Source organism: Scomber scombrus, chromosome 6, assembly GCF_963691925.1.
Source record: "Scomber scombrus chromosome 6, fScoSco1.1, whole genome shotgun sequence".
Classification (NCBI taxonomy): Eukaryota; Metazoa; Chordata; class Actinopteri; order Scombriformes; family Scombridae; genus Scomber; species Scomber scombrus.
In genome coordinates, this window is record NC_084975.1 from 18,590,696 (window position 1) to 18,662,784 (window position 72,089).

Consider the following 72,089-nt stretch of genomic DNA (forward strand, 5'->3'; position numbering starts at 1 on the left):
ATGTAAACATAATCACAATTACACAGCTCTGTGTATGTGCGGGAAAGAGAAGAAGCTCTTGTGGGGATTACATACAATGATGTGATGTACAAGCAGCATGACATATTTGGTCACATTTAGTCCAGATTCTACTGAATAACACAAATTACACCTCTCTGCTCTTTAAAGGATCAGTGTGTAAGATTTAGTGGCATCTAGCGGTGAGGTTGCAGATTACAACCAAATGAATACATCTGCCCTCATCCTCCCCTTCCATTGCAAAAGAATCTTTCTAGAGCCAGTGTTTGCTTTGTCCATTCTGGGCTACTGTAGAAACATTGCGGTGCAACATGGTGTGCTCCCTAGGGCTCAGTCTAAGGTAATGAAAACATAATTCTTATTTTCAGGTGATTATACACTAATTAAAACATAGTTATATTCCATTTCTGCCAAGTCTGTTCTGCTAGATGCTACTAAATCTTACACACCGGTCCTTTAAAAAATACTATTTTGTTTATTTAAAAAAAAAAAAGTCAAGAATAAATATCTTCATGTGGTCTTATTTAATTTCATACTTTGTTATTTACTCCAATCAGAACCTCTTACTGTTTGGCGTTAAGCTGAACTACATCGTTTCATCCTTAATTTCTAAAGATTTGCTAGTTTACCAGCAAACCCCAAGTTCACATTTTAATTAGTAAAATACAAGTGCCTTTCCACTAAACTACTCTATTGGTTAGTAGCTTCATTGATATGTATAGACGTTATGGTGCATGCAAGCCAGTGGTGGAATGAGCCATTTCTTTCTGCCTTTTTATTGAACCTTTGAGGTTTTTTAACTCTATAACAGAAGCTATGGACCCTTAGGCATTCATAACATCTTTGATTCATGATTGTAACAGTCAGTAATGCTCATGATGCAGTAACACTCACAAAGCAATGATACATTTATCATACAACTTTATCGAACTGTCTTGACTTGCTTATAGTGACAACTGTAACAACCTTCTTCATATGTCAATGCCATTCACTGACAAGTACATACGCACGTCACACACACATACACGCACACAAATACACTACAGAGCACAGGCACTTGTTTTTCTCATCAAACAGGCCTGTTTCAAGTGCTGTATATTCCTCGGTTACATGAGAGGAAAGCAGCCGACTGTACATCGGCAGCATCTCCCCTTGATAAGAAGGTCTCATCTGCGTGGCGCACATCCTGCATAGTCAGCCAATCAGCCCTCATCTTCCCTCAGTTCGCTGGGCAAGAACTTGTACTGCTGCTGTCTGATCTGAGCCAGCTTCTTTCGGGCTTCCTCCAACTCTCGCTCTTTTCTTAGCATCTCCTCCTGAGCTGCAATGATCTGAGGAGAAGGGAAACAGCTGACAGCCTTCCACTCATCATAATCCCATTCCTGTGGATAGCTTGATATGAAAAACTAATCGCTGCGCTGTACTCAGCTCAAACTGTTATCTCCTAAACATGAACAACACAACAGAACATACACAAAATAGTATCTTGTAGGAAGAAAGTGTGGCCGTGTGTGGTGTCCTAAAATCATTCAAATTTTCAACAAATATTTGTATAGTAAACTTTTAGTAACATACGCAGAAAGTAGTATTAAACCATTACTGAAATAGCAATTTTTGCATGATACATAGTAAGCTTTATTCTTCTTGGTCAATGCAGTATTTTACAGGAGTGAGACAGGTACTCAATCAATAAAGATGAAAAAAAGCATCTCGTAGCCCTCTTGGGCTTTGGTAGACATTGAATAATCCTACAAATGTTTTGCAAAAATGGAAAGGAAGTTCTCTGCTGTAGCAGAAAGATGCTAGAACTTGTCAAGAAATGTGATTTTTTTCAGCTGTAGGTTTCTAGTAAAACTGGCAAACAGCTTTGAAATGAAGCCAATGGGTTGTTTATTCACAGTGGCTCGTCACAATTTCAGAAAAACAACTGTGGCATTTTGGCACATCAGCGAGGGGTGCAAACATTCAGTGAAAAGGGCAAACCACACAATGGGAATGATTACTTTGTCTCACCTGAGCTATGCCTCCAACGAATTTGGTTTTCACCACCACACTGTCATCTTCAGACTTGTCAAATGCTGCTTTCTGAGCTGCCTTCACCAGGTTGTCTGAAGCTCTCTTCACTGCATTGCCAGCAGCCTTTAGGGAGGTAATCTCAAAATTAGTACACAGCACACTTTAGATGCATTTATATGAATAAATGGAAATTGTGTTTAATTGTTACCTGTAGTCTCCTCATAGCTTCAGAATCCTGGTCAGCCTTCACTTTGCACGCCACGAGGAGCTGAGCAGTAGAGGCTGCAACCTGTTTGGCTGAAGAGATGAGCTTCTCCTCGCTGGCATGGCCCTGCACTGAGGCGTTCGCTGCCTCACACAGGTTACTGGTGGCCGCGGCTACCATACGAGCCTACAGCAGGCAACAAATGTAGGCATGCCCATGGTTGGATTTACACTTTGTTGTAATAAATCTGTGCAGTAATTTGAAAGTTGGGCAGTAATATTGAAAAGGACTTACGGCTGATATAAGACCCTGTGACCACTGGCCGTCATCCACTGCATTGGCTAAATTGGATCCAACCTGAGATTGACATTGGGTAAAAAAATAAGGATGCAACTGTTGTATTACAGAATTAGTAACAGCAGTCTTGTATCTTTTTGATTGGGTACTTAGACTGACCTTGCCTTGTGCCACCAGTTCTCTTTGAGCTGCTGATGCTGATTTAACAAGAGCGCTAGTTGCTGCAGCAATGGACTTTGCTGCCTCTAAAATCTGCTCCTCAAAATCCAGCGTCTCATCTGCCTGCTGGAAGTAAAAGCACATATCAACTTAGAGTTAAAAGATTAGTAGTCTACAATAAGAAAAAAATAATTATTTCTCTGTAACCAACTGCAGTGCTATAACCAGGCCCGTAGCCAGGATTTTAGTCCTACATCTAGAAAATTCCTGCCACACATTAAAAATAAAGACTCAAGTGTTACTTCAGTATATAGATATAATACATAAAAACATTTTAACAGTGAACTGATCAGCTGTATTACATGTCAATTCTATTCCTGAACAAATGCTGTTTAGCCTTTTCTACACTGACAGAAACAACATTCTGATACAATGTGTAATTATGCAATGATGCAAATACATCATATTAATAAGCTAAAAAGTAGTTGTAGAATTTACAAATAGAGAGAATACTGAAATCAGCCTATAAGATATTAAGTGTTGTTTTTTTAGTATGAAACCCCTCCTCAAGCTTCCTACAGCCCAAATTCCCAGAGAGCTACTCAGTATAACCTTTAATGTTCAACTTTTGCATTAGGCCCAGTCACAAAAAATAACTACTGCAACATCTAGATATAATGCCCCATTCTCAAACCTGAACTAAATATAGGCATGAAGATCACTTCGCATCACTTGACGGACAGTCAAATAAAATGGCCGTCACTGCCTGAGCAGTCAACAACATGAAATTGACCACAGACCTCCATAAACACATAAGGCACACGTGGCTGGAGACAGGGCGGGACACTGTAGGAATATGTTTGATATATAGTTGGACTGAATAACAACCTAATATATCAAACATATCAGACAGAGCCCTGCAGAGAAGGCTTCCAGGTCTACAACGGCTCAGAGAGGGCGGGAGGCAGGGAAGCATGCTGGGGTAGGAGAAAGCACGCCCCCTCCCTTCAGGGTGGGAGGGTTGAAGGAGCAGAGAGGAGAAGGAATGAAGAGGATAAAAAAAAATTGAAATTGGTGCAAAAACAGATTGTATGGTGGCTTTTTAATTATACAGTATGTGGTAGCTCTGTAACAGTAAAAAAATCATCCTGTAAATAATAGTTTAAAAAAAAAGTATCTATATCAATGTATATATCAATATCTGAGCAAAAATAAGGGTTGGAATTTTTTTTTTAACCTAGTCTCCAAATGTAAGGGACAGTCAGGCATGTTGCGATTATATAAATTTAACTGCTGTTTAATGAGAATAATATTGAGCAGTATTCCCCCTTTAAATACTATTTGGTGAGGTTTGCATCCCACTAGATCACTAGAGGGAGACACTGACATCTATAAAGCCTTTCACTCACTAATCCCCTTTCATAAACACAAAGGTCCTCATAAATGCAATCTGTAGCTGTGGAATTATAGTTTAAGACAGAGCATTATATGGTCTTTATTAAAACTGGGGTAACCTAAATATCCATTCCTTTGTACCACACAGACAGAGGGGTTGAACTGACAATCATGTTATGTAAAGGGAGAGGTACAGAAACGGGAGGTGTGTGTGTGTGGGGGGGGGGGGGGGGGGGGGGGGGGGGGGGGTGTCACTACAAGCACAGAAGGAAGAGCATCGGGATCCAACTATCCAGTCTCCATAGACAGATAAACAAGCAACACAATCATGCAGTAGAACACCACAACCACGACCTTGCATTGCATGTGAAACAATATGAAAGTATTTTCACTTTTTAAAAGCACTATCACTACCATCTCTCAGCTTTTGCCTGTTTTCTCTGCGTATTGTGCAGGAAAGTTGTTTTGTTTTTTAAGGCAATGCCGCAGCATGGGGGAGATGGATAACAGGTTGAAAAAGCCTCCCTGAGTTTAGTTTAGAAACGAGGAACACTGCAATAAAACAAAGGAAATCAGTTCAATAAGACAGAGGCCCTCTCTTTCAGAAAAGGGTCACAACAGTTCATTGCACATTTGAACACTTTCCAACATAAGCTTGAGGAACCAGCAGTGTAATTGCGTCTCCTGGCAACGTAACTCAAAATAATGTCCGAAAGAGCCTTTGAAGAAAGTTTTCTGAGCATCATATGTTATATGCTCACAGGACCAGCTGTCTGAGTCAACATGCTGTGTGTGTGTGTGTGTAATAAAGAAACTATCGAGATAGCGGCTCCGTCACAGAAGAAGATGACTCCACTTCAAAGACAGTGTCACCTTTTCCTAACTTCGGCCCACATAGTCTCCCCTGCTGAGTAATGGCAAAAATCTCTGCGTAGGTTTGTGTGGGTGGAGATAGTTGAGAGGGGCACATATACCTTAGGCTTGGCTCTGGGTTTCAGCTGCTCTAGTTTCTTGGCTGCAGCTTCAATGGACGCTGCTGCTCCGAGAAGCTCTGTCTCTGCGATGACGGTGGGGTCTTCAGGGTCCACACACTCTGATCCTGAAAGGCATGATCATGTTTTTTTTTTGTGGGGGGGTTTGGCATGGACTCACAAAAGAAACACCAGAACAGTATTTCTGGTGATAACATTTTATTTTACAGCATATCTCTGCTATAACAGGTGAACATCATGCTTCAACTGATATTCACAGACTTTTAAACAGGTGTCACAGAGATGCTAAATCTACAATTCAAGGCTCTATACACTCCAGCAAATTGTATGCAGTATGGCTGCAATACCTCAAAGTTTAAGAAAGATACACTCAAAGTTAGAGGAAATGCATATTTGGTGGATCATTATCTTTTTTATAGGTTTTTAAGTGCCTATAAAACTTAGCAGTTTGGGACCAGCTTGGTAAAACAGATGGAAAAATGTATTCATAGATTACGTTGAGCTCTGGGGAAATCTGTTCTTCACCCCCACCCCCAAGCCATCTACTCCTCTGCCCTCTGCTGACTCTATGAAAGGTGATATGGAGGAACAAAACACACCATATCCCACTTACCTCCATCTGAGGCAGCAATGAAAGAGGGAGAGAGGAGGAAAAAAGCACACATGACATCAGAGAGTTGAAGTAGATAGCCCCACTGGGTCTTGGGCTATACGCTGAAATCTAATTCTCATCCAAACACAATCTATTACTCCTGTCAGATGCAGCAGTGCGGCTTCTACAGGAAGCACTCCAGGTTGTTTGTGTCATAACCACCCGACTGAGCTTCTTTTGGAGCAATTTGCACAGCAGTCACTCAATGGTGCGATTTCAATGTTCTTAAGTGATTTTCATGACTTATCTTTATTAGGGTCGCAGACAGATTTGGTCACTTGACTCAGTGACACTATAATATTATTCATGCACAAGAGGATTAGGGCTTCTTCGACTAATCTCTAACATCTTCACAATCCTGTCATGGTTTTTCACATTTTATTAAATTGAGTTGGCTCTTGATGGGAATCCCTGTACTTCAAGTTCTCTGTATTCAGCAAATTCAGCTTTGCCAGTTTTACACTGCAGTGTCTACAATGTCTCAAAGCCATTTTAAAATTAAAATCTGCTACTAACAATTTTTCAACAGTGTGGAAGCTCTTGTAAAAGACTCTACTTCAAAAACAAGCAACTGTTTCATAGTGTACCATAAACACTTGGGATGCTAAATATATAGAACTTCCAAATGTTAAATGATCCATTAAATCGGTTAGAATGGGGTCACAGGTAACTAAAAGTTGTCAAGTCTAACTCTAGTTTGTGCGCAAGTGTCAGAGTATGTGACAGTGTACATCGGTGGTGTGTGTGGTCTCACCTTTCATGGCTTCAGCTGTCTGGACGAGCTCTGTCACATATATTGCCACATGCTTTGAATGTATGGCCAGCTGCTGCTTCTGCTCCGGCATGGGCTTCTGCAGCACCTGAAAACACAATGTGTACACACACACACACACACACACACACACACACACACACACACACACACACACACACACACACACACACACACACACACACACACACACACACACACACACACACACAGACAAATATACAGGAAACACAGGTTAACACATTATAAAAGATGAATCAGAGAGCAAAGGGAAAAAAAAGCATCTGGATTGGTTCTACCATCTTTAGAACCTATCTGGACAACAAATTATGTGAAAAATCATTGGATGAGTATTCACTTTCTTTATGTAAGTCAAGTCAGTTCTTTTTTTTAAATGTTTGGTCCTTTTGTTACTTGAGAAACTAGTTGACAAGCACAGTAGCGACAGAACATTCTTGCTAATTAACCACAGATGATAAAACACGGTACTTCAGTGGCCTGATGTCCTCCCGCAATCAACACGATGTATCATAACTAATGCAAATTATAATCACAAATTAAGAAACTTAATGCATTAATTAACAAATTGTTACATGTCAACACCTGTGTCCTAACACATGGGGAGTGTTATCACAAACTAAGCATTAAGGAATTTCATGAAAATAAGTTAAGCTGATTAATATGCAAATGTGTGCAACAAGGTGCTCAGTAATTAAATCAGATCGGGTAGACTGTGCTGGAAGTTTACATTTCCATGAAGTATTATTATTAAAGGCGAGTGAGAGCAGCATTGGTCAAGCAAGCTGGAGAATGACTGAAGAGAGGGAGCAGCACTGGTAAGAACAAAGCCATGAATCAGAGAAATAAAATGTTTTCTGATTGTTTCGTGGCGGTTATGTTCTAAAGCAGTATCAAACATGCTCACTCCTCCGCACAGCCCTGCAGGGAGGTGCCGCATTGCTGGATTTTGTATGAATGCAGAGCTTAATCCTGTACGCTGTGGCCTCTCTGTTCTGTGTGTGTAGCTCAGCCCTGCTGTCAGTAAAGCAGACACACAGACCTGCAGCTTTTTATACATCCATGACACAGAGACAGAGAGCAGAAAAGAGCAGTGGAGAAAAACAACGATGTAACCTGGTCGCCATGCTACGAGTCTCAATCTTTTACCCACTGTTCAGTTATGGTTGATGGTTGATGTCCAGAAACACAGAGTGTGAACATAAACCATTTAATGTCTTTACTTCTATCATTTATTGCTGACAAGTAATCGTTCATGATACCTTCTTTTGTTCATCAGTTGCTAAAGTTAATGCAGCATCACAAGCTGCAGAGGCAAGTGAGCATGAGGAAGAGGACAGGAAGCCAGCAAAGATTGATCAAGCGTCAGAAGCTTTAATCCTGTAGATAAGACCTGTGATGAAACCTCACAAGGTAAAGGCAAAGATTATGATCCACACACATGCTTCCTTCATGAAGCATGTGATGGTCTAATTCTAACCTGCAGCACTTGCTCCAGAAGGTTGATATATCCAGTGGTACACTCAGAGCCGTACTGCAGGGCCTTCCACCTCAATTCCTCGCCCACTTCAGGGTGGTGTGCTGCTTGCTGGAGGGGAGAGAAAACAATGTTGGAGGTGAAATCTATAAAGGAGAAAAAAATTGCTCCCACTGGGATGTCAAAAATAAACACAAGTCACTGGCGTGCAGGTGGTCGAGTGGATAGAGCGCATGCCACATACACAGTGGACCCCGGTTCAAATCCCGGCCGGCGGACCTGTACTGCATGTCACACCCATGTTTCCTGTCTGGTAACTATCAAATAAAGGTGTCTATGCCTGGAAAAAAAATCTTAAAAAAAGAATAAACACAAGTCACAACATGAAAATGTGCGACTGTACTGTGTGAGGGCTCTGGAAACACCCTTCATATATAGTTCTAATTGTGAATATGTATATTTGTTCTCATTACAAATCAAGTAGCACATAAAAACTCTGATTCTCATGTATTTGTTTGGAATGCCATCATTTTCAAAAGCATAGCCTACAATGCGCTGTCTTCTGTCTTTTTGTTGTCTCGTTACCAGTGCTCTCCGGTCACTGTAGGACATCCTGACTGATGTTCTGCTGTACGACTTTGAAAAGTGACTGAGTCACTACCAGCGGGGGCAGCCATGAAGCAGACTAGACTCTAATGTCCAATCTGCACTCAGCGGGCTGGGCTCACATGTTCCCTGACAGCCTTGTGTTGTCCGTGTGAGGCCTGTTCTGGCAGGGCAGTGTGGATTAGCACCTTGCAGGTAGTCAGCATATCGGAGATGGCTTTGCGGCTCAAGTTGGCAGTGGCTATCACATCCTCCTGCTGAGCCGAGTTGCCTGCAGCTACTGCCTTGGCCGTTGCTAAGGTGATGCCCTTTGTCATGCGGATGAACTCTTCGGGTGTGGTGGACTTGTCTGGGATGTCCTTGGACTGGAACACCTGGGATGATGATGACCCATAGACACAGGTAGTTGAATAAAAGCAAGACAGTAGTACAGATATATTAATCCTGATTCAAACATTCTCAGAGAAAAATGAGGAAGTGCACATGAACTCTGTATAGCAACAGAAAATGTAAACAAGTAAGGTGGACAGAACTTCCTCCTGATATGGGGAGCATTATTATTGAGAGTCAGGTAGACTGTGTTGAGTTTGGCTTTGGCTGCAGCTCTTGCTAAAGCCTACACTCAGGCTGGGGGTCCTCCGATAAGGATTAGCAGTAATTTACAAAAACAACAAGCTCTTGAAATCTTTTTCCTCTCTCACTCTGTCTGTGGCTGCTACTCACACCCTGATAAGAGCTGTGAGAAAGCTGCAGGGGCTGAAAAGAAAGGAGGCGCAGAGGAGTTGGATGAATAATAAAGGAAAAAGAACAAAAAGCCCCCCTGTTTTGTTCAGAATAATAGACAGAGATATCCCTGACCCTCATTGAGCCAGTTAGGCAGAGAGGTTGTGTCTCATCCGATGACTCCCAATAGACCATAAAGAAGAGTTTTTGGCCTGTCAGGCACTCTTACTGTCAGCTCCTGTTTGATGCACTCAATGGTGGCCTCCAGTGCCCTCGTCCCGCGAGTGGCTTCATCCTCCACCGCCTTCACTGTTTTTAGAAGAGACGTCACATTGGTGACCATGACCTGTCAAGAAAAGGGAGTAATGATGATGCTCACAGTCAAACCAACCAGGAGGTGGTGCTCTTTCCCCTCAGCTGTAAAACAACACATATTATTTTTGCCTCCTTCATAGATTCCATTACAGTGAATAATTCAAGGTGCTTATCTAATAAAAATTTAAAACATCAGCTGCTAAAGAACCACTGAAGGATGTTTTTCAAAATTAAAACAGGCCAATTTAGTACTAGTAATAAAGTCTTTTCATTGACACCCAGGATGGCAAAAAAAAAAAACATTTAAATTTTACTCACAGCAACACATTCTGCTCTGCCTGTGCTGCATTCAGCAACGTTTAAATGATTAGGTTAGTAATTTGAGCAACGTGCGCACTGGGAGTTTGAGAGGGTCACATTTGGAGGTCACCATATGCTGGAGGAACAGAAACAATCTGTCAACGTGACCAGGTCCATGGGTGGCCCTCATTCCATTCAGATGAGAAAACATAAGGAACCCTAAGCAACAGTTAGAGTCATACGCTGTGGGTGGTATGATAGCTCTCAGAAAAATAAATAAATAAATCAAGGAAGTTTGCAGAAGGATTTTTAAGATGGTAAATCTCCGGTTGAGAAGCATCTGTCACTGATCTGAAACTCTTTGGTCTTGGGCTGTTCGTTGCACTGACCACAGCTGTACCGAGTTTAGATGTAAAAGGTCTGATAATCTCTCTTATCCACCAGCAGCAACTCACAGCTGTGACAGTGGCCCTGAGGATTGTGAGTAAAATGACAACTCTCACCTCTCTGTGTACATATACTCCATATTCTTGCAGCTCGATATCTTTTCTCTGATCCAAACCTTACTCTGAATACATACACTTTGCATGAGACTCTTAAATTTATGACACTTAATATTATACTTAATGAACTTTATATAACTTTATATTACTGCTGCTTCTGTCTACAGCATATACAACATATATTGCATGTGTGTGCCTTCCACAAAAGAAGTCCCACCTCTTCTTCTGATTATGGTCAAGTTTTTCCTAATTAGACAAAGAAATCTCATAGTATAGTAGATTTTCTGTGCTGTACAGATGGTAAAAAGCCCTTTGAGATAAACGTTAGGCTGATTTTGGTGTATATAAATAAAATTGACCTGGTTTGAAGAATACAATGGTTAGACTCGGCTGTAACTGAAGCCTCAGTTATATTGTAGTTGAGGATTTAGAAAAACCTTGCAGAAATGGTCACAGTAGAAAAACTTGTGGCCACATACTGTTCTCAATGGAGCACACAAACCCTATCTCTCACCCACAAATAAGCATGCATGATCTTCTCTCATGTAGAATATGGTTTCACAAACTGGACTTTCACTAGTACAACCGTGCTCAGTCAGATCGAATCACTATACAAAAGAGAACTTAAAATATTTGATAAAAAACCCCACACATGTATGTGTGGGATGCATTGCCCCGATTTAATACACTGGTTCGTGGTGAATCTTGTATGTGTGTGAAGTGTAAGTGTTTTAATGTATTGCACTATATGAATATAGGTATGTATGTATGCAATCTGTAGGTTCCTATGAACTTGGCACTTCTGATATGCACTTTACATCATCACACACTTCATAGTTGTCTTATGATTGTGGAATGTTTTTTGTCTTGTCAATTGATATGCAATCATCATGCACTTTATACTTGTTTTACAATTGTGTTATGTATTCTTGTCTTGTTTTGTGTGTGTGTGTGTGTGTGTGTGTGTGTGTGTGTGTGTGTGTGTGTGTGTGTGTGTGTGTGTGTGTGTGACCTGCCAGGGGACAACAGATGCAAATTAGCAGTTACATGTGTATTTATGGATACCTGTGTGCAATGTCTCTTTTAAATAAATAAATAAACATATTTGTGATGGGTCTAGCCACACATACTGACACTGACAGTGAAAGTCAACAGAATACACAGCCTGATAAGGACTGTCATATCCCTCTAGCAATAAATGAATCACTTTGTGCTACCAGATACAACAAACTCCACATAGCAGTAATACAAAGACAGCATTTCTGGAATACATATTCACATCCCATATCCTCTCACTGAGGCAGCATCAACTGAATAATAAATTGCAGAATCACATTGCTTAAATCAATACACAGCTACACTAGATATGACAGTGACTTGCTTAAGTGGTCTGCTCCTTTACCTTGGCAGCACTCTTCAGCTGATACATGGATGGGTCATCAGCAGGCTTCCCTGCTGCACATTTTGTGGCGCTGATGAGCTCTGCCAGAGCCTTGGCCACATCCCGCACCGCGTTTATCAGAACGACCTGAGGAGATAGAGCTAGGATCAATACAACACAATGGTCAGAGTATAGGTTTATCAGTGGAACCCTGGGGAGAGGATTTAACACTGCTGCTCTTATCACTCCAACCTAGTCATGATACTTTAGACTTAGCGGATGGCAGAGATAGAGGCATACACACGGTGGAAAGAGGACACACATTGTGTATCAGATGAAACTGTAATTTAAATGGAGAATCTAACCCTGGGTGTACAATAAGATAGACCTATATACATCTGTGCTTGTATTAGTCATTCTTTATTGATTGATTATTATCACCTGTGTCTCGGGGTCCTCCGAGCCCATGCTGGTTGCTCCCAGTTTGACCACCTCAGTGAGCTGGGTGATGGTCTTGGCTGAGGACTGGGCAGCCTGGGCCAGTTTCTCCTGGCTGGACGCGGCTCCAGCCACCAACAGCTTGGTGTCCTCCACCAGCGTCTTGGCTGTCTTCAAGATGCTCTCCCTGATGGACGGGACACAATGTGTCACAATCTGCATCACAGTCACACTCAAGTGCCAGCAAATATGAAAGGAAGCTGTAATCTTTCTAAACAGAATATGTGTTTGGTAAGTGTGTATGGCCTGCATAATTAAAATCTCTATCAGTAAGGACAATTTTCAATTTGCATTCATTATGTGAAGTCAGTCAGTGTCAGTAGTCAGCTTTATTGGCAAACTGCACTTCTCCTGAGTGAGTCATCAAAAGAAAAAGGAGCACTGGTTTTGCAGTGTAAAAACATGGTAACTGACATCTTAGTAATAGTGCATGGTACATTCCATTGCCTCTCTGTTCTTGAAACCTTTAAATCTATTGCCTATTTTTAACGTTATCAAATGTTGCTCTTTTTTGGTGATTAGTTGTTTTGATTTAACACCATGTCCTCTGTGTGTCTTGTTTGTGGCAAGGACATTGCACCTGTGGTCAGCAAAAGACTCTTCATTCTCAGGGTTCAGTGTTCCAGCTGAGGCGAACATGATGGTGGTGTCCAAGTCAGCGATGATGCCAGAAACAGCGCTGGCTGCCGTGATACAGGCCTGGGTGCCTTTGTTACCCGCTTGCAATGCTGACAGAACCAAGGACACCTGCAAAATATGAAGCGTAGCATAAGATATGCAGAGCGACCTTTCAAACCATTTTTAGAGGTGTAAAGATATCTATATATAGCGTGTATCGTGTTTCATGATATAAAGAGCAGTTTTTCATCTTAATAGGATGATGGTTTATAAAGCAGGTGAGTGAGGTAGTGAATGTTTAGAGATCTGGATGAGCTGGATTAAAGGAGGAAGCCAGGAGTAACAGAAGAGGGCAGGTTTAAACATGCATTAAATCAGAGTCAGCTCCACAATCACATCAAATCAATGAGCCTGACTCTGCAAATCAAACGACTCCCTTTGAGACAGCTGTCTGCCCCTCCCTCATAAACAAATAGGAAGCACTGAGAGAGAGATACATTTCAACTAGGCACAAGTTTCACATATCGGCAAGTGTGTGACCACAAATTATTCAAGTTTGATAGGAGCTCTGAATCAAATCATCAGCAGCCTTGTAGTAGAGGGAAATATTAATGTGTGAGCAGCAAGGCAAGCTGCCGCCAGGGTCACAGCAGGAAAACTCAAGTATTATTATTAACTGCACAGTGTGAGTGGGGTCAGGAGAACATGCTTTCATGACCTGCTGGTATCTGGCTGGTACAATACAACAGTAAAAGATCTAAAACAACACACTAATCTACATTCTCATAGCCTATGATAGGTCAAGGGGAAAGCTAAACCTAAATACAAAGCATACCTGTCAGCTACAGTATAGTAAGTATTCACACTTGAACTGCTTATTCTTAAAACTTGCAGCTATATATACAGTATATATGAGTAATGCATTTTCATACAAATGCCAATGCTGAGTCGTTGGTGATAACAAACTTCAAGCAGGAAAGATGACATATTATGACAGCAAAAAATGGCTTACCTTAAAAGGTAAAGAATTTCACATAGCTTACCTTCTCTGTGACTGCACGGGCACACTCAATCAGTTCCCTTTTGGAGAAGCTGTCAGTGGGGCTGAGCTGCAGGGCTCCAGCTTTCTGGACCAGGTAGATGCAGCCATGGCCCAGCTCTTGCACCCGTGTTCTTATCTGAAAACCAACCTGAAAGCATAACCAGGCATCAACTTACACGGCATCCATCTTCTCATTTGTGTCACTCTACTACACAATCACAATCATGTAATAAACCAGCATGTCTCTTATCCAGTGGGTGGATGACAAATGATTTCAAGCACCCTCAGAGAGGGATTGCTGGCACTACACCTTTAATTTCCAGACTGAGATTCAGGGGTGGGTGGTACTTCATTATAAGCATCACTATAGGCTTTTAGACTTGTAGAGGCACAATGTCGCTATGGTAACCAGCAGGGTATCCAGCAGCCTGTTATACACAAGATATTGATAAAGGCTGTGTGCTTATTAGTCCAATGTTTCCACACATTGCTGTGCAATTGACAGCACATGGAAGCTTTAAGAAAAGACTATGTGGGTACTAAGAGTGATGGATGCTGCAAGGATATCTTTCTGTTTGATCTTACACTGTCAGGAGCGGACTTGAGGAAGGGGCATCATATCAAAGAACAGCAGACATCTGCTGTGATCAATGTGGGAGTGAATACATCCGACAGCATTTTTAGAATAAAATGCATCATCTTTCAATCTGACATTTCAGGGGCACAATTGCAAAGAGATATACGGTGTTAAATCTTTCATAAGAGTGTGTAATTTCCTCACATCCTCTGTAGGACAGAGAGCGTGCCTTTCTCACCTCTTCTGGCTGTGCAGTGGCTGCAGCAAGGCGTCCTTGGTGTGCTAACTGTCCATAGTCCACTGTCACCTGAGAGGCAAGGCCACCGAGCTCTTCAGGGCAGGTTACTGACTTAGTCATCTGGCAAGAGAGAGAACATACATCATCAGTAGAGAGAGATTAATGTTTCTCCAGCCCTACTGACAAATATTGTCATTGCAAATTGTAAATGTAATGGAAAACACACAGAGTATGGCATGGATATCCTGGTGCATTAGTGTTCTCACCATCTCCTGTGCAGTGATGGCAATGGCCTTGGAGAACTTCACCATCGTGGTCTGGTAGTCTACAAAGGAGCCCTCGGGTTCAGGAGGTGTTCCTTCATCCAGCTGCGAAGATCAACCCTTTTTTAGCACTTTTCTATTTGTTTAGCACATGCACATTTATCCTACAGGCCCTCTGATTAACTTTGATACTTTTATATTTTATACGCACTTTATGATAAGATGTAGCCACCTACAAGCTGTGGATACCTGTATAATATCAATATTATGTGACAATCTAGATATAGTTATATCATTATTGTAATTTATTGAAGCTTCGTTAAACAACAATAACTAATGTCAACTAATGTCAAAATGCATAAATGTCTGTCCATACAGCTTTATTTGTCTTCATAGGTCACATAAGTTAATATTTAATAACTGAAAAACTTCATACTTTAATACATCAATGGATGCTTGGCTGTCTAGTAGAGGGTAGGTAGAAAGTCAGATAGTTCAGGCCTTGGCTGATTCATTTAAGAAGCAGTTACAAAGATTAATCGAGCTATGCCAGTAGCACCAATATTGGATACACACCATTTGGCAACCCAAGTTCTTTTTATTTTACAGTTTGACTTGCTAATTGATGTATATTTTCTTAACAATTAAAAAGCCATTAGTGAGAACATTAAACCCTTTTTTATGTATGCATTCTTGTAAAGTGGTTCCACTTTATATATGCTAATGGGGGTTTAATGATGATTGCTATCCTACAGTATATTTAAGCTGAGGGGTAAAATAAAGAGGAAAAATATAAGTGAAGGATAAGATCTTAGCATTTATGTCTGAGTATGTGCAGATCATCTTCAATTATTAACTGTGCTGTCAACCCAGTGACATGTCCCCCAGCAGGATGAGTGACAGCAAACATCACCACTGACAAGGACACATTCTGAGAACACCCACTGTGGAATTACTCTAACAGGTAAAGCTCAGTTTGCCTTCAGAAAAAATGAGATATGAAGTAAGATATATGGTAAGATATTGAAATCCATTTCAATCACCTGAGTGGACATGTCGTGAGACTGTATCACGCATACATATGGTCTCTATCAGAGCACAGACAAACACACTCTTACTCACCCTGCCCATGAATTCGGCAATTGACTCCACCATGCCCCCGACCATGCCCCCCTCACTGGCCGCCTCATTCAAAGTCACCATGATGTCGTCCACAGCCTCCTTCATCAGCTGGGCTGCTTCAGAGATGGCATCATGGGTATGGGATGCCTGGGGATACAGTCAGCTGATTAGTTTCTGACACTGTCTTGGTCTACGCAGAGGGAAATTCATCAGCTTGACAACAGCTCCAGTGTCCCTGCAGCTGCTAAGTACTCTTCACCATGGTGGATTCTGGCTGTTGTATGAACTTGTACCACTCCTGTTCACAATAATTTAAACTCAAAGTTCGAAACAATAATAAATGAAATAACAGAATGTAGCAGAATAGAATTATAGGACACAGGGATAAAAAGCTAATATGAAGACACATAAGAGTCCCTAACAAGGTCATCTCACGATCGTCAGTAGTACAAAGCTGAGGCTGAATAACAGCAAAATCACCTGAAAATACAAAGGTTGCAAAAGTGGTGTCAGACAGATATTTTACCCTTCTCACTCAAGACTCATGCATAATCATGCAATCACACACATACAGATGTGTTTGTGTAGAAACACACAGTATTATAAACAACTTGAATTGTATAGGTCAGGCATTCACATTGCCATTTTTATGCACAAGCTGTTGGCTGTAAGACATGAGCTCTTGTTTGTTTCTCAGTGGATTGGCCATGTGTGTGAGTCTGCAGGATTTGAATGTTGTAAATTCAGGCGCACCCCGGTAGCCTACTAGTTAAGATGCATGCCACATTATGGTAACATCCGCTTTGTTGCATGTCACTCCCCCATCGCTCTCTCTCCTCTTTGTTTCCTGTCTACTCTCTCTTGTCACTATTCAGACAGGCTAACCAAAAGCCTGTCTGAATAAAAATATTTTCAGCTGCTTCCTAAAGATATCACAGGGGTCTGGGGATTGCAGCGATAAGGGGAGAGCATTCCATAACTTGGGTGCAATACCTTGAAAAGCATGGCGGCCTAAGGTTTTCTTGTGGGTTTGAGAGACAGCTAATAATTTTTGTTCAGCAGAGAGACTAATAGGGTGTATAAGGGAGGAAGAGGTTCACAATATACTAATCATAATCCATAATATACTGGGGGACCATGCAAGGGCCTATAGGTCAGCACCAGTATTTTAAAATGGATGTGCAGAGAGCATAATAAATATATCTTAATAAATTATAAATACAGTTATCAACCAAAATGAATTAAATTCCTAATTGATTTAGAAAAACCTTGAGGTAGACAAAAGTGTTAATAGAATTTTAACAATTATAAGACTATTTAAAAATAAAATCTTAATGGGGCTGCAGGACCAAATACAAACATCACTCACTCACTCACTCACTCACTCACTCACTCACTCACTCACTCACTCACTCACTCACTCACTCACTCACTCACTCACTCACTCACTCACTCACTCACTCACTCATCACTCACTCACTCATTTTTAATACATGGATGTTAAAAGTAGCATGTTTCACAGTAAAAAAAAAAACATATTAGGCAAGCACTGATAATGATCTTGGTACCTTTGGGTTTCCACCGCCTTCCTTGGCAGCATAGAGCATCTGCAGGGCAGATTCAGACAGGGTCTTGGTCTGGTCTAAAATGGTCATCTGTTGTTGGTGGTCCTGTAGCTTAGATGCAAGGCCTACTGATGCCACAATGAGTGGATCAAAGTAACTGGACAGCTGGGTTACCTGGGAAAATAAGTTTTTAGAGAGTCATCTGAGGAAGGATTTGATCACGAGATAGAAAGCAGAGAGTGGGTTTTTCTTTCTAAATCCAGAGGGAATTAAAGGATACATTGTCAGACCAGCACCTTGTGTCCTAGTTGGGCAGCTTCACCTCGGGCTGCTGTTGAGACAGGATCAATCAGATGACCAATCTCCTGCACAGAGGATGTCAGCTGCTCCTGGAGTGCCTGGTGAGTTATAGTGGCAGACAATTACGGTATAAGTCACAACAGAAAGACTGCAGATCCCATTAAGTTCTTTCTCTAAGACAAGATAGAGCTGATGGGGTACTCACTTCCATGGAGATATCATCTCTGCAGGGCAGGGTCTGCCCAACTGCAGCTAGGGAAGCTTGCTCAATATCCCGGATACACTTATTGATGTTATCAATGGAGTAATCACACTCCCTCTGTCCTGGTGCCTTGTCCCTATCATTAGAAATATTGAAAATACAGTTACATTTATGCCTTTCTTCTTGGCACAAATAAACACAAAATAATTTTAGAAATATAAATAATACAAAGAATACAAGTGCATAATTAAAATTCACATTTCACTTAAAGGAATAACTCCACATTTTTGGAAATGTATTTGATTTCTTGACCAGAGTTAGTTTAGAAGATTGATACCACATATCACACATCCGTATGCTAAATATGAAGCTACAGCAGAATACCTGAGTTTAGCATCAAGACTGGAGGCAGGAGGAAACAGCCAGCCTAGTTCTCTCTAAAAGGTAAAATAAATCCACCTACCAGCAACTCTTAAGTTCACTACTTAACACATTAAAACATGTTTGTTGAATCCATTCAATAATCGAAGTTTAATGATGGCAAAATTGTGCATTTACGTATACTTATGTGTGGGACTTCATCTTGGCTGGGACCCTGACTCCCTGGGGTCCTTTTGTCACCATGTGGGTTGCTCGGCAAGCAGCAAGGACCTCAGTCTTAATGCTAAGATAAGATAATTAGTTGCTGGCTTTAGCATCATATTTGGCATAAAGAAAGAGTGGTAGCAAGCTTCTCATTTAATTATCGGCAAGAAAGCAGATAAATGTATTTTCCAAAGTGTCTAACTACCCCTGTAAAGATAACTGTCAGCAGGGGTATAATCAAATGTGGTCTATTCTACATCTTAGCTGCTGTGAGAATAGTGTATGCATGTGACTAGAGGATGTTAATGAAGATAACAACCTTTTATGATAGCGTTGGTAAGTCTCATTATCTAAACACTGCTGTACAGTATTCACTAATCTATTAAAAGGCAGTGGGAAGCTCAGTACCTATAAACTAATGTGGAAGTTTATTGCTTAGGTGAACAGATACCACAAAATAAGCTTTTCGATTTCAGAAACAATTTTGTCTTCCAACTGTGATAAAACCTTTAAGAATTTCGCTTGGGGATAATCCTATGGAGACAGAAATGGTTACGGTTGGGATTAAAACCGACCTGATGGAAGTGATGAGGCTCTTGATGGAGTCAGAAACAGTTCGGGAGTGGCCAGCTAGTATAGACCAGGTAGGAGGATCTTTGGGGTTTAGGACCAGTGAGCGGGCCGTTTCTAAGAGGTAAGTGGAGCTATCGAGCATGGAGCGGGCTGAACGCACAATAGGCTCCTGGGCTGCTGAACCCTGAGGAAAAAAAAGAGAATACTGCATGTGAAACAATAGCACAGGTAACAGCTCAACAGTAAAGAGCTAGCCACACTAGTATGATAGAGTTAAAATTCCTTGACTACCTTGGTGAAATCAAAGGTGCAATCAAAGGGAGGGATGAGATTAAAAAGGCAGCTTTACAGAGACGCAGGAAGAAACACCTTCAGTCTTTATGATCCGAGCCAAAGCCTCCCTCGACAATTAGATTAACAAGCTGAAGATTAGAGCAGCTGTGAGTATGAGAGTGCCGTTAAATACTGCCCTCCAACAGATTACAGCCATAAAGCTTTTAGAGGACTGCACAAGGATTGTTACACTCAGATTGAAAAATAAAAATCCATCTTTTACATTGAGTCTTTTCTTTACATTCAAGGAAATTTGACCTCAATTCAATTCAATGTACAAACATTTCTGAGTGTTTGTTTCAAGGGGATTGAATGCCTCATAAAACATTTTTTTAAGTCAGAAGTATGTGTGATGTGGCAAAAAGGAAAAATAACATTATAAACCAGGCATTCAAAACAGGCACTAAAACAAATGATTACCTCATTGCTAATCTGAGCTGGGATACTCGCAAACTCAGGGTTGTTGGCAAAGGTTGACAGGTTTTCTACAGCCTCAAGGAGTGGGGTCGTAGCAACACGGCATCTGTTCCTGTTCTCTTCCGAAAAATCTCCATCTAAGGCCTAAAACAAGACAATGCTATATGAATATCTGTCCATCTTCTTATATGCAACTGATTGTGTCATATCAAACTGATACAAACATCCAGAGCTTCTCACTTGATGAAAAAAATTCTGTAACAAATTTACACTCAACGTTTTGATCACTTGGGGAGTTGACCTTGATGGTTTTGACGAGGTTGGCTGTGGTGTTGGCCACCTCTTTGGCAGACTGAACAAACTGTCGCCTAGCCACAGGGTTGGAGGTTTTAGAGGAAGCAAGGCGACAGGCATTGCACAGAGCTGAGGTGTGCTTGGCTACAATTGTTGCAGCAGACAAGACCTGACAAATAAAGAAACATCAGCAAAAAGGAAGGAAAGTTGTATAAAATAAGAGATTTTGGTGACATTCAGGTATATTTTAATGTTTTCAAACTTAATGAGACATTTAATTCAAGTCACAAGGGTTCTTTTTACATTGCTGTCCCAAGTGCATTCTCTATATGCCAGGATTTGCTACCATGGACAGACATTGTTACCTGGGAGGGACTGCTGGCTGGGTCCACTAAGTTCTGACAAGCCATCTGTATAGCCTGGTTGGCCCGTGCAAACTGGATGGGATCCACAAGCCCCTCATGGCCTGATTGACTATTGGGATCAGACACACCTACAAGGTAAGAGGCCTACAGGGCAGAAAACAAAAGCAGAGTTAGACCAGTGTATCATTTCGCCAGTAGACAGGCTCTTTATTGTCTGCCGAGATCAGTTTTTTTGTCTAAGTCAAGCTAAAGATACCTGCATTCAGTGCACATTCTCTGACATTCATGAGTCCATGAATACATGAATAGATACATACATAGATTCATATTGTATACATGGTACATAGCAGGGGAGCTTTTTGAGTACAGAAAAGCAGAGGGAACAAATAATATATCAAGGTGTGCCCTTTTCCAGATGAGACAACTCTATCTTGCATGGAGGGGAGGATGCTTTAGGGATGGGAGTCTATACTATCTCAAATGAAACCTCGCTATCATGGTTTCCAATGAAAACTGTTCTGCTAGGGTCTCAATGCCATTTATGGTCTTTTCAAGCTGTTTGTATTTTTCTCATGCATTGTTTAGAGGACTCTATCAGCCTGAAAAATCCTTTATTAAATATTTTTCTCCTAATTGAAATGCAATATCAACATTTTTGGATGCATTTATAATTTTTTTAATGCGAGCTGAGGCAGCAGCACCAGGCTGTGATCTCACCTGTCCTGCAGCCTCCGTCAGCCCACACAAGGCCTTGGATGCCACACCCACACTCTCCCCAAATGCTACCACATCTCCTGTCTTACAGTGCTGAGAGATGCCTGCCATTGACTCTCCAAGGACCTGAGGCATGTGGAAATGGAGAAAAACATCAACAAATTTGATCTTTAGCTGCATGCTATGTAAAAAATATCTCTGACAGTTAAAGTACAGCAATGTGCTCAATTATTTTGAAAGCCTGTACCTTTGAGTTCTCCATGACGCTCTCAATGCAGTCAAAGTAGGAAAGCTCATTGACAGGCTCGTTGGGATTATCTAAGAGCCCTCTGACAGCCTGTACACAGACAGAGGTGGAAATAACTTAAACTACAATGACGGACAACTGAACATTTCTGCTTTAATGCCTCTTACACTTTCAGCAGATTCAGATATGAAAAAGCAAACACTATAAATATAATCAAGCTAATTGGAGTCAAACGTTATTCAAGGCTTTTAAATGCACAGCATTATTGTCACTTTTGGTTACTGTAGGTAAATGTATGTTTCAATATGCAAAATGCTCTTGTTCTACCAGTGTTACTAATGCAGCCACTGTAGTTCTGAATCCAATGTCCATCTACAATGAATGGCTCTAAGGGACTAGTCAGATGTGAAATAGGTGGTGAATAAGAATCCACTTGGCTTCCTTTAGAAATACATACAGGCATGTATAGGCAACAGAAAACAGGCATGAAGAGAAGGAGGTTTGTGTGTGGCACAGTGTATGTGAGGACAGTACCTCCAACTCCCTCAAGGCGTTGTCACACTCCTTTTGTCCAGCTGCTTGCTGGGTACAGAGCGTGATCAGCTGGTTAATACTCTCTGTCACTGCCCTGAAACACACACAGGCAGCCACACAAGCTTTTTAGCTCTCACATGTATCCTCTGCATGCGCGCACAGCCTGGCTTCACTCACAAATGCTTTCAGCTCCCCTATTCAAGCATGGCATGTTGGTCTCTCGCTGCGATAGGCTAACGCACAGGAGTGTCGATATTGTCTTGCATTTGTGTTCAGCCTTGCTCAGCACAGACATGCTCTAGCCAAAGCTTCCATCTTCCTAATTAGACAGAGAGAAGTCAGTCAGGCCCAAACCCCTGAGGGACCAGCTGCTTGGCTTCTCTCCACTAGGGGGAGGATACTTCCTCCAGCAATGGTGAACGGAAACAGCTTAGGAGTGGCATACAGATGTAGCAGAGAGACGTTTTGTGAAATTTAAGAACAAATTCAGAATTTTTCACAATGTGCTACAGGCTTGAATCTGGGCCAGGAATCATATTTAGGACAAACGGTTCTGTTTACTGGCAAATACTAACAAATGAAGACGATAAGATATATATCAGGTACTATCCACATCTTATCGCACCTTGCTGCCACAGCTAGAAGATTCTTAGCATTGGCTGCACCTGGATCCACAGACAGAGACTTGGCAGCCAGCAGCAGCTTGCTGGACGCCATAGAGATGTTCTTCAGATTACCAATGACTTGGATTTGGTCATCCTTGCTCTGCACAGGAAAGGAAAAAGGAAGGATGGATTAAGAGCTGTATCAGATAGTCAAAATGTGTACAAAGCCTCTACTGCATCAGCTGTCAAAGGATTAAGTATTGTAAAGGATATATTCAATTTGTCCCTACCACCTGTATCCTTTTTTCTCACTCAGCAGGATTCTTTGAGCCTGATTACAGCTCGAGTGTCATGCTACATCAACTCCAATCCCAGATGATCATTCCAAATTAATGAACAAAATAACCAGAACAAGAACATCACAATATCTCATTACATCTGACTGTGTTAGTGCTCTAGGGGACAATCAAGCATCTAAGTGAATCGGATAAAAGATCTAATTAAAGAATGACTTAAATAGCTTAGGTACTAAAGTGACACAAAAATATGAGATTTAAGGCATTTAATGTTTGGATGCTGCTCTCCGAATGTAAAATACTCATAGACTAGTGGCAGTGGACTGTTTCAGTGAAGTATGGAGGGGTTGTATGATCATGAAACCTACTTGGGTGTGTCCTGCCATCTCAATGCCAGCATCCAGGAACTCATCAAAGTCCTGGCTGAACTTCCCTGAGGCCGCAGCCAGCTGGCCGCTTGTTCCACGAGAGGAGTGGACGACCTCGCCTGCAGAGTGGTTGAGTTCAGCTGCTGTGTGGTTCAGATCAGTCTGGGCCTCCTGGAATGTCTTACTGCAGGGGGGAAGCTTCAAAGACAAGACACACATCAATTAAGCCATGCTGTAGTACTCAGAATATCAAAAATCAAGTCAAATGGAAATACCCTCTTAAGTTATGGGATGATATCTCAATGATGGTACAGATGTTTCTGTGCTAATAAGCAAGTTAAATATCCAAGTAAAAGCCTGTGCAGGACTCACAATGTCCACCAGCAGCTTCTTGCTGGCCTCCCCAATGCTCCTTAGGGCCATGTCAACATCTTTCTGGCCTGGCAGGCAATTCACACAATTATTCAGGGAGTGAGACACCGCTTTGGCCACCTGCAACACAGGACAACACGCTGTCAAGACTACCATTAGTCATTCTAACAATGCGCTATACAATACAAAATCCCAGAGCGAAGCTATGAGAAGAAAAACATCTCAAATGCAAATTGGGCTCACAGCAGTGCACAGTAATCCCTACCACTAATTTATGCTGCTGTCACAGATATATACCAAACAATATGTTTATCCCCTGAAGGGCTGCAGGAGAATGAGCGGTTTTACTCTGGCACTCCTGAGAGTGGAATACTAGGCGAGAGCTTGCGCAGAGAGAAAATAGCAATGCTTAGAGGGGATGATTGTTATGGAAAGGAGAAATGTTTACAAATCAGTAGAGGAGAGAGAGGGGCCTTAGAGGAACAATGTGATCGCTACACCAATATCACTTCCTCAGGGGTATATATTACTGGGAGCTACGCACCTGTGCTAGTCTCTGCTGACTCTCAGCATCTCCTGGATGAACCAGGGCCTGATGAGCTTCATGGATCAGCATGGCTGAGCCCTCCATGACACACTGGGCAGAGTCCAGCATTGCAGCTGCAGCCTGAGGCTCCTTGGTGCTGGCTGCCACACCTCTGGCTGCTTGCGCCAATGTTCTTAAAGCCTGTGCTGTTTCTCGGGCTGCCACACCTGCAAACAACCATGTCACATGTTGAAATGACAATAAACAAATTCAAATCATAGGTATAGCCCCAAGAAAAGCTCCTGCGGCAAAAATGGCATCAGTATAGCATAATAATAGTATCAGTAAATAAAAGAAACTAAAGCTACAGCATGCCTGTTGTACCACACATATCTGGAGTGATTCTGGATGTTTTACAGGTGTAATATTCTACATATACAGAGGCAATATGATGCTGACATTCTCTTGTGGGTTAATTGTTATGTAGTAGATATGCGAACTGACATTTTACTAAACACATCAATTTCAATCTCATTAATTTTGCTTAGCAGTGGTCATATTTAAGCAAAACAAAGAGAGAGGCACAAAATGTGTATTTCTTGTCATTACTATAAATGTAATGGTATTGCGCAAATCAACTGGGGCCAGCAGTACAACACTGAGAATAAACTGCAATGCTGAAATACCCTTGTTGTTTAAATAAATGAGTTAATATAATAAATATGGCCCTGCATGGGAGGTGCCCTTATCTTATTATACATAGAACAGAGAAGAAAAGCATCAAATTGCATCAAATTGCATTAACCAGCCAAGTGGAGCCATTTGCTGATCGAATGTTAAATCTAGTGAAAATAAGATTAATGAGTAGCTAGCAGCACCCTGGGCCGCAGCTTGAAGTGCTGCCTGGGAACATTCATTGTTAGAACTGCTATTCTCTATCTGTTTTCATCTCTCCTCCCCTGAGGTCCTCTATTGAGCCAGAATTGACGGCAAAACAGCCCAGCCATGCTGGATTCGAAGAGTTCAGTTTACGGCAATGGTCATGGCACGAATAAAGGAGTCATAATTTTCTCTGCCTGGTTTATCCTCACACTTGGCTACTTACTTACTTAATTTTTTCAATAAAAATTACAGTCAGCAATAAATATATATTTATTTTATTTAACCCACTCCGGCAATTTAACTACTTCAAACAGAAGTAAATTATTTAACTATATGAGACTTCTTAAGTTCTTAAGACTTGCTCTCTGTGTAGAATACACTTTTCTCACCTGTATAATGTTCATTGCCCTGTGCAGCACATGTCAGCAGCTGAGCCATAGAGGAGCCTACAGTCTTAGATGTACTTCCCAAATCCTGAGCACACTTCTCCAGCTGTGTGAGCAGCAGAACACACACATTTCAATTTCAATTAAAGCTGTGAGCAATAATTTAAACACTTGGATATCTACAGTATGATATTTCAATTCAGCTTGACAGTAGATATTCCTATGTACTGACCGTTTCCCCAGGAAGAGGTTTGAGTTGGTTGTCAATGACAGACATCTTGGCATCCTGAAGTTCACTCTTAAGTGTCTGTACTGTTTTGAGGGCTGAGTCAATTTCTAGGGGACCACATGCTTCATGGGCCTTCAAACAACACACAGACATAAATGTTACTAAAATGCATCCCATCCATTATGGTGAGCAGACAGGATAACATCCTATATGCTGCGCCTACTATCTCTAAATGAGATCAAAGAGCTGGGCTTACCCAAGTGAAGCCTTGTAATAATAGAACATTTCACAAGAGATAGCAACAAATTTCCTGCACCAGTGAGATGAATCCTGTTATCTCTCCTGGTGTTGTGTATTGATACCTTCTGGGTGGCAGTCCTGAGCTCTGCCAGGCAGGTAGCCAGGTTCTTGGCACACTGGCCCAATTGCATAGCAGCAGCCTGATCAGTCACCGTCGGAACTGCTGACTTTGCAGAGGTCACCATCTTACTTCCAGGCTGAAGGATAGTGACAGCACAACAACAACAACAACAACAACAACAACAAATTCATCAGCACTAAAGGAACAGTTTTTTCTGTGTGTCTGATGACAGAGTGTTTGATAGTTCTTACCTGTAAGAAGCTCTGGCTGGCCATGATGAGGGCAAGCTGGGCACCCAGCTCCTCAGGTTGGGCCTGGCTGCTCCTCATGCCCTGCACCAACTGAGGAATGCTATCTGCTACTCCCTGCATTTGCACAAAGTGGATGTTTAATATCTGCAGAATCATAACTGAAAGAGAAGCCTGACAAAGCTACTAAGGCATACATCTTATATGACAACTTACAGTACAGGCTATCCTAAGGATTGAGGTTTTCTGTGTAATATTTCAAAGTACGCTTTAACACAGCAGTAAAATAATACATGGAAAACAGGTACATGACCATACCTTGCAGCTGTGTACTAGCTGTTGGTGTGAGACTGTATTTTTGTTGGAAGCAGCAGCATTTTGGGCCGCTGCGATGGTCTGAGTAGCTGCAGCCGCCGCCTGCTTAGCAGCTATCTGCTCAGGAGATGCAGATAGAAATCATTTAGGCTCAAGTAAAAGAGAGTGACACCTGCTTAAGAGTAACATCTGCTTTTGCTCTGTACAGTATTATGCTGTCATGTTCTGTTTTCAGATAATTGTTCTAATTAAACTAAGAGGGGTCACAAACCAAAATATTTTGTGAGAAGAGGAAATGGGTGCGATTGCACTGTTCAATCTTTATTTCATAAGATGGTCAGCATGGCTTTCCCACTGCTATGTTTCCAAAAGTAAAGCACTAAAAATATACTGCTCAAGTTACAGTATTGCATAGGCACAAGACTAGCTTTGAAGCAAAGACAAGATTGAAAACAGAAGGAGAAGACATTCCTTGTTGAATGGATGAGGAGGCGAGGATGAAAAGAGAAACCCGGACTACATGATATTGTTATTCTGAGAGGAAAAAAACAGACTGCATGTAGAGTTGATATGAGAGGTAGAAGAGGCATTCTCTATATTTCATATTGTATATGGAGTATTGTATTTACTTCTAAAGGAAAGCATGTACACATCTGTACTGCAACTGAATGACAATGTGGGGGGACACCCAGGGGAACAGGTCAGGAGACAACAAATAAAATTAAGGGAGTCTTCAGTGGCCTAAATTAGTCTGTGATCATTTTGTTGACATGCACACTTGCAGATCCATAACACGTCCTTTAGTGGTTGATGGAGACAACCATTAGCACCATTACTGTGACCATCTGATGTAGGGAGGCAGCCGGAGATGTAAGCCTGATAGCTGGCTGATCCCAGCCCTGGGTAATGCATAGTTTATGTGCTTGGGAAATTGAACATTGGGTGTTTTGGAGCAGAGAGGGGCCAGTCATTAGGGGCAAACCGATACTAGGGGCTAAACACAGATCTTTACACTCAGATAGTACATTCACAGCACTAATGGGATTTATATCTCACTGCTATAGGAAAGATAAATAACACAGACAAATATACTAAATGGGCCATATTTGTACAAATGACTGCTGAGGCAATTCATTATTTGCAACCAGGTATGTTTTTCCTTTGGCTGAATGTCTAAACTAACCATTTATTTCTACAACATGTATACTATGCTTATACTACAGGAAAGGCAGAATGTTGGAAAGTTATGTTTGTGTGACATCTTGCAACACAGGGGAGGATTTTGTTTTGATCAAGGTCCGACTACACAAAGACGAAAACATGTTGACCTTTATAACTCACCTCCAGCCTGTTGACCAGTTTCTTCTTTATTGCATTCTGAGCTGCAGCATTAGTGGCTACACGTAACCCCTCAGCTGCTTCTCTGAGCCTCTGCTGCTGGTCCTCATTCTCTGGGTAGGCAGCCGCTCCCTGAGGGTGCACACACACACATAAACACACACACAATATCAAACATGCAGGCACAGATGTGCACATACAGACACATGTAATCATGACGCACATATACAGTATATAACAATAGCAATAAGACCACTGTGATGAACGTCAAACCACTCTGGTTATACACGTTGTACAATAGATGGTGGGAGGCATTTAGCTCTGTCTGCTTTCTGAAAGTTTCCAAGGAAACCGTCAGTGCAAAATTCCCACCTCCTCTTTGATAATGGCAGTGATGTGGTGATTAATGTGTCACAGATCAAAAACATCTAACGAGCCATAAACAGCGTTTCACTTGCCTGGGTGTTTCACACTGATAATATCCTCGACAGTGCCAGGGGCCTATTAAGACCCACTGATGCTGCACCCTTTTATATCGGATGTGAAATGATGGCGGTAGCTAGCGCAAACAGTAATGCCAATAAAAAGTGTATTCTATCAAATGAAAGCAGTACAGTAATTTGCTTCAGTTCATTTTTTAACACTGCATTCAACACACCATTAGACACACAACAACAGCATGGCAGTGATGCAGCTGACAGAAGACAAAAAAATGGAATAAAATGCACAATACCAACAGTTATCGAACTGATTGCATGTAATGAGGTTAAACTAATGAGAAATGCCTCATTATGCCTCAATAACCCTAACCCTAATTCCACTGCATTAATTTAGAATAAACTACTAATTAAGCTACAGCAAAGTAATGTAATTATGATGCAAAACTATTTGATTATGTTCTTAAGGTGAAGAATGTCAGTATATTACATTACTAGCTACATGTTTAAGCAAATAATCAATCATATTTATTGCATAACACTGTGAAAGTAAAGCTGTTGTACTCTTACCTTAGCAGCCTCCACCATACGAGCCGTGGCATCAGCCAGGAGTTTGGCTGCAGCCAGCAGTTTCTTGGAATTGTCAACATCCACCTCTGCCTCTGCATCAGATCTCATGGCATTGACCAAGTCAGAGGTGGCTTGGGCTAGAACCCGTGCCTGACGCACCATCTCACCTATTCACACACACAGAATGCGGATAAAGGCAATTACACAAACGTAATTCCACTAGACTAGTGGCACAAAGATGAGGCCACGTTAGGTGGAATTCAGTTTGTGCTGCAGAGCTGATGTTTGTTTGAAGTGCAGATTGTTGTAGATTTGTATCTATTTTGATAAGGAGGAGCTTTTTGAAAGAGACGACTATGTTATAGAGTGGTCATCATCCATCCAAACATCAGAATTGACAAAGTGTTTCTTGTGACACAGACATTTCCTAGACAAACAACACTTTTAGCGTCAGATTTGTGTCAGTGATGGATTAGCATGGCTACATTTTGACACGCATATTTTAACTACTGACAGCCCCTCATTAGTACTGATGTGAATAAGGGTGGGTGATATGGATCAAATATTCGATCACAGTATACCTATCAATATATGCTGTGATGTAGTACATTTCTCTCAACCAAGAAATTGCAGATAAAATCACCACATTGTATTTTTGTTTATGGGTAATCCTGTTAGTTTTCTAGTTCTAGTTAAATGCCTAACAAATCAACACACTTCATTACAAACAATCCTGTAAATCGAATACAGAGGGAAAGCAGTCCTGTTCACTGATTTGCAAAATTGGACTAACATAAACATCGATATCAAAGGTAAGATTATGTCAGTAGAAACTGCCTAATAAAATCATGCTTATCATCTCAAATTGAACATCATCATCCAACCCTGGTGCACCAGTAAGAAAAGTCTGTTAAAGTCCTCAACTTGTGAAGTCACATCATTATTTTTACGTTCATGCACTCATATAGCTAAAGGTTTCTAGTGAGTCATCCTTGCTCACACAAACGAAAGTCTTCAGAATACATGTAACATCTCCCCACACACCTGCTATAAAAAGCTGTTTCCAAAACACCCACCTCAGGCTGGAAATAACTCACCCAGAGAAGTCTACGACAAGACATTCAGGTGCTTTACAACCTACATCTTATGACCTTGGGAACCAACCAATACTCTATCTGTAGAATGAACTTTAATCACTGGATGCTGATCTACGGCTACAGTTTTTCTTTTTTTGTGTTGATAGAAGGAAAAAAAAGTTTGTCTTTCCAAATATGCCCAGGTCATGTGTTTCCTTTTAAAATTCAAAGCCTCCCTGATGCTGATTGAGACCAGATTTGGAACTCTGTAGTGGTTTTGGATGTCATGTTTCCTACAAACCCTTGAGAATTGGCCGGGTTTGGGAATTCTTCAGCCTAATGGCTTGAACCATAACAAATAGCCTGATTTTTTAAAATGTTTCAACAAGGTTTTCAAAGATCACTTAACATGGACACAAACATTGACAATATCTTAAGGCTCTCAGTGCAGACTAAACACACTAGTACAAGTCCAGTGATAGCAGTTATTCATAAAAGATTTTTTTTTTTCAGTTTATTCCTAGTAGTCAGTAAACCGATTTGGATAAACATTCTAAAGATACCAAACAACTTTAATTGAACTAGTTGAACAACTTTAATTTTTAATTAGACTTCACCCACATCCTTCTCTAGCCTTAACTGCTTCTTTATACTCACCAGCATCACCCATGGAAGTGAAAATGTTCTCTGTCACGTTCATGATTGTGTCTGTGGCCTGGTCATAACGTCCAATGGGCTCTCCACAGCTGGCATAGTGGCGGACATGCTGCAGCAGGTCGCTGAGGGCCTGGCTCACCACGCCAGCTGCTGCCCCGACTTGCTTCAGCAGCTCACCATCGTCGCTGGCCGAGCGGCAAGCTTTGACGCAGGTTTCCACCGACCGGTCCACCAGCTTCCCAGCCTCGACAAGCTGCTCCTGACACACTGGGGAGCTGATGGTTGGGCTCACCACCTGCAAATAATTGGCAGAAACTCAGATGAATCATAAGACTTCGAGACTATTTGACTACAACTACAGTTACTCTTTTTTTACTCTTTTTTTGTGACTATACACAACGATTTGGCCTTTTAAAGTAAAACATGGAACTGTTAGTCATTAAAACATAAAACAACAACACTTCATTCAAGATATGACACTAATAAATCAAAATGTTTTTGAATAAACAGGGTCAATATTTCACATTTCCATAGCATACTGCATCCAGTGTAATACACTTTGCTTGGATGATTTCATGCCTAGTGGTATGTCCTCTACCTGCTTGGCTGCTGAGATGAACAAGTTTTAGATCAGTACCTTGGTGCAGGCTACCAGCTGTGAGGTGGACAGGGCACACTGAGTGGCAGCTGCGATCACCCGGTTCTGCAATATGGTGTCCTCGGCCACCTGGGCCACATTCTTGGCCTTCAGGACTAACATAGCAGCTGCATTGGCCACTGCTTTGGCCAGATTCATCAGGGTGTCCTGCAACATATTAATCAATGTCCTTCACTGAAACACACCACAGCTGTGCACATGTGACTGTAGGGACCAGGAGAGTAAATGTTTTCAACTCATTCATTTGATATACTGAACATCTAATGCACCAGGAACAACAGTAGTACAACAGTATAAATACCTCAAGCAAGAGGCAGATGGTGAGTATGAAGTTAAAAGTGTTAAGAATAAATTATATCTGTGTTATTAGGTTGCAATAGTGTTACAAATTACACTGATCTGCATGCAGGAGAGCACTTTTGGCTCCAGGTCCATGAGACCGAGAGTGTGGATGATATATCAGCCCTATTATCCACTCTCACTTAAGAGACAAGCAAAATGGTACCAAGGATGCAAGAGGACATCATGGAAATAAAAAGATGTATATGTGGCATGTAAATTAATTCATTGGAAAAGAAGAAAAAAGGTAGATAGTGAAGGTTACAGATAAGGTTGTGTAAATGAATGTCTGGACACTGTCATAAAATCCATATAAAGTAACATTCTAATAATAAAACCTGAGGCCATTACATAACTATGTATTGACATTTTTAGAGGATGGCTAAGAAAATGTGTATCTTCCTGTTTGGCCGGCAGTGTCATAGGAACAGTGAGTGGGTGGTGTCCAACCTGGAACTTCTCATCGGTCTCGCCCTCCCCCATGTGACGGAGCAGATCCCCACTGGCCTGCCCGATGCTTCCTGCCGCAGTCAGCACCGTCTGTCTGGGCTGTATGGAGATGACATCACCACATTCATTACAATGTCCTGGCCTGTTCTCACAGAGACCTCCATGATTTATCTAAAACAGACTTCTGGATCAAAAATCATCCCAGAAAACAACTTCTGTAATACAGCTTCACTGGGATAACCACACAAAGAAAAACATGGAGGTTCAATACTGCATGTGTTTTTGTGGCTACTGGGATTACCATGGATAATCAGTTGGCGTCTCACCTCAGCTGCTGCAGGCTCCACAGATCTGAGCAGATCTGACACAGCTCCTGCCAGCATCCTGGCAGCACCCATGAGCTTGTGTCCACTGCCCACCTCATCGTCCATTAACGCTGCAAGCAGCTTGACACCCTTGGACATTTCTGTGAGGTTTGAGGAGATGGTGGTGATGGCGCAGCCGACCGCCGTGTAGTCGGTTTCTGTGGGCTCACCTGCGGAGGATGGATTGCTATCATTACAAAGTGCATCTCTACTCTGCATCTTAATTTGTTATGCTGCTGTCACATCGATTCAGCAGGGGCAGCTTGTGTGTCATATGTTGTAACACACACATCACGTGTCATAATTAGAGCCTATTTGAAATGGTTGCACAGAGATAAGCATGTTGATGGAGCAAGTGGCCATGAGGAGGAAAAACTTTGTATTGGATGGTGGAGGGAGTGAAAGTGCAACCAAACAGATGGCAAGGTGAGATTAAAACCCTGCAAAAAGCAGGCAGGAACTTGGCTGGAATTGTGCCAAACAGCATGGAGAGCAAAGAGAGGCACTGCCAGTAACAGCAAGAGTGATTTATCAGTAGCAATATTTATCAGAGAAATGAGAATTGTTCCCTTGTTTGAAAGAAACTACAACAATGTAAAGATAAACAATATTTCAGAACAATTTCCTTTAGAGATTTGTCCATCACAGACTTCATAAACCTCAAATTCTAGTGCAGAAGTAAAGTTAAACTGAAAATGATGTTTAGTACTCTCCTGGGCACTCACCTGCAGTGAGATTGACCACAGATGCTGTTCCAGCGGTGATGGCATCAACCTGAGAGTGGATTTCATGTTTGGATTCGTCTACTTTGTTCTGAACCCAAACCCTGGATGCCTTTCGGTGGAGGAGGAAAAAAAGAGCTATTGGCTTTCATCACAGAGGGTGATTCTCAGGTCATATAAACTTTCTTGTGCAGGATTAAAGGACTAGGGCTGTACAACACCTACGGATTTGGAAACACTCAAGCATTAAATACAGCCTCTATATTTACAGTCAGTTCTACAACCTAATTATGTTTGAGAAAAAATATGAACGTTGATGTGATGAGAAAGCTTGATTCTCTCTAAGCTGTCTCTGCTTTGCAAAATCAGAGGCTGTACTATCGGAAAGCACACATTCCTAAGTGTTAGAAAAGTGGAACATGAGCAGTTGCTGTAAATGAATGGGTGTGGAGGGGGAACTTTTTTTTTTCAAAACTGTGAAGTAAAGTAAGAGGAGAGGAGACGCACCAAGTCATGGCCGAGTGGAGGCAGATTATCTACATGTCCCAGGTCAGCCTGGGCCTGCTGCACAGCCTGCATACTGCTGTTGATGGTCCCCATCAGGGCCTGCTGGGCCAGACTCTGACAACAACAAACACCAGAGAGACGCTGTGCAAATGATCGAACAAAAGCAATCGAAATACATAGCACGTATTGTATGTGGTGCAAAATAGTGAAATTTATGCAATCTTTGCAATCTTTCTTTTTTGCAATCTTATGTCTGTAAACCACAGAAAACAGATCGGATTTTAGTATGAATCTGAGGAACATTGGGCTCCCTTTCTCACTTATAGCCCTCTTTATTTTGTTCATTGTGGTTCATTGTCAACAGCGGGGATCACAAACAGTTTTTCAAATACTGTAGATTGGATTTACATACATGTGAGAAAAATGTACCTCAAAACTGCGCTCTGATATTTCAAAAATCAGATCGTTGAGCACAGCAGCGGTGCTTCATTGTTTTCTCATCCCCTCGTGTTTTATTTTATTTTGGTATTTGAAATTGCACAGATTGTCTGGTTGGATGCTGCAATTTTATATTAAAATGCGGCATGGAACATTTGTCTGCGATACCATGTTTGCTGTTGCTTTGCTTGCAACTGAAAATGCTTGTACTCACCAGTGGGGGCATGTGACCTCTGTGCATCTGTCCTGTGGTGATTTGCTGCTGGGCAGAGGGCATCGTACCCATATTGAAGGTGTCAGGGCCACCGATGGACCCTGAGCGAATTATACCTGGAAGTGCTACTGACCCATGCTCCACGCGACCCACTCTGTTGAACTGCTGCTGCAGGATTGTTGACCTATAACAGAAGAGAAGGGTATGGGAAATGAATGAGAGAACAGTACATGTGCATGTGTATTCATGCACAGGATGCATGGAAGGATTGAATCTGCTACCTTCTGGTTGAAGTGTCCAGTCTTTAAAAGCCAAATGAAAGGAGCTAAATCAAATCAGGAGATCTGAACATATCCTATGTTTGGATAATTGTCTGGATGTCTAGACAGCTCTGCAAACTGATTTGTAGAAGTGTGTTAGAGATGACAATTTTCTTTTGTATTACTTGTGAGTGCATGTCTAAATTATGAATGCTTTTCCAAATGATAATGCCACTAATTTAGATGGCGAAAATTACAAAATTGTAATTAAAAAAATGATCAAGCTAAAAAATGTTCACAAAGGGGGTAGGCAATGTCAGAGAGAAAAACAAAAATTGTACAGAAAAATGTCTGTTTTCCTGCCCAGCCTAACAGATCCTCCTGACTCCATTGGTTAATTATGGCTTGTTTTGAGAGGCAGCAATTATGTTTTTGTGTTGAGAACCACAACATCAGTCAATTGGTCCGTAAGCAGCGGGAATATGATGCCCCATTCTGCCAGAGAGTGGTTTCACTAAGAGCCATGTGGATTTTCAGTGACAACAAATTTCTAAGCTCTGTGTGATAGAGCCCCCCACCAAACAGCAATAACTTAATTTCCATCAGTCCCTAGGCTACATGGGAAAATCAGGAGAGACAGCCACCAACGGGGAGATAAAAAATTACGGAACAGAGCAGCTTCCAAAAAATGATAGCTTAACCTGCGTGATATCTCAACTTCCAAATGATGCAGCTTTCTTTCGTGAAATGATATCATTTAGTATCTCTATCCCAAGTTGGGTTTTGTGTCTTGGTTTGCAAAAACAAAAATCATACAAGGAAGCACTTTAACCAATAAGAATGGTGTAAGCTCCAAATTCAAAGTGCTGTTATTGTGTTTAATTACATTCTTTCTCTTAGGGGTACTATGCTGGGCAGGCTGAAATGTAATTACATGCACAATTACACAGTGAGGTTTAAACTCATGAAGAATAACTAGTGTACTGTGTTCACTGAATCAGAATGGTCAGCACTACCCTACACTTAATAGTGCACAGACAGTAGAGTAGATAATACATGAGCGCTACTTACTTCTTTGGGGAAACCGATTCCTCCAGCATGGTGGACTCTTCATCTCCTTCAAGGCCAAAACGATCCTTACTCTGCTTCTGTAGAGAGAAGAGCAACAAACAGTGAAGGCTAAATGTATAAAGAAGTATTTGTATGCTGCACTCATTCAAAATAATTGTATTTTCAATTACTTGCCTTCTTAAGAATGATGTCAATATATCCAGCAATAAGTTGTGATATCTGCTCTCCTTCTGTAGTCTGAACAGAGTAGTAACTCTCCTGGTACTCTCCGAAATCCTTTGTAAAGAATTAAGGCAAAGCTGAGATATAGATTCAGGGCAAACCAAGTGTCCTTTAAGTATTTAAACATCTATCTATCATTGAAAAAACTTTCTACACCTAATAAGAGCCATAAAGTCTGATTGAGATGGGGGAAAAAATTACAAAAATGCCTAACTTGGGGTGAAATTATAAATAAACTTGGCAACACCTCTGTCGTTTCTACATTTCATGAAAAGAAAAATTGACTGGGTCCTACGGCACATCCCATTTCTCAGAAGAGTTGATTAAAAAAAAAAGAGAGGTAGTGAATCTCGAAACTGCTCACTTCAAAGCATTCTACAGAAAACACAAGAGTGAATATTTTGAGTTTAAATCAGTGTTGGCAAACATACCTCAGAGTATTTTCTTAACATTTGCATAATATATTAATCTTTAAATGTAGTACTCCTTTCCAATATGGGAAGATAACAGACAGTACTGTTGCCAACAGCTGGTAAAAAAATTGAAAAGGCTTACAAATTAATAATACACCCAAAGTCTGCAATTCTTCCCAAGGCATCTGTTGTCAACTCAGATAAAATAGCTGGCTAGTATGCTAAAACATTCACTATTGTAGTCTGTTTTAGGATGCTGTTTGTGCTGTAAACTGTAAACTAGAATAAAGACTGAATATGTGATGCAGAGTTGTGTAAATCATACCAAGCACAGAATAACTGCATATGTACACAGGATCAGGAGTGTATAACATCTGACTCTCTAAGCAATGCTGAGGACTTGATGCATAGAATCACATAGTACCAGAGTGAAGCTCTTGGGAGAGGCAGCCCATCTCTTGACTGTTGTCAGTGGCCACTCCTGCACCACATCCTTCGTCTTCTCCTCTACTCGCATCACTGACTCCTTGGTTATCCCCAGGAGCCGCGGGACCAGCTTATTTTTACCCTTCATCTTTTCCTGTCAGATAGGAAAACATCAGACAGCATTTACGTGGGTGTTAAACACCTACACAGATGATTCATTCAAGGCACGGATGCAAAAATCATTGTGCCATTCTGCTGCTACTGCTTTTGTAATACACATGCTGTGCCTGTGGCTTGAGGCCCTAAATGGAGGAGGAGAGGGGCAGCTGTGAACTGACCCAGCAGAGTTCAGCCTTGTTTAACTGCTGCTTTATTGAACAGGGTCTCCACAGGCTCTAGTCATTATCAGCACACCAGCATGGTGCTTCCACCGGCTCTCTGCCTGACCAGCTCTAGTGGCCTCCACTCTCAGCCCACTGAAAATCTATTACAGCTCACTTAAGAGGCCGAGCCTACACTCTGCGCCCCTCCAGGGGAGCAGAGGACGACACAAAAATTAGCAGTTTGTAGAGACGGGGGAGTTAAAAATTTACGTTTCATGTCTCCGGGCTATTGTTTTGTATCACTGGGTCAAAATGGAGAGCTCTGAGAATTACACAAAGTCCAATACGTGGAACAGCTTCTAGGCTCAGGGCTCTTAAATACAAGGACAGATAACATTATCCCAGTGATCTTGATAGGGACCCACAAAGGTTTATTAAAAACTTCCATTGTTTTGGGTTACATTACTTGAACGTCATAATTATCCATGTTGAATTCAAGCAGGATGTTAGATTTTCTAATCTTAAGTGGGTGACGGGCTATGATATTATTTTAAATTGTTTAACCTTGGTTAAGGTTTGGGAAAATCTGCTTGTGGAAGAAATCACAACACATCTGCGTGCATGCCTGCAGGCACACACAAGGTTCTTTACTCCCCATATACTGTACAATATTTCCATGTTTGTGAAAAGCTGTGAGAGCTCTTGGCAACCTGAAACCTGCAGTGATTAAAGACTGACAGACGAGAAATGAGGGGTTACAATAAACTCTCAGACTTTGCTTCAACAAACAGAGGTTTGTGCTTTTGCCTCTGCTAGCAACAACAGCAGAGTGCAACTGCAGTGAATTATTTAACAGTCTTGAAATCTCCATCACTACATTTCCTCATCGAACACAGACAGCGCTGGCATATGTAGGTGCACATGTACTCTTGCATACACATATTTGTGCAGAAAGATAATCTGAACCCTGCAGTCTATTTTAACTACAGGGCCAAACATTCCATTTATCATCCATTAAGAGCACAGCCCATAAATGCACTCTTCCTCTTTTGCCCTCTTTCCTGAAATCTTGTATCCAAATGAACTGCTGTCAGAGAGCTTTTATACTACCTGCTGGTGCGACTTCATCCCATTCATATCCTGCTCTTCCATTCCACTTGTGTGTTCACCAAGCCAGAGCAAAACAGAATTGCTATTGTCACAAGTATTTCACAGCACTGAGTGCGCTATTGAACGGCAAATGTACAAGCTTCCACTCTGAAGCTCCTAATTTTTTGTAATAATGGGCTTTTGGTATTTTCAACAAGCTTTCATACCTGTTTAACAGCATAGTGTATTTCAGATCAGTTTTTTAGTCACGTGTCTGTTTGCTACAACCAGGTGTATCATTTAACTGATATTGCTCAGTAATTATTAGGAAATGTTTGGTTCTTATTTTCGTAGCTTTGGCCACCATTTCTATCAGTTATGAGAACATCGTACTCACCAAGTTTACAGCCAAGATCTTCAAACACTGCAACATTACTACAACCTAGTCAGACAAGCTACAGACATACAAGAAGTCAGACAATCACACTTGTAAAAAAGTTTAGCCAGATTATATAACATTTTATTTGAAGGTTAGACCAAAAGAGAGCGTTCCTGAATTTTCAGTAATAACCCTTTACTGCATTGCATTATTCTGGCTTAGTTACTCAAAGTTGAACCAAGAAGTTGGTCTGTAAATTATGATGGACGTTGACAACAGGCAGTTTGGTTTTTACCATTAGCCATTGTTGTTCTTGCACATAAATGAACCTGGAGGTTTGTTTATAACATATGTGATTGTCTGAATGCTAGTGTTTTTTGCTGCATATGACCCCCCTTTTTTGCTATCTTAGACCTAGTCTAAAAATAAGACTAGGTCAAAACCTAGTATATGGCTGGACCATGTGAAAATTGTGGCTAATGTGTCACAGGGATTGTCAGTTTTAACAGCATTTTGGATGCAAATTCAGGAGGCCCATCACTGCCTGGTTACCACAGTTACAGTATAATCAGGTGTAACTTCAGAGCAGTTGCCCCAAACTAAACTGATAGAACAGCCTATATGAGTCGCAAGTTTTACCTTGTGTTTTAAGACTCATGTTTTAATGCTGTTTTTCATCATTCGTGATGTGAAAACATCAGAGAAATAAAAATTTGACAGCGCTGTTAGCCAAAGAGTTGATCACACTAGACTGTAGAATAGGAGATAATAGAGATGCTGGTACGCGTCTATTTAAACAGCTGACTTTTCTGGATATAACACCTGAGCTGAGAGCGTGCTTCAGGAAACACAGTCACTGTGCACCACAAAGCTATCCTCTACTTCCATCATCTCGTGCCGATTCATTTTGACACTCCAAACAAATAAAATCCCCCCAAAACAATAAACAATTTAATGAAATCATTAAATGGCTAAAATATCTTTTTAATGAATGTATGCAATTAGGTTATTGCAATAAACTGGTGATATTTTTCTTATTTTTTTTTTTTACTAATTTACCTTTTATATGGGTGTAAATTATCATTGCTTTAGCTCTTACCTTCACCAGGAAGAAGGACACTCCATATGTCAGCAAGGACCTGGCGAGCTTCACATACTTCACTTTTGCTTCAATCTCCGTCATCTCTCCACAATTCTTATGGTCCTGGACACAAAACAATGACATCTCCAGCTCCAGAATGATCATTACATCTTGTTATATACCTGAAGGGTTGTGATCTACAGAACATGGTTTCTATTATGTCAATTTATGCCTCAACAGAGACCAAATGACTATAATTCCCATGAGTCTCAAAGACACTATTTTTTAAATGCAACATTTCAGCCATGTAATGTACATACTTGGAATATTTTCTTCTCGGACCCTCGCTGCTTGATGTACTCCTTAGGTAGGAACTCCTTCAGGCTATGGAGATAAATGACATTTTTACATGGTTACTTATTTGAGCTACAGGCATTTCCTTTCCTATTAACATACCTCAGCATATGAGGTCATTCTTGCCCTACTGCCTACATATCACACAACAGTTGTAACAGCTGATATCACTCCTGAGCTTTCCAGTTGAGGAAATCCATGAAGTAACAGCATGTACTGAAGCAGAGGGAGATAACCACTGCACATGCATGGCTGTGAAGAACAGCCAACATTTGAAAGCACAACAGAGAGTGATTATAAAAGTTGGAGTTAATGAATCTTTTTGATAAAAAATAAAGCTTACTCCAGGAATCCGGGCTTGTGTTTGTGCTCCACATGGGGTCCAAACTGGATCTGAGCCTGGATCCCTGCAAACTCACAGGCTTTATCAAAGGACACAGGGTGGGATCCATTCAATATATCGTCCCTAGCCTGTAACAGAAACAAGTTGGTCAGAGTGACTGAAAGGGAGAAACACACATCTAGGAAAAAGAATAGAATTAAAAAGGCAGAATTATCCAAAATGCACCCAACACATCTCTGTAAATGAGCGCTTCATTGTGTGCTTTGATAATGTCTTCTGAGTGAATGACTATGTGTATTTCTAGAGCAGGGGCATCATAACTGAAACTTATCCACACAGGGGAGCCAAATGAGATTTGTTTGACAATAAAAGCCATTCTGCCGGCTTTCAAATGTAACTGCTTCAACAGTTTGTCATAACAGTCCATTGTGTGTTATTAAAAAAGAAAACAAATACAGAAATGCATCTCATTCACAATACCCCATCTGCAATACAGACTGGCCTCCAATATGTTGTTAAGAAATCTAATGACTGAATGTATTTTTTCGCTCAGCAGAAAAAAAAAGGAAAAAAAAAAAAAAAGGCTTGCTTGGTGCTACTGAGACATCACTTATGTTTCAATGCCTTTTCTGCCAGGCTATCTACATTATCTTTATCATTTAGGCAGATGAGCTGAGAGAAGCCTTTGTTGACATCTTTCAAATGGTTGTCAGTATGTGCTGTTTTCTCCAGGGGGCAGTCAGTTCTGCCTCTCACTCTCCCTCTCTGTCATCTCTGACTCTCTTCTCTTTCTAGTTCACTGCTGCAAAATTAATGGCTCCAAAAGCTGAGAGGCCTTGCTGACAGTGAGAAAGGCTCCATCAGTGCTTTTAGCATTAGCATATCAGCACACGGCATGGACTTGACTCATTCTTACGTCCCATTACATCAATGAAAAACTAAGCAGCAGCTTACTGTTGTAATGAGGACAACAATCTCCTCCACTCACAATCAAGTCCTTTCCCCAGTGCAATTCACAGTGGAGTACATAAGCTCTTAGTGAACACAAGAAGACACTCTAAAATTAGCCCTCACACATGCCATTCACTCTGGTGCACTCTGCTCACTAGACTGTAGTAGTATACTGTAGTATTAGACCAAATCTGGATAGTGTCACATAAATTGAGTCATTAGCGGAGGGATGAATAACCAGGTTTCTCTATGATGCATATAAACAATATCCTGAATCAAAGCCAGGATAAGACTCTAAACTGGGATACTACTCACTGCTTTGCTATGTGAGTGTTACCTGCAGTGTTTAGTAGCACCCTAAAAACGACCACCTCCACTGAAATCATATAAAACAAATACTGTTCTGAAATATGAGGAAGATGAGGCACTATTTAACCCTGCAAAATGTATGTATATTCAGTTTGGCTGGTGTTCATCTATAAATTACATTGATTATAAGATGAGATGTGTCAGGATCTGAGTGGCTTATCACCTCAGCTAAACAATTTTGTAGAGGAAACTGTTATTATTTAGTCCGGTATTATATGCTATATTCATACAGGTACAGTATCTCGTTTAGCCAGATGACTGACATGAGTATAATCCAACTATATTTGTTAACAGACGAGACAGTGAGACCAAACCCTGAATTTCTCTTAGCAAATAGGACATTTCAATAGAGTTGCATGAGTGGAAGTGTAGCACAAGACATCAGAAGCTGTGAGCGTGAGGCTACACTGAGGTCAACCAGTCCACCATGGCTTGTGCAGAGCACTGAGTATAATACAGCCATAAATATAAATGCTGACATAGGAATACACTAAGGCAACTAAACGCATGGAGGGTTCGATCAGGATGCTCGCTAGTAAGTCAGTGCATAAAGGGATATTAAACAGCTTCATGGCCTGCATGGCACAGTTTTATTCTGAAGCCAAATCCTACATTTTCTGAATAAATATCCTAAAAAAGAAAAAAATACCAGAAATCATCATTTTTAATCATCAACTCTTACATAACTATTGTTGGTACAAACATAATAAATGATGGTACTTTGTGTAGGATAACATATTCTGGGTTAATAAAGCAGCACAAATTCCTCATCTGGCACTGCTTTGGGATATGCCATCTCCTGGTACAAGTAGTGTATAAGTGAGCATAAATGGAAGCAATAGAGCAGTACGCATGGGGGTGATGCTATTGCTCCAGAGGTTTATCCCGTTCTTAACACAAATACATGACAGATAGGGAGTGGCCCAGTAGAGAAAGAGATTAATCTGTTACTGGCAGAGCTTCCAATATGTGAGTGTGTGTGTGTGTGTGTGTGTGTGTGTGTGTGTGTGTGTGTGTGGGGGGGGGGGGTTGTTAGTTTGAAATCATGGAAGCTTTAAATCATTAATAAACATTTGAGCTCACTGATGATTCGCAAGGATGCTCTATCAAAAAGAAAAAGGAAAGAAAAGACTACACAACTATAAAATCCTCATCTGCACAGTTGTTTTTAAAAGTAATAAGAAATGTGAATGATGTGAATAGGAAGCTGTGGGATTATTACAAACTTGAAAATGGATGAAGAAAATCAGAGGAAAAGAAAGAAAAGAGCCTGGGGTATGCTCCACTCTGCTAAAGATTTGGCCTTTTTAACACAGTGACAAATTCAAGCTACTGCCATGCGAAGAGGCTCTGTGATCTGCCTGTGTAACAATCTGATTCTGTTTGAGAGAGAAAGAGGAAAAGATGGATGGGGAAGGGCAATGGAGACGCATAAGGAGGCGGGGGCTGGAGGCGGGGTTGTTATTGTGAAAGGAAATATGAGTCTGTGTTTTGAGAGGAGCATGATATGCACTGCGCTGTAATGTGTGCCAGGGTAAGAGGGTGTGGATGTGTGCGATTATGTCAGAATGTGTAGGAGATGGAGAGGGAGTGGACACAGATGAACTGGAGGGGAAGGAAACTGAGGGAAAGAAAAATAGAGACCAAAACAGGAACGGACAGATAGAAGGGAGGAGAGCAGCAGGAACAGACAGAGAGGGTGGATGGCTAGATGGCTTTTGTGAACATATTCAGTAACTCCCAAGACAGCAGGGATTGAAAAGATGCAGAGAGTCAAACAACTATAAATATTTTACAACACTATATGTTTCTAAGTGAGTGTTCATTTTGCAGAGATTTTGTATTTTTGTGTATTTCTTCTATCTCACAGGGTATGTCGTGTTTATGCGTGTGTGGTCTGTTGTTGGCTACTTTTGGGGACAAATTTCAGACATAGGACTAGTTAATTAGGACAGTTTGCTCAATTGTGGACAAAAGCAGATTTTTGGGTCAGTGGTTAAGGTAAGGTTTAGGTTTAGGTTTAGGCAAGTAGTGGTGATGGTTAAGGTTAAGGTAAGCCTTATGTGTCTGCGTAAGTATGACTTAGGTTTCTTTCTGGGACACAAACTAGACTTATGACCACTTAATTGAAGATGGCTTCTGCATTTGGGGACAAAAGCTGTGTCCCCCATTGGTAAAATGCTGATTTTTGGGTCAGTGATTAAGGTTAGAGTAAGGGTTACGGTTAGGTGATCAGTGGTTATGGTTAGGATAGGTCTCCAGAAAATGAATTGAAGTCTATGCAATTACCCCAAAAGTGACTTAAGCAAATGTGTGTGTGTGTGTGTGTGTGTGTGTGTGTATGTGTGTGTGCGTGCACGCGTTTGGGTACTGCACACTGTGCTGTGTGAGTCCAGGAGTCAGCCCCCCCCCCCCCAGAAGTATAAACGAATTAACGAAAAACACACCACCTCATCCAGACATATCTTTCCAAAACCTAACTACATTTCTCCAGTTAGTCCATAAAACATCCACCCACCAGATACATACTTCATATTTGACCCATCGACTCACTGCCTCTCAAAACTCCTACCCCTTCTGACAATTATTTCTTACATCTTCAATGCCAGTGATTCCAGCCATTCAGCCTTTATAGTGTATATACTTTTTTACTTTATTTACTTTATTTAAGGTAGTAGTGGAGATTCCAAAGTTTACACAGATACTAAATATGTCAGGCTGAATTTGAGGATATTCCATTCAGTGTAAACATCACTTGTCTTTAATAAAGTATTGAAACCAGATGATAAATAAATTGAAGTAGAATAAGATATGTGTTACCTTAGAGCTACTTACAGGGCAATATAAGAGGACACAACTGGAAAGCTTAGTTAAAGTTACAACAAAAAACTATTTTCCATGGGTAACTTAGCAGAGGCTTAACATTTCTAAAATGGCTGCCATGTTTTTACATGTTGAAAATAGGGCACAAACAATTTTTTACTGAGTTTGCCAGACCTCTAAGAACAGTAGTATGGTGTTGCAGCTGTTTGCAACCTCAAGGAATCCTGTGAGGGACCAAGAGATACTCATCTTAAGGTTAGAGCCCACCCAAGGCACAGCAATGGGGCTGATTACCAAATTAATGTATGTAGATGAAAAACTAAACATAGTGTGCGATGGTGGGAATCATAGAGAGCTTTGAGATCATGTAAGAATTTACATCACTGTGCCATTGTATGACCAAAGAAACAAGTCCAACTAGATCCAAATTCATTGACCTGGCCAAAAATTGGATAACACTTCTTCATAGAGTAGTTACTGAGTCAAATTACACTGTCTCCTGTTTCTTCTGCAAAAAAAGTCATATGCACTGTAACAGCAAATAAATTCTCTCTTCTGAGTTTTTTTGTTACACTAGTATAAGGAGTGTGTTATAGGTTTACCTGAACATAGAGCAGGTTTAGCTGGACAGGGTCCCGCGAGTCCACGTTCTGGTCCGAATAGAAGAACTTGCGTCTGAGCAGCAAAGTCTCACTTTCTTCCACTCCCTGCTCTCTGAATGTCCTGCTGTGATCCAGCCAGTTCACTGTTCAATCAATACACACACTCTATTATCAAATGCAATTAAATGAATAGACATTGACTTAACAAAGATGTTTCTAGAGGAGGATGGTGAAACTAACCAGGCAAATGTGCAGACGGATCGGTTTAGACAGACAATCTACCAAATTAATCACATGGAAGTGAAAATCTTGACAGGGCACGAAAAGTGTCAAATGTGTTATTTTTTTTGCTGAAGATGGAAACTAGTTTTCAGCTACAGTTGGAGGGTGATTTATATATTCACATGTTTCAAAATGTAATTGGTGTCCTCCGGGCAAAAGATAACAGTGGTAATTCCATTAAACTTTGATATGTCCATGCAATAAATTAGACTTGAGTGATAAAGCACATGTCCACATGGTGGCGTTGAGTCAGATTTATTAATGTAAAAATAAGAAGCCATCAAGATATCACCGACACTTCAAGAGGCTATTGCAAGCTCGCACGTACAATCATCATCTGTGTGGAGTTTGGCTTTGAGCTTTTCCATTTTCCTCCCGTCTCGCAGCAGCAGCGTTCTGTCTTTCTTCAGCGTCCCTGTTCCATCCTCCTTCTTCTCCTCCGTCGTCTCCTGGATGAGGGAGTACTCCTCATAGTTGGTGATTCCTGAAAAGGCGAGCAAGTTAGCCAGGGAATTCTCAGAGATGGAGAAAACTTGAGTTGTGATAGAAAAAAAGGCGTCTATTTTGCAATTCTCTTTTTTCATCTCTCTCTCTCTCTCTCTCTCTCTCTCTCTCTCTCTCTCTCTCTCTCTCTCTCTCTCTCCCTCTCTCTCTCTCTGCTTTGAAACAGAAGTGTAGGGAAGCTGGTACGGAGCCAGCAAACTAAAATGGGAGTCAAGGAGTAAAAGAAGCCAAGCAGAAAAATATACTCTAAACAAACATTTTCCAATAAAGTTATCTGCCAGACACACACCCCTCTTCTCCGCACCCAAATGAGCGTGATAGCGACCCATTATAATTGAAATATACAGCTGAGGGAACCCCTCAGTGACAGGCAAGAATGGCACCGTCTGGGCCTTAGGAGCAACACTTCATCATTTATTGGAAATAAGCTTGTTTGAGCTTGATAAATCATGCCCATGGTTTTCTAAACAAAAAAGTGATTAGGACTTTATCAGGCATACATGAATGCTCCTAAGTATTTAACAAATACTGCTGTTCAAATACGAATTCAATAGCACATAATAACACAGTAACAATGCAATTCAGCAAAAAGTCAAGTCTACTGACTAAAAATAAAATGGAGGATGAATAATTCATACCGTGGACGGGTTGACAAGATTCATATTAGCAGTACAGGGAGACTATCACTTACCTATTCTGCTGCATATGGTGACAAGCAGCTCCCCGACTGTTTTCGAGTCATCTACCATGATGGTTTTAACGGCACCGTCCAGCATTTTGATCTTTTGCGGCCTCTGTTTCTTCTTGTACTCCAAAACATCCTGTAAGAAAAGAGAGAAAGCAAAATGACACCCCCTCCCAAAAATGGCTGATGATTCTCGTCAGTAGGATGCAGTTGCTCCCAGCAAGCAGCGAGGCATAAATATCTCAGTTCCCACAAGTAAGTGTAAATCACTTTAAGAGATGATAAATGATGCTGACAGTTCTCCACCCCAGACTATATGACTTATTCTTACTCCATTTCGCAGCATGTAGTAATCCAGGGTTCTTCCAGACTCTAGCCAGATTCCTTTCCTGGGATCATCATCAGACAGGAAGAGGCCATAATCTGAGGCTGAAACACAGAGTGAAACAGTGTATGCAAATTTAGACGCCTATAGATTTACATTATGTAAATGAGATGTTCTGAGTCATCTACCAACCTTGTCCTGACTGGGCTTCTGGGACTCGTTCTCTGATGATTCTGCAGGCGTCATACACAGGTGTGGATGGTTCAAACTGCATTGTCTTCACCACATTGCACTGGCGCACACAGATCTTTAATGACAAGGCCACCATCTTGGAGGGTATAATGGCCTCACCGACCTACCTGAAAAACACATGGAGCAGAACTATTATGCAAGGTTCAGAGTGTTTAAAATCATACTGCTGGCCAATATCCGGAGTAAACGGTCTGTGTTACGACTGGCATCAACAGGCCATTATTAAAATGTCCTCTCATAGAACAATCACGGCTGAAAGTGTAAAGCGGAAGTCTCAGAGGCAGAATATAATTCCACAAGGCAAAGAAGAAATCATCACAATTATCTCCTCTGGTACAATTTTTACTTGTGAAATTGAAATTGTGTTACAGCGTACCCCCTGCCTGAGCAGCTCCTCATTCTTCCCCACTGGTCTGATATTAAAGGGTTAAGTGTGTGGACATTTTCTGCCTGATTGCAGTGCATGTAGAATTAGCCCAACTACAGCACACAACATGACCTTTCAGCAGAAAAAGGGGAAAAACAGTGCAAATCACTCTAATCGGCACGAATAACAGGAGCGGAGTCAAAACACAAAAAATGACATTCCACTGCTGCATCATTATTTGCACTTCTCCAGGCTTGCAGTCCCCCCCAGAAGCAGATTTCACTGTGAGACGAATCAGTGGGTGTTTTGTCACATACTGCAATTAGGGTGAATCAATTCAGATATTCTCATACTGTATGTGCAGAAAAAAGAGAAGAGACTGATACTGCAGAGGGTTTCTCCTCTTCCTTGACCTTGGCTTCCACAGGGAGAGGAATGAGCATGATATATAGGGTCATCTATACTAGGGAGGCCTCTTACTTACACACTTTATAGATGTTCAGTCTAGTTATTCCTTTTTTCTTTTCTTTTTTTTACGCACAAAAATTAGCCTGCGGGGAGAAGATATATCAGTATAAATATAGCACTCATGTTATTATAATACTACGTCAACACTAAAATAATTTTAGTATTTTTAACCATTTTTTTAACCAGTTGGATATAAAGTTAAAGGCACAAGTTCAAATCTTCACCCTGACATGATTCAGATCTCAGCCATAATGTATAACAAAGGTTGTTTTTTTTTAGCTCAGGATTCACTATTCATCCACAGGACATTTTGATGCAGAGCAGTGACAGTCTGCAAAGTCAATTTTCTATAATGCTGGAGTTGTGAATGAGCCCGCCTTTGCCTGCAGCACTGTCATGGCCTTGGGTTCCTCTCCAATAGCCCCTGTCCTTCCCTGAGTTTTTCTTCATACAAAATGGGAAAGACAAGCACAAAGAAGAAGGGGTAATGGCACCGCATGAGCTCTCCTCTATACAGGCTGGCAGAGAAGCCCCACTGAGTTTTTGTCATCCAGCATACTCTCCTTTTGACAAGCAACTTGAGATCCCAGAATGACAACACAGCAAGCCAAATATAGGCTATCTATTGTGCAGATAAAATGTTTGTATCTTTGTGGGACTTTCTCAAGGATTTCAGCGACATCCGTCTCCAAGACAAAGTTACCTGTGATGGCTGATGTTAGTTTAAGATTACAGTAATGTAGGTCTTCTGCTAAAGCAACAGTCACTTTAGGAGCTGTTGTGAGTAGCATCAGTCACTTCAGAGAGTAAGCACTGCAGAAACCACATGATGAAACCCAGGAGGATAATGATAATCCCTAAGCTTACAGTAGTGTGAGAGCACATTTTTCACTGGGATCCTCGTGCAAACACTCCAGTGCAGCCAGTTCCTCATTAGCTCTGTTTTCAAGCATGGATGGATATCTGTCTAAGACAGGAGTAGTGAGAAACAACTCACTTATGAGACTCTGTTGAATCTTATATTTTATGACCCTTTCTAGGTCACCAGGTGGACCTAAAAACGTAATTTCAAAGCACTATCTCCTGTCACAATCATTAATCTGTCCGAAAAGAGTCCTGCATTGAATTAGGCTTTTTTTTCTTACTTCTCTAAATATTAAGTCATGAAAATGGCCAAAGAGCAGATTGCTGGGGAGTCTAAACATGGACAATTCAATAGAGACCAGGGAAGGCAGGAGCCATCTGGTGAGGATACAGCTCTAATGATTGACTGTAATACCAGCAGCAGTGCAGAGCTTGAGAGCAACAACTGCTGTACCAGTCTGTCACACAACAATCTAGGAGGCAACAGGACAGGAAACTTAAACTGCGATAAATTCGTTTAGACCAAATGTTTCAAAAAGAACAACACATTTGAAGATGAATGACCCTTGAAAGCACAGCAGGGTGTGGATGAAAATGAATAACATTCCTTCATGGACACCGAGCAACAATGCTGTACAGAGGTGCTTCAACTTTTGCGGTTTTTATTCAATCAATAAAGTAAACCCCTGCCAGCACATGCAAAGTGCAACAAAAGCCAGGATGAGTTCTTCTTTTTGAAAGAGATATTCATGGGCTACCTCAAGCTATCTTTCTATGATTTCCAACTGTGAAGAGCACACAAGCACTTTACAGCTGCTCTGAACATGTTCAATGCAGCAATCACACAGCAATTACTGCACTGTACAATACGTGTCACCCATACTGCATAAGACTGTCCCCCTACAGTTTACATCACATGGCAGGACACTGTTGTATGTTAAGATCATTTCATGCATTACACTGTGTGAATTACAAGATACGTTTTCTAAACAAACTCTCCTACTAATTACCCATTAATTAGGATGACAGAACCTTCCTGACCCATTGTGAAAAAGTGGGGGAAAAAACAACTAGAAGAACACAATAGAATGAAAAAAACTGCAATAAAGTGAGAGCAGGAAATAATTGTATTTACAGTGAATATAATTTTCCTGTTTTAAAGCACCAACTCTAAACCATCCCCCTGCTTTGCAACAGGATCTTCAAGGTCAGCCCATTAGACTGAGATCACAAGAGAAACAGTAATGATTCGGTGGTAAACAAGACATTTTAGCTTCCATCTGCTTCAGCAGCATTTGTGAATAGAAAGAGAAATAGTGATGCAGATGCAAACATCTCTTGCCTTATTTACACTATCAGGCAGCCATTTCTGCGAGTATAAAAACAGCCACTCGCGGGATGAAATATAGATGAGTAGAAAATAGATGAGTGGGGCAACTCTGTGAATGATGACAGTACCATTTTAACAAGCTGTGATACATTTGACAATGAAACAGGCAGTAAAGGAGCAGTAAAACACAGTGGCAGCATCCTTCACTAACCTCACCAATACACTAAAATGGCGTTTACTATACCATATTATCCCCAGCCTTGTGAACTATTATTATTGTGTAATTTAAGCATGTAACATGTCAGTAGCATTGAATGGAGGAGCTAGCAAGTAAAACCCGACCTCAGCAGTTCTCAGGACTGTTGAGAACAGCAGGATTAGAGTATGTGTGCATTGATAATATGTTAATAGGCTGAACTGCGCCACACCTCCTTTTCTCTCCTTTTGACATCGTGCACTGATACTCTGAGCACAACAACAGTCTTTTATCCCCATTTGATTGAACGTTTCCCGTACGCCCGTTGCATGTCTCTGGAGACCCAACAAGAGCTTACTGGCAACACAGACAGCTAATGGTGGTACACAGCAAAGAGGGTTTGCAAAATATTTGCTATTGTTTTCATTTATATATTCAATGCCAATATTTCTGCAAACCTGGAACTTAATTACTGTTCCAATCTGCAGAAGGGAGATATCTCAAGGTCGGGTGTGTTATTTCCACCAGATGTGAATGCTGAATCATTTTGAGTGGTTCTCCTAATTTGGATTATCTAAAGCAGAGTCCTAATAGTATGCTATACAATCATAAATACATATTTATCATGAGACATACTTGATTTGCAGCAAATATAGCAAATCATTATAGGTCTATTTGATAGCTCAGGGCTGGCATCTACATAAGTAGCACATGGGGCCACTGAGAAATCATTCTGTCAGCTTGCCTTCACCACATTAATAACATCAGGGGAATATGATTATGGCACACTGATGCAGAAAGTGAAACATTTGTATGCCACTGAAGGAAATGATGGATGAAGCAGGGTTATTATTTTAGAAGCTTTAGAAAGTGTAACAATGCAATTAATGTTCATTACACATCTTCTTTTCAATTAGTGAGTGTAAAATGACTCATGCTCTCTGTAATATGCACCACTTCCAAATGTCCTCTTTCTTATATCCTTGTGCTTTCTTTCCTTGCAAAGAATACCCACCGAATCAGGAGTCTGACTGAATGCAATTCATGCAATTAGGCTTTCACCTCCATCCTTATCAAATCCTCTGTACGTTTCATAAATGAATTAATCATTTCTACAGCAGGAACCACAGCAGTCACTGGACAGCATTGTGTAGCAGAGCTGACCCTTGCTATTTAAATTTCACCAAGATGACTATGAACAAGCTGTTCTAGGACTTGCACAGTATTATTTTTACTTAATAAAGTGTTAGTCAAGCAGCACTTTCAATTCAGATTAAAAAAAGGCACTGAACCCACGCTCTGACTTTAAACCCACACACTACATTCTGAGCTACACTGACTTATTTTTGCAGCTACATTTAAAAATGAACCCTACTTATATGACCCACTGTTTGGACTACAGGCTCTGCTTCTGGGCTACACATTCTGCTGTAATGCAATTTAAGGGCACAGATGCTGACAGAAATTATGAATCTTGCCATTGTCGCAGGGAAGGAGAGAGCAGCTCCTCTTGCACTAAAAATATCCAGCAAAGTAGAGCGTCCTGCAGCAGCACCATGATAGGCATAATAAAATGTGACTGCTTCTTCCTAATGTTAAAAGACAATGGTGCCTAAAATCTGACTATATTCTAGATTAAAATGAATTGTTTGTAATTCTTGAATTATAATTCTTAGAAAATAATTGACAGAAAATCTTACAGTAAACTGAAGGGCGTGGATAGGATAGGATGTGCTTATCTCAGTTAGGGTACTATTGGTTTAAGTCTAACAGTCTTTGGAGTCATTACAGCGAGTCTTACAACACACAGAATGATTCAATATGTACCATCCCTCCTCTCATTGAGATGTGAAGAATGAGCTTCCTAATAGATGGAGACAGAAACAGCTACTAGAGGATGAGAGCTCCACCCAGCAGCTGCAGTCACTCTACCAATGAGCTTGTTCTTTAGTCATTCAGCCAGCACTTACATACACTGATGGATGCAGATCAGCCCAAAACAATAAAGAACTCCGTCCTTGATGATTTTATTATCATTATCAACAACATTTCTACCCATAAATCTTTTGTAGATCTTTTTTTACAGTATGTGGCTCTTGTTCATGTATGTTAGACTGATAACAATGGGAGACTGAAGTAATGATACTGAACATATGTAGTCAACAGCTCAGTGATTTTGAATATAAAAATGATCTGAGTGCAAAGAATAGATTGCTAAAGAAAAATTATGATGCATTTCAATTAAGTAAAATATCACAGGAAATACAACTTAACAGATTTGTTTCTATAAAAACAGTTAAGTGTGAAATCCATCATCAGCTGCTCTCTACTAATCCAAAGCTTATGTAAATTGAGGGAGAATTTTAAACCCTTTCATGGTGAGTAAATTATTTTTTATTTTATGAAGATGGTGAACTAGAGCTGCAATAATTAGTGGATTAATTGATTAGTTAATCGCCAACTATTTTAAGAATCGAACAATCATTACTAATTTCTTAGGCAAAAAGGCTAAACATTTGCTGGTTGCAGCTTCTAAATTGTGACAATTTGAAGAAGTAAACTGAATATATTTGGATCAGACTTCATCATGAAATTAAAATGGGCATTTTTCACTATATACAAGAAAATAACTGACTTTAATTGATAATGAAAATAATAATTAGTTGCAGCCCATTTCTGAGCACCACATTTTCACCGCACACTTTCCTGACATATTTATTTCATGACAGTTATGTAATGCTGTATTTAAGATTTAATGAGTTCTTCAAGCGGCTTCAATCCATACAGGTTAGCCTACTACAATGTGGGTTGTTCACTATGTACCAAATGGAGGGTATGTACAATGTGTTCATTATGGATAACATTTTCTTCCCACGATCACATGGAGGTTTCACATTTAATACCCATATACACAAAATCCCCATATAAAAGACCACATCACATTAGTCAAATAAGGCTAACAATGAACCCAATGTGAACCAAAACTGATACAAGCTAGCCTGTTATCTGTTAGTATCACAGCTCCCCAACACATATTTGCATCTTGCGTTTTTTCTCAAAGAAACGCCACAGTTGCTTCTCAGTTCTCACACCAGCTGTAAAGCATCAACCCCGTGGAGACATAAGCTGCACACAGTGTATCTGAACTAAATAGTGTGAGTGTACCATATTGTAACTGATGGTAAGAGAGGGCCAGAATCCCCAGAATGTGCATGTTATTGACAGCATACAGAATGGGCTGTTGCTCAAACTGCAGTGAGATTGAAAAGCAAAACCTCAACATTAGAACCACAGTGTACAATTTCTGATGCCTTGTACAATCTAAAGTGAATGAGAGTATTGGCGGCATCAAGTCTTCTCTACCTCCTCTCAGATGCATTTTTGCACCTATGGACATGCACCTTCTTTATCAAACAATCTGGAAGCACTGCTCGCCTGTCATCTGTGAAGCAACCTATGTGCAATCAGCAAAGTGTACTCAGCTCCTTTATGTGTATGGCTGGATCACGCAAATCAGATGAGGAGATATGATGAAGTGTTGTGATTGCACATTCTGCTGTATTTACTGAGCTTCACTCCATTTGTAAGGGTCACTTTAGCATGACAATTGAACTACCTCTCAAAAGCAGATGCAGAGTTGTGAAAGAGAAGAGTCAAATTTACCACATACAGTACACAACTTCTCAAAAACGAAATCCTACCCAGCAAAATCCAATCTGTCCTCTGACAGATTCTTTCAGCCATGTCGCTCAAACCAGTTGGGAGACTTGCATTAAATCAGCCTTTGGCTTCTTCTCTCTCCTGCACTCCACAGTGATTGCAGGACTATGTGCCAGCAATACAGTATGACATAATTGAAATGCTATTTCATCAAAAGTAGACAAGACACGCACAGGGAGATTAAGGAGCATCAAGAAAAGACTACACAGATGTGACAGTAATTAGTGCAAGAATATGTACAAGGCTCGTGAAATCATTACATCACACACAAAGGTCACAGTTAAGATGTCAAACCCAGTCCTTGTACTGTATGTCAATGTTTCCTCCACTGTACAACCAACTGTCTGCCAAACATCATTTTATTATAAAACAGTCTGACAAACCATGTGCAAAATAAACAACACAATCAAACTGTGTAATGAATCATGTGACAATGACAATGGAGCATAAGCAAATACAGCACGATAGGTAGAGGTGAGGTGAGTTAAATGCAAAACAACACACACACAAACAGCCTCCAAACACAAACTAATCAGTCTTTGTTGACATAAATATTCAAAATGGAACATCCTACAGGGGGATGTGAGGATTAGACGACTCTCTCACAACCTTGGTCTCCCACAAACAGTATATTCTGTCATGTCCTGTAAAACCAGGTGACTCCAATCCCCCTCCTGCGCTGCCTCCCTAGCACTGAGTCTCTCTCATACTTTAGGAGCTGACTGCCTACTACCACTTGCATGCTGATTACAGTATCAAGAGCAGTGGAATGGAACATATGCTGGCTTCGCTCCAAAGTGTGATACAGCAAGGGACTTTATCAGCATTTTATATCCTCTGGCATGCTGTAACGGAAGAAACCTGACACACAGTGGCAGAGAACAACTGTTCTAAACTAAACATTTAGCTAAGGACATATCAGGTGTGAAGTGCATTTGCTATTAGTCCCTCCTGCACAAGATATTTTGTTATTATCGATACTCTCAGTAGGCTTAGTGGAGCATTATACAAGGAAACACTTACCAACATGGTAATCTATAACCAAATCAAAATGGTCTTTGTAACAATAAAATCCATTGTTAATGATGAGTGAAACCATGTTGTTGTATGAGAGGAGGTTCAGGGAGAGGCCATGTTGTCAGCCCATTGTTTCCAGATCAGCGACTCTGCCCGCAGTTGCCATGGCTGCTGCTGTGCCCACCTTTTCCTGGACATATAAGGCTGGACAGCAGCAGCAGCAGCAGCCACATCCACTCTACCCTCAGGTCCACAGCTGCAACCGCTTCCAGGGTCATCTGGATGTACAACGCACCCTGCAGTGATTTACGGATTTCAACTTTTAAGTGTCAAGCTGACAAGGTCAGAGAAAGCTTTAACAATGTTATAGGATCCTTTATCTGTGTAGATGACTACACAATCCCAGTGTCACCCAGAGGGCCTCTCAGCTATCCTGTCACAAGTACATGGAAAATGTTGAGCAGAAAAAAAGAGATTGAGGGAGGTGACATTGATTCATTTTGATAGAGCGTGTCTGAAAAATGAAAATACCTTTCTGTGAAAGTGTCACTTCAGTTTGCTGCTTTCAACAAAGCAGCACAGAAACATAATGCAACATTTTAAGCGGAGAGCTACACTGAGAGAATGAGAAACTGTCATGATATCATGTACTGGTACATTGATCTCCACAGTGTAGTGCAGAAGACGTACAGTACATGTGCAGAGACAGGCACTTTAACAAGACCCTTTTCCTTAACTAACGAAAGAGCTAGAGTCTATTCCCTCCCAACAATGATGAATGAATGGTCAACAATAAAAGTTAAAAGCAAACTGTACAAGGCCAAGGCAAACGAAAACCCCCATTATTCATTTAACTTGGGAGTACATTCCAAGCACAGTATCATTGTGTGCCTCGCAGCTTTGTTTTTTCTCTCAGCGAGGACTAAAAACACTGGAGAATCAAATGTTTAAATTGGCTGGAGACAGCGTATACAACAACTTTCCCTCAGACAAATACTGTACACTTCACAAAGTTCCTCAAGCGGATTCTGTGTACAGGAGGCCGGACAACAAATTGGACAAGTCTTTTCTAAAGAATGTTTCAAAGACATACATGCTTTTAACAAGATAGTATTTCTTGTATAGTCTACTACAATCCCCAGGTGAGGAGAAGTGCTACTTGTTTTTGTTTGCCTGTTTAGAAAGTAATATAACCTATGATAAACATTCAATAACAAAAACATGACAGTGGTGATAATCTATTTCATGAAAGAGAAAGAGAAAAAGTTTTCTAAAATGCTGCGTGGAAGAGTCAAATTCCAGCAATACATCCTGCTGATTTTGCCATTACAGCACAACAGCAGACTACTCTGTTATTCTTGCCATTCCATAAGTAGTAGAGAGAAGAACCTCAATGAATATTTATTTAATTTAAAGTATAATTCCTAGTTTCAGAATACACTTAGAATAGTACATGAAAAAGTAGAATTACAGGGACAACAGCCCTTGCAATCAGTTACTTTTCACCCCTGGCATGTAGTTAGGACATGTATAGTTAAACATGCAATACAGTGTGAAGTGATAGACAATGTCAAAACAAGGACACATTAATTATTTTGGGAGTCTTCTGCCATCATTTTTGACTACCTTCCTTTTTTTACTGCCGTTTTCCGCCCATCTCACTGGATTTCCATCCCTAAATAATGTCCAAGTGTTCCTGATTACAAGAAACAAACATCTCTGGCTTAAATCCACCTCATAAACATCTGGTCAACTAACCACCCACCCACACTCAGCACGGATCCCCTTTTTTATATTGTGCAACAGGGTCAACTGACAAGAACCTGCTGATTACTTTAAATTCTTCCATTGCATGCTACCAGCTGAGCATGAGGACAGAGGGGGAAACACAACGATACACCTCTGGCCATATGTTGTAGCCGGGCTTGTACTGAGATAGAGGAGCTACACAAAACTGAGTGGAGCATGTAAGGGATGCTGCCATGCTTAGTTAAGGACTCAGAGGCTCACTATTTCATGCTCCACATCTGCTGGTTGCCATGGCAACCCTGCTTTTGGGCAGTTCCCAGGTCAGGTGATTTCTGTCAGCTGCAAAGCAGGGGAAAAAAAGAGGGGAAAAAAGGCCTTTTCTGTGCAGTGCAGTTAGCAGGAGAAACCAATGAATGATAAAAAGCTCTGACTTTCATTAGTGGTCCTTAAGATGGTCACTGAAGCTTCTTCAATGGCTACACACACTCAGTGTTTAAAGAGACAAGCTGTCACTATTACACATCAACTGAAGTGTGTCTGCCTCACTGTTACTGAGCAGTTGATTTTTATCTGACAGTTTCTCACTAGGCTAGATTAAAAAAAAAGACTCAGGAATAAGTGTTCAAGGATTTTAGTAGATTTTAGTCTACAACTGAAAATACAAAATAAAACCGAAGCACAAACAGGAGTGGCAGTATGCAAGACCAACACTATTCTTACTGCTGAATAACAGCTTTTGTGACTCACAGATGTCTCTCCTCCATAGTCATGCTTCGTTTGTAAATGCTGAACCATTTCACACAGTTTAACTGCATTCTTCCTTAAGTTTGTGAAGACAAAACTGAAATAAAGACTCATCTGTGCTTCATTGTTTATTTGCCATCTATTCAAAAACACTACAAAGTGCAGAAAGCAGGACTTTTATTTACTAAATGTGCTAGTGTGAACCACAATAAGTGGATCAGAAACTCAGAAAAGAATAGCTGTAATATCAGAAGAACTTTACAATTACAAGCTGGTCATTATGACAGCATGGGTGCAGTTGAATACCCCAGTGTGGGTTTCATACAAACAGAAGCAGCGGGAACCGATCATTAGGAGCAGGCGTCTGCAGGGCCGGGTCCCAGTAGCTCAGTTGGAGCCTGTGTGAGAGGTTCTCCGTCTCACTGGGGAAGTCCAGAAGAAACATGCTGTAGGCCAAGCACTCCCCAGTTCCCCTCTCTTTAACCTGATTACTGTAATGAGCTTAGAGACTGTTGGATGAACAACATCTAAAGCAGATGCAGACAAACACACTGCACTCACTCACTCGTTGACTCTCTCTCGCTGCTGAATGCAAGGCGCATCATCAAGCTCGGACCCAGCCTAGCTAGATGGCTCATTGGCCACAGCAATCGTTAGAGTAATGGATGAGAACAAAAAAATGCAAGTTATTTAAAGGTGTAAGGGGTAGCTCAAAACAAAGCTGTCAAAATGTTGCCAGTCAAAAAAAGAAAGAAAAGAAATGCCCTCAGGTGGAATTTGTACCTGAAGAAGCCCATAGTCACTTACCACTACTGATGCAGTAAACGTTTGACCTTCAGACCTTGATTTAAGCACTACACACCCCACTCACAATATTCAGTTCATGCTGTACCTCCTGCAAACAGGTAAGAAATGAAGCGTAAATGTAAATCAAGATGTGTCCACCTCTAGATTATAAACAGATTCTGACTGTGTGTTACTAATAAATGCTAAGGATATCTTGAATACATGAATGATTTCACCAGTGCAACTCTATCCACTGGTCCAAGAATGCTGGTTGTCATTTAAATCTGATAAACATCCACAACAAGACATCAACTTGTGCCTAACCACTCATGTTCTTAGGTATCTACAGTAAGTGAGCATCTACAGTGGAAAAGTTGACTTATGCACTTATGGAAGGTTTAGAGAGATTTTGTTTAAATTCACTTTGTTGAGTGAGCATCTGGAATTTCAACATTAACATGACTTTGATCATATGAAAACCACACATCACGATCTGTCTGATATGATCTTCCTGTTAACTTCAGTACCATGCAGGCACTGAGGTTTGATACATTCCAATAACATCCATGGACACCATGTCAGACTGTTGCACCTGTTTCTAAGATCAAGAGGTGCTTGTTACCTGGAGTATCGTGAGAGTAACTCTGCTACATATGGTATTTGAGATAATTTTTGGGAATAGCCAGGTGCAATTCTACATTATGATAAATAAACTAATAAAAGTACATTGTACAAACTTGTATTTCTTTGTTGAACACCAGTGCACAAACAATAAGGGATGTCAGAGTTCACACAACTACTTTAAATGAAAAAAATATTCCATCAAACTGTGGTGTGTGATGCAAATGTGGAAAAGTGTGCAAAGTGTAAACGTATTAAGCCATGCAAATGAATAAATGGCTTTCTCACCAGTTTGTTGGAAACAAGCAAGTAGCTCTGGGTTTGAGTAGTGAAGCCAATGAACCTTAAACCTGCATTCTTTCAAATGGCCAGTAGGGGCAACTCCACTGGTTGCAAAAAGAAGTCTGATTGTATGGAGGTCTATTAGATAATGGCCCTACTTCTAATGAGTTTATGGTCTCAATTGCTAGTTACAAGTCTTCTTCAATACAGCACAATATTCATTTAGCAAATTATGATCCAATTTAGAGAAAAATAGATGTTAAAGCAGCAATGTTGCTAATGTAAAATAACCATGGCATAACAGATTCAGAATAGGCATAGCCGCCTATTTCATGAACTGTGTTTTTTCTTTTCATGAAAGTTAATTGTAACATTTTGGTCATTTAAAAAAGTCTCCTGTTTTTCTGGTTAGTATATCTTTTTCATAAGCATTATCACAGTTAACCACAGACTGTAAATGCACTGTGCTAACCTAGCTAGTAGCTAGTGCTAGGGTCAGCTCCAATCTCTTGTCCAAATATGGTCACTTCTGGCTCAAGACATCAAAGATGGCAGCATTAAAATCCAAGATGGCAACAGTCAAATTGCTTAACTCAAGGCTTCAAAACGGCAGTCCACAAAGCAATGGGTGACATCATGATGATTACATCCATATTTTTTACAGTCTATGATTGGAAACAATGGACTCATTCTTACGGGCAAAGATGGAGGATAAACGCAATTGTTCTAAATGTTAAGTATGTTAATGTATTTGTATAGTTATTGTGCATGGAACCATTTTAATATTCATAAAGGCATATCAAGAAAATGAATTAAAATGCACATATTTAATGGCAATAAGTGACACCACATGTACATGCCATCTGAAGGAAGTATGAAGACTGTAAGCATACAACACTTGTCAATTTTGTGTCCAATATAACTTTCACAATATTCTTGCTCACATTTCATAACATACAGTATATGATTTGCACAATACTGTACATATTCAACCAAGTACCAGGGATTTAACCAAATTCGTTTAGATCAACATAAAAAGCCTGTAATAGTTTAGTGACCCAGGTGTACTTTATGAGGGCAGTTATTTTCCACCCTGCAATCAGAGGGTAATTATGTCTGTTACCTTGCCAGACAAAGACAGCATCATGGTGAAGGACAACTGTAAAAAATGTCCTGTTCTGAAATCGACAGACACTGAGAGATTATTCTGTCCTTGAAGAAAATAGTTTTTATGGCACTGTGCTGATTAAAAATCCATGAAACTGGAATAATTCAGACAAGTCAGTGTTGGTGTGGGCTACATAAAGAGACTCTTTATTATAAAATATTCCCTGAAGGAGCTATCAGATGCTAACAAACAACAAAGAGAATTTTTTACTAGCTGACTCCCATTTGGAAGCTGTGACACTGATGAGAAATTCTACAAATTTCTCTCATCAGTGTCACAGCACACTGCGTCCTTTGAATTACCATTTCCCATCTAACATTTATGTGGGTTTATCTTACTTTATCCTCAAAAAAGAAGCAGCATTTCTTTGGTCACCTCTCCCACAGTGGCATAAAACAATATACATTTAAGGGTTGTATGTTGGGGCTGCCCAATGTATATACTGTGAATGTGACACTCAAGGTGTAACTCAAGCATATTAAAAAAGACAACCTTTCTCTGTGTTGGTTTACCTAAGGTCCACTCAGTCTTAAACAACACATATCCTGAGGTTGATGAAAAGGATCCCTGCTGCGTGGTGGCTACAGTAGGTGTCAAAGAAACATTATTGGCTTATTTGCAGTCAAATCACACTTTGTATCACAATTCCCACTTATGCTATGGTGTTTCGTTAATAATCAGAGTTGCATATACTTTGAATGCAATTCAATTCAATTCAATTTCAATTCAAAACACTTTATTTGTCCCCAAGGGGCAATTTAAAAGGCATGAGGAGCAGCATCAATAAAAAAGGACAAACAGAACAACATAAAGTCATATAAAGTGCTACAGTCAGTATTTTCAGGATAAGCTTGCAACTCAAAGATCTGTAGCTGTATCCATTCTGTATCCAAGACCAACCCTGCTGAGAGCACAAAAATGACTAATTTCTAACTACCTGCCGCAATTGTCCTTGTGTCATTCTGAACACCATAGTTAGTTTTGCGTGGCTACTGCTATTCATCCAAAGAAATGGAATTAAAGGCGAGACCGTCTTATCACGTCTGTCTCTGTACATATTGAGTGGATTGCCATGAAACATTGCAGACAGTTGTGGTCCCCAGAGAATGGATTCTCTTCTTCTTTGGTAAACCCCTGACCTCTCCTCTAGCACCACCAGCAGATTAAAACTTTTGTTTTTTATTGAAATACCTTGACCACTATTGGTGGAATTGCCATTGGAATTAAGTTCAGACATTCTAGTCCATAGGTCATCTTGTTGAGGTCAAAGTATGTAGACAAACTACGATGCATGCCCCCAGTGATGTGAGATGCAATCTGGAGCACATTCCAGGACACGGCTGTCAACTCCACTGATGACATTAACTTAACTGATTAACTGAAACCACAGAAGCAACTGTACCTAAGATTAAAGTTAAATCATCAAAGTGGGTGGGGTAAAAACATTTTTAGTTTTATTGAATCAACTACATTATGGAATATGAAAAACACTGAAGAGAACTATTAAAGTAGATTAAGCTTATACATTTAACACATAAATAAACAAAGTAAACAACAATACATAGAGACCTTTATTTTATAATTCCCTCTGTCTGATAAGTATATTTGCTCATGTTTAAGTATGAAGCCTGTTTGGTTTCACACCAGAGACTTCCACCTGCTGAGACGAGAAAGAGTTAGCTCTTTGCTAACTTGAAGAGGAATAAATCAATTAACCATGCAGTTCTTCTATATTTTCCAAATGTTACTGGACAATATGGATCAAATTCTGACAGGGAAATTAGTAATTTCTAAGGGGTTGTGTGAGTTTTGTCACATTTGTCATGTTACAGGCTGTTTCTGCTGCAATGGCAAATGGAAGATCATGGAAGATGGAACAGTGGCGTGTGAACATGGACCACTTCAGGACCATTACACCCTTAGTGGAGAGGGTGGCCAACTTCAAGCAACTTTGTGTCCACATCACTGAAGACTCAAAAAAAAGGCAAGGCAGAGTTTGTTTCACCTCAGACTCTTGAAGGAAATTCCGACTATCCCCTCAAATACTGAGGAATTTCAAGTTCTTCACCATAACATCAATAGCATCTTGACAGGGAACATCACTGCCTGGTACTGAAACAGCATTGAACAAGACCACAAGGCCCTGAAAAGGTTTATTTGGCATACACAACATACAATAGTTACCCTGACTAAAGGATATTTACACCAGGTGCTGAGGGGGCAGGAGGGTGTTACTGCCCCAAGTGGACGAGTTTAAGTATCTCGGGTAAGGTGGATCGCGAGATCGACAGGCGGATTGGTGCGGCATCAGCAGTGATGCAGGCGTTGCACCAGACTGTCCTGGTAAAGAAGGAGCTGAGCCTGAAGGCAAAGCTCTCAATTTACCGGTGGGTCTACGTTACAACCCTCACCTATGGTCACAAGCTTTGGGTAGTGACCGAAAGAATAAGATCGCGGATACAAGCGGCTGAAATGAGTTTCCTCCGGAGAGTGTCTGGGCTCAGCCTTAGAGATAGGGTTAGGAGCTCAGACACCAGGGGGAGGTTAGGAGTAGAACCGCTGCTCCTCCTCATCGAAAAGAGCCAGCTGAGGTGGTTCGGGCATCTGGTGAGGATGTCTCCTGGACGCCTCCCTTTGGAGGTGTTCCAGGCATGTCTAACTGGGAGGAGACCCCGGGGTAAACCCAGAATACGCTGGAGGGATTATATATCCCTTCTGGCCTGGGAACGCCTCGGAATCCCCCTCTGACAAACGTTGCTGGGGAGAAGGATGTCTGGGTTACATTGCTTAGCCTGATGCCACCGCGACCTGACCCCGGATAAGCGAGAGAAAATGGATGGATGGATGGATGGTGCTGAAAGAATAACACTAGGAGAATCATTAAGGCTCCCAACCCCCCAGATAGCAACCTTTACTACTTGCTGCAGTCAGGAAGAGGGTATCGGACACAACAGGCCAGCACTACTATTCCTCTATTGATTGCTTGATTGATTGATTGACATTCCAATCAGCCTCAGCTTTACTTTGTGGTAAGTTAGCAAATCTCAGCAGGCTCTAACACTCGACTAAGATGTTGAAGTTGGTAAACATTATTCCTGCCAAATATGTAAGCAATGCCACTGTGAGCATGTTAGCATTCTGTTGTGAGCATTAGGCTAAGAGCTAGCATTTTCACCGTTGACTCTTTTATATGGCTTTTTGTAGAGTATGTTTTCAACAGCTCAGTCAGAGTAAACAACTTTGGTCTAAATATTTCAGATAACTGAATTCGACTTTGATGTTGAGGTTTACAAACATCTCTTTCATAGCCTATTCTCATCATCTGCTCCTAATTTCTGGCTAAGGCAAGTTAATTGCACCACTCAGCTGAACAATTTTTCACACCACACACACACGACAAAACAAGCTCTAAACATAATAATATCATTTCATACAGCACGACAACACAATGTATCAGCATAATGGTAAATTTAACATTTTCTTGTGGGTAATCATCACAATCAGTGGACCAGGGGTCATCTCATGGCTGCGTATAGCTGACTGCTCTCAGTTATGAGTGACCTACCTACAGTATAGCTCAGCAGTTTGCTGTGGGGTGTCATGCTTTCTGAGATCCACTAATTGCCTGAATGAATTCTGCCACCATAGCACACAACTCATTAATGCTGAGACAGACTAATTAGTTAAGTGGGGGGCCTGAGCCAGCTAATAACCTGAATAGTTATTATTTATGCTTTCTGAGTAAGTATGATAGCATTTCATTACTACACTAAACACAACATCTACACATTGTTTTATGATCAACAGCCTACTTAGAATACATGTTATTTTCAATGACAGCTTTTGGCAATTTATCATTAATTGTGGCAATCATCTGACACAGAGCGGACTGAATTTGAATTCCAAGTAACTATAGCTTATGAAAACAAAGACTTAGGACATCAAACACAATGAATAAAAACACAAACCCATCACATCAAAGGGGTGATTATGTACCTGAGCTGAATATCAACTTCTCTATACCTGCTATTTATCTTCATATCAGTTAACATCTTCATTAAAAACCCTAGCAACTGCTTCTCTCTGGACTTATTTTGAAGAACATCTGGGCATTATCAACCGATTAATCATTAAAGGTGGTGATTAATAAAATTAACCAAACTCCAGCGTGGTTTTAATGGACTCCTTTGTCTGAAAAAAAAAATAAAATATATATATATATATATATATATATATATATTTACACACACACACACACACACACACACACACACACACACACACACACACACACACACACACACACACACACACACATATACATATACATATACATATACATATGTATATATATATATATATATATATATATATACATACTGTACTGTAAATACTGTACTGTATGCTCAAAAATATGCTGAAACCATAATATGACAAACTACTTGTTGGTCAAGCATACAGCTAATACAGAGAGCCACTCTCCCGCTTGCCAAAGGCAGACCACATTAGATAGTTCTCAACGGAGATGCATGAACAAATCTACAAGCAACAAACTATCAACAGCGATAGCTTCATTGGTGGCTACAGCATGCAGGCCGGTTAATATTATGGTGGATATGTATCAGCTGTATGCTTGGCCAGCAGGTGGTATTTGAGACTCGACGTACTCTGGTGGTAATTCAATTCACATCCACAATAAATGCAAATAACTTTGGTCTTGTGGATAGAGCATCTGGCAGGGCTTTGAAGCTTAATTTGCCATTCACAAGACCCTTTTCTTTATCCATTTCTGCTTGATATCCAAAACGTTACTGCTGCATCACTTCCTTATTTACCAAACTACTGGCCGGGCCAAGGGTCAAACAGAACTTGCGCGCGTTAATCACACCTCCAAAAAATATTGTGCAGTTAACATTAATTTTGCATTAACATGTCATTAACCCGTTCACCTTGACAGCCCTAATATTAGGACAGGACCGTCAATCGATTAAAATATTTAATCGCAATTAATCGCATGATTGTCATGAGTTAACTCGCCATTAATCACAAATAAATTGCACATTTTAAATTTGTTTCTACATTTAAATGGGATATTTTTCAAGTTTTTAATACTCTTATTAACATGGGAGTGGATACATATGCTTGCTTCATGCAAATGTGTGTATATTATTATTGAAACAATCCAGAACAATGAAATACTGCATGCTCCAAAAATCTGCTGTCAGTAGTAGTTAGATTCACTCACCCGTTCACACACACAGTCTCCTGAAAATCAAACAGGGTTAAGGGTGTTATCTGAGTTTGCCACACAGTGCTAAGGTTGTGTTAATAACAGGCAAAATGATAATGGAAATATTATGCTGACGCTTTTTGTGAATTACTTGGCTTGAGAGCAGTGAACAAACCTGGATCTACCTGGTCTGAAGTTACATCTGCAGGTATGTTTAGAGGTTGTTCAATGTGCTGCATCTGAGCAGTTTATTAGCTATCAAGCAACTAACTGACGTTAGTGGTGAACTAAATACCGAATATTACACATTAATTGAACAAATGAGTATTGAATATTTTATATATATTAAGAATTTATCTAAATACTAGACATCTTGAATTGAGACCATGGTCAAACGTTCCTTGCTTTAAGTGTTTTCAGAATTAATGAAAAGCAGTTATATTTGTATCTCTTGTTTTTCTTCTGCTCTGATCTGTGACTCAAAACCCTAATATGATCCAAACCGTGAGTTTTGTGATCCGTTGCACCCCTATTCAAGTTATACATAGAGTAAGTCAAGTGGCAGACCCAGATTCTCAATTTTGCTGCAAGTCTTAACCTTTAATTTATAACTTGAGCAGCACATGATTGCACAACATAAATAATGGTGTCTCACAGTAATTACTCATAGAAAATGTGTTTATGTGTTTTGTAAAAAACAAAAAACAAAACATCCTTAAAGCATTTGCTATGCTATGTGCTAAAAACATGAGACAATTGGTTTTCAAATGCCTCAGTTGTTTTTAGTGCCCTAAACACTGAAATGCACTTAAGGCATTTCACTCAATAATATGAATGAATAAGGCTTTTGGCATTGATACTTCTTATGTCCTGCCTGCAGTGTGCCACAGAAATATAGAACAAGTCATGTATAATGATACACATCAAAAATGATGCCCTGTCCTCAACACTTTACTGTACCTTGAGAGGAAATCCAATGTGAAGAAGTTATTTCAACTCATAAAGCCTCAAAACCAATAAAATATACTTATGTGTGGCAATAACTCAGTATTAAATCAGTAAAGTCTTACAGACAGTGCAATGCACTGATAGTCACAATGTGCTCTAAAATTCATACAGCTGTATCCCACACATGCCTGCAAGAGGTATCTTATACATGCCTGCTAGAGGTATCTTAAAATGTCAGAGATAAAGGATGAATTGAAATTTAACAGGGACTTTGAACAGTTTTGTTGCTCAATTGTAACACACTGCACTCATTAAACAACACGCCAAAATGTGTCTTCATCAGCTGAGAATAAGGTTAAAGTGGTCTAAGATTGCACAGTTAACAACAGTGGTATTTTACATTCTTTTTAGCCTTATTTTGTCATCCTATCACTGATAGGAGAGGCAGGCGCGCAGACTGTGCACACTGAGTGAGCACATGGGTACGCAGGCAGGCAGGCAGGCAATGAATTGTGCCCTCCTCTGTTCTATAATAACTGGACAACCCATCCATTTCATCGTTGCCTCTCCACAGATCTCTGACAGGGGTAGTATCATCCGTCTCACTGGCAGACATGTGTGGGAGAGGAAAACAAACCTGCCAGCCTCCACATCCTGCCTGGGTTAACAAGACGAAAAGTTACACTCCAAAGATCTGTAGGAAAAGAGAGAAAGCCCACGGTACTGAGTGCCATCTCTGCTCTCTCTTAAACTCCTGCATCTAATTGTCAGGCAGAGCACACAGCTGTGACACTCCAGCTGGATACAGATTCTTTAATCTCTCCCTTTATATGACATCGACATGTAATCTCCATCTACCTACCCCGGGAGCAGCCAGAGAGGCAGGAAATGAAATCAATGCTGTGTCCCTTCAGTGGGTGTTACTTCATTAGCATGGGCAGTAGAGATGTAGCAGTAAATCTGTTTTATGAAAGGGCGACAATGAAAGCACCTCCGACAGACGGGGGCATTCATATTAGCAGTTGATAGTGACGCCCAATGTCTGATGTTTCACCATAGCTTCACCAATTTTGGGCAAAGAATAGGGAACAATTTCCTCTAACATACAGCATACTTTCCCTGCTGCAGCAATTTAGCATTCAGATCCAGAGCTATGTAGTATGAAACAGTGTTAGCATCCCGCTTGTAATACTTATAACTGTAAGGCGGGTACAGTATGAACTCTTGATAATCACAAGGCGTCAATTACACAAAAAACAACAATAACTTGCATTCATTTTCACTGCACTATAGAAGCCAGAGAAGTTAAATAAATTAGGTTCCATTGGGTTCAGCATAATCTTCACTACACTCTTCATCACAATGTTAAACTGTCAGCTTAGGACTTCTGGCAGGCTTGACGTTTTGACAATGATGGGCACTAGCATATACTTCTTCTGCACACAATTGTGGCAGGGAAAGGTCCATTATCCTGATTATGTTCCAATAATGTTTAAGTATATCTTAAAATATAAAATAAAATATATTCAGACCATTCAAATGGCAAAAATCAAAGACACAGAGTCATTCACCACTCAGTAACACGACAAACAGCAACTAACACAGCTTGAAGCTGAAGCCAATGTGGAAGTGCCTTAAATATCAATGTCACTAAATTCTGGCTCCAATTGACCCCCCTTCAAAAAACATCAACTTCTCTCCGCAAATGCTGACTTTTTTTTTTCAATGATTCATTGTGATTTTAATTGCTAAATTCAAACCCTATAATAAGTGTTCTGATGGTCACTTTGTAAAGTTTTTGTATAGTAGACATTGTTGTCCACCGTATGGGTGTTGACTGACAGCTGTGATTGACAGTTCACTCTCCTGCTGCTCCGGGACAGACAGTTGTCACAATGTTGTGAGAAATTGAATGTTACTTGATTACGATACTTGCTGTGTTAGCACAATTTATGCTAAGTTGGGCTAACTTTGGCCCAAGTGTGAACCACTTGGTGTTCATAGTAAGGTAGCATTTGCTTTGGCCCGATGTAGCAGGGCATGTTTCCAGAGCGTGAAAGACAACACCCCACATTCCTTATTTGAAAGGTTCTGGCTCCAGATGGAAAAGATGGCGATAAATATGTGCAGTAACTCTGGGCTTCAAACTGGCTCAGATGAAAACAAGTGGGTGATATCAGACCTCATTATGTCCATCTTTATATATAGTTTACAGTAGACCAGTGGTTTTGTTTTAAAATACGGGAGCAAACTTGGAAAGATACAAAAGGGTAATTTGCAGGGAAGTCTGGGGGTCCTCCCCCGGAAAAACATTTGTGATTTAAAATGGATTTCCTGCATTTCTTCACCACCTCACTTCTTAGATAAAGTCAAGAAACAGCCACCTGCAGTAGTCTAGATTAGTTAGATTGAGAATACTCCAAAAAAAGAGCAGTATATAATCAGGTAGATCAGGGCAGGAAATGATTATCAGAAGAATGGCTATTCCATATATGAAATTATATGTATAAAAACATCATGGAGCCTAAAATGGTAGTAAGTTGCAGGACATACAGTTTATATAAATGAAGCCTTACAATCATAAAATAATGATTTGGACATTTAAACCTGGTTAAATCATGGAAAACCTAAGGGTTGCTATTTTCACTACTCACAAGTTCATCTTCTGGTGGTAGCTATTCTCAATAGCACCACTAGCTGATGTAGTTGTAATGTTATACAGGAATAAATAATCATAATCTCAAAAGCAGATCATTTTACCTGCATTATCTTAAATCAAGGACTATCTTAATGCACAACTCCTTTTCTCCTGTAGACTTAAAAGGGCCGTTTTAGTTGAGGACTAGACCTTACTGGGAAACCACCCCTTAGAGTAAACTTGTGCCTCTCATTTACCCTGTATGACAAAATTAGAGAATAATCATAATAGTGAAGGCACAGCGCACAGCGATTGGAAGACATGAGAGATCATTACATGGAGTGATGCATCCTCATAATTTAAAAATAACTCCATCCAAAGTCTGACTAAAACAAAACTAAAACAAAGTAGTCTGTAGTAGTCCAAATAAGTCGCTTTCCACCACTGAACATTTGACTGTCTGTTAATTGACACTTTTGCACCAACTCAAAGGGTGGTCCAAAATTGTGTGATTCGTTTATTACTTATTTATTATTGTTTATAATTTTTTTTCAGTTGCTGAAAACAGTAAAACGATGACTGATAGGCTGCTTAAATATAATCACCCGATTGCAGGGACTGTATGATGATGAGTTTATTTTTAAAAAGACAAAAAGTGGGGTTGCAAAACTATACCTTTGTTCCCAATAAGTGTAATAATGGGGATGCATTTGCTTTGGTCTATGGTAACACCATCAAGTCTAGTAAAGCATGTGTGGAATGAGGTCTTTGCATTGTTGTACTTTAAATAATGGGCTCTGGAGAAAAGTGATCAGCCATCTTCCTAGATTTAACTCTTATTTCATCAGTGAATACTGTTAAGTTTGTGGGGTGCATCTGGGCACCAGCTGTGGCTGCCTGCACCACAGCCTTAAGAGGTCAATAGGTTAAGAGCCTTCTGGAGTGATGACAGCGAATCCTATGGTAGCTATGGAGATGTTACAGAAAAGTAAACAACAGAGGCTATACAGTTGGTTGCTCACAGGACAACCATTGATATACCCACCCCTCCCCATTTCTGAAAAACAGAGATTCCAAATGATTAGTTGTGCACTCCCATGGGACTGAGAAGCTACGGAGGGGGTTGTGTAATTCAATTAGTCCCACGGCTCTGCACCAAGGCAAGGCAGACAGATCCATCTCATTGAGACATCCAGGATGTGCAGGCCTGGTGTATGCTCAAAAGAAATTGGCAACACATCATTAGTGCTGTTGGTTTGAATTAAAGGTAGCCTCACTCACTAAAAGACTGTTGGGAATAAATAAATGTAGATATCTCAGTGTTAGCAATGCCGATCAGTTCTTCCTAAAATACCCTTAGTGATCTTGAAAGACACACAAACAGTGGCTGAAAGAGGAGGGCTCGCAGGCCGAGGCTAACAGAGAGCAAAGCAAGCCGCCTTACATGACAAGCCAGCCACAATCTAAGCAATGCCTCTGAGCTTGTGCCATGTGTCGAGGATGCTGTCTCCCACAGAAGTTGCATACAGATCGCCCTTTCAGAGCACAGCCTCCTCCGCTGTCTCTTTGTCCCTCCTCCCAGTGGGGAATTTATAAAGCTTCACAGTGCCTCACTCCATGAGATTCCTGTAATTTATGACAGCCTTTTCCCAGGCACAGAGAAATCAAATCAAACTGTAAATATAGTGCATGTTTCCCAGTATGAGCTCTTCACATAGGCCGTAGATCATAAATAAATGACAGAGATCCTGACAGTCATTAAATAACAGCACCAATAATCCCACATGTGGTAGAACTACATTTGATTTTGGATTACGAAAAGGGCAGAAAGCACGGATAATGAATGAGACACACCAGAGACAAATCAGAGGAAATGAAGAATTACCAGAGGCACCACGCTGCACATCAGCCACCTCACACTGTTTTCAAAGGGAGGATCACCAGTCCTGGTCATTAGTACTCGAGTGACCCTTGACCCCAGGCTGGCACACACACCTGGCTCTGTTATGTGACACCATCCCGGCCAGACTGGCGGGAGAGGGTGTCATCTCGTGGGTATAGCCTAGCAGGGGTAGCATGTCCACTGTGGGTGGGCAGCCCCTTTCCATTGGCACTTGTTGGTCCATCAATCTCCTTGTCTGAGGAAACTGAAGACTTAACAGAGAGAGAAGCAAACAGCTGCCATATAGTGGACTGCACAGATGGTAATGGTGGCAAGAAATTAACACTGTATCATTCTAAACTTACACACAGCATCTTTGGTAGGGGAAAAGATATGATATGAATTTCCAAGATTAGATCACATAAAGTGCAATTCTCTGGTTAGGTTTTGTGTTAATTGTTGTCTTTCAGATTTTTTTAGCATTATACATTCCCTGCGAAATATCTGGAATAGCACATCATGCTATCAGTTTGTGTAGATGTTTTCTTGATGAAATCATATAATGCGTATTGTGTATGAGCCTTCCAGTGATGACAAGGATGAGTGCCATAGCATGCTCAGATGTGATCACTGTAATTCAGTGATGCAGA

At 40.6% G+C, this 72,089-nt stretch overlaps 1 protein-coding gene across 1 annotated transcript; it reads right to left on the bottom strand.

The window, feature by feature from the left end:
* Positions 1–898: 898 nt before the first annotated feature.
* On the bottom strand, positions 899–47,505 carry tln2b (talin 2b). Its single transcript, XM_062420549.1, has 56 exons — positions 47,370–47,505; positions 47,184–47,281; positions 46,859–46,988; positions 45,992–46,147; positions 45,382–45,524; positions 40,637–40,764; positions 40,260–40,323; positions 39,958–40,062; positions 37,066–37,221; positions 36,181–36,282; positions 36,007–36,083; positions 34,676–34,859; positions 34,024–34,137; positions 33,520–33,628; positions 32,756–32,964; positions 32,430–32,528; positions 31,620–31,787; positions 30,983–31,277; positions 29,250–29,416; positions 28,246–28,374; positions 26,908–27,021; positions 26,593–26,706; positions 26,343–26,477; positions 25,984–26,112; positions 25,755–25,857; positions 24,502–24,710; positions 23,958–24,077; positions 23,586–23,783; positions 22,942–23,081; positions 22,317–22,410; positions 21,783–21,872; positions 21,539–21,661; positions 20,822–20,965; positions 20,464–20,625; positions 20,166–20,306; positions 19,415–19,596; positions 18,258–18,390; positions 18,049–18,150; positions 17,756–17,926; positions 16,188–16,334; positions 15,069–15,170; positions 14,803–14,922; positions 13,989–14,135; positions 12,908–13,074; positions 12,271–12,454; positions 11,851–11,976; positions 9,560–9,676; positions 8,796–8,981; positions 8,005–8,112; positions 6,489–6,594; positions 5,065–5,189; positions 2,696–2,821; positions 2,534–2,596; positions 2,243–2,425; positions 2,032–2,157; positions 899–1,349 (listed from the first exon to the last, which is right to left on the bottom strand). The coding sequence occupies exons 1-56, from the start codon at positions 47,503–47,505 to the stop codon at positions 1,221–1,223; spliced, it is 7,635 nt and encodes a 2,544-aa protein (XP_062276533.1). The 3' UTR covers positions 899–1,220.
* Between the last annotated feature and the right edge of the window lie 24,584 nt (positions 47,506–72,089).

Excerpts from the sequence above, each read along its gene's own strand:
- tln2b (XM_062420549.1), bottom strand. The coding sequence starts at position 47,505 with ATGGTGGCCTTGTCATTAAAGATCTGTGTGCGCCAGTGCAATGTGGTG. Across the intron at positions 36,283-37,065 it reads CTCCCAAGAGCTTCACTCTG|GATTTCGGAGAGTACCAGGA; the intron begins GTACTATGTGAT and ends TTCTTTACAAAG. Across the intron at positions 14,923-15,068 it reads CCATCACTGCACAGGAGATG|ATGACTAAGTCAGTAACCTG; the intron begins GTGAGAACACTA and ends CTCTCTTGCCAG.